This window comes from Zingiber officinale, chromosome 11B (assembly GCF_018446385.1).
Source record: "Zingiber officinale cultivar Zhangliang chromosome 11B, Zo_v1.1, whole genome shotgun sequence".
Classification (NCBI taxonomy): Eukaryota; Viridiplantae; Streptophyta; class Magnoliopsida; order Zingiberales; family Zingiberaceae; genus Zingiber; species Zingiber officinale.
Window position 1 is genome coordinate 79,313,790 of NC_056007.1, and position 72,089 is coordinate 79,385,878.

Consider the following 72,089-nt stretch of genomic DNA (forward strand, 5'->3'; position numbering starts at 1 on the left):
TTCTTAACTATTCCTATACTTTCAATTTGTAAAAACTTATTCAAATTGCTAGTGGATTGCCCAACGAAAGCACTCGACGAGTGCGGGCCTTGGAGTAGGCGTCGACCAAGGCTCCGAACCAAGTAAAAAATTACTTGTGTTAGTATTGTTCCAATTTCAATTTTTCCGTCTCATACTCGAACTTCTTTCGAATTTTTCAATCGATATTCACCCCCTCTATCAACTTTCATGATCCAACAAGTGGTATCAGAGCATGTACCACTCTGATTTGGTGTAACCACCAATCAGACAGGGGGTGAAATTTATTTTTATTTTTTTTTTCAGTTTTCAGTTTTACGCTATAAATCCAAACTGGTATCGTTGCCTTTTTGGAAAAAAAATTTCGTAGTAATTAAGCTGAATTGGTGCAACACCAATTCAGTTTTTGTTTAATTTTATTCCGCACTGCTAATCCAAGACCAAGTCTTGAGATTTCTCGTCTCTTTGTTTATTTGTGTGCAAGATAAAAATGTCTCAAGTCAAAGGCTTCAGCACAGTATGCCCCCCTATTCAACGGGGATGACTTCCCCTACTGGAAGAAGCGAATGGAGGTCTACTTGAAGACCGACTTCGACCAGTGGTTCAGTGTCACCAGAGGATACAAGGTGCCGAACGACAACTCGAGAAACCCACTACACCCAGAATAGTGGACTCCGGACATGAGAAAGAAATCCTCGACGGACTACAAAGCTCTCAACACGCTGCAATGAGGGCTGACAAAGGAAGAGCTGAACTGAGTGGGACCACACCAAAATGCGAAATAGTTATGAGACAAGTTGATCGAACTATACGAAGGAACAAGCGACGCAAAGGTAACTAAGCGCGACCTTTTGTTAAACAAATTATTTAATATTAAAATGCAGGAATGAGAAACAGTGAGTCAACTTCATGCGAGGATCAAAGACATCCTCAATGGACTCCACGCGATAAGCCACCAAATGGAAAATTGAGACTTAATAATGTACGCTTTAAATGCTTTTCCACGAAATTCATTGTGGGCATCTATCGTGGATGCCTATAAAATTTTGAAAAATTTATCTAAATTAAAACTAGATGAATTATTCTGCGAACTTGAATTACACAAGCAGACTAACGCCGGAACCAAGAAAGGTATTGCCTTGTTTGCAGGTTCCTCCAAGGAAAGGACAAAGACCAAGCCTGAACCTGAAGATGAGTCTGATCAAGATTCTGAAGATGAAGAGTACCTGATGAACCTGGTAAGAAAGATATTCACCAGGAGGAAGAAGAGCTTCAGCAAAAATGACCTGCAAAAGATCAAATCCCTGACTGAACCAAGGAACGCGACCTTCTTCGAGTGCAATAAGAAAGGTCACTACAAGAACGAGTGTCCAAGATTGAAGAGCGACAAGTCGAAGACATCCAAGAAGAAGACTCTCAAAGCGACCTGGGACGACTTATCCTCAGAAGAATCAGAGGCCGAAGACCAGAAGCACCAGAGTCACCTCGCGTTGATGGTCCGCGAAGCAGAATCGGAGGACGAATTGGAAGACGGGTCCGTACTCATTTCTGAAGGTCCCAAAGAGGTAAGTTTTAATTTGAACAAGAATTTTTTTAAAATTATTGCTTGCTTAAATAAGAAATTAACTGCAACTGAAAATGATAATAAGTTGCTCCTTGAGGAAAACCAAAACTTTAAGGAACAAATCACAACTTAAAATCCAACTCAAGACCTAACACTTGAGGAGAAAAATTTAATACTAAAAATAGAAAACAATACATTAAAAAGTCTTTTAGAAAAATTTACAACAAGATCTAAAAATTTAGATCTTATTTTAAATAATCAAAAAACAATCTACAATAAAGCTGGACTTGGCTATAAGTCAAGCTCAAATAAAACGTTTAAATTACTAATAACCCAACATAAACAACAAAATAAAGCTTGGGTTCCGAAAGCATGCTTAACCACGCAAGTAGGAATTAACCAATATTACATACCCAAAGATAAAATTTATTATGTAAAATCTAATAAATCAAGTCAAAACCCAAAACACAAACCTGGACCAACAAAATCAAAATCGAAAAATTTTAGAACCCAAAAAAATCAGATTATCATCAAGTTAAATATAATTATAAAAGTAAAAAATATAAATCTAGAACTAAAACTTAAAAATACAGGCCAATAATTCAGGGGGAGGCTCTAGAATAGCTGACACTTCTAAAAATAATTTACCCGACAGGGTAACCAAAACTAACCTACTCGGCAGGGTAATTAGGATTAGTTCAAAAGGGATAATAGCTTAACTTGACCAACGGTACTGGTGAAGTTTTAGATGATAATACGTTAGGAAAACTTTGTCTATGCATGTCTAGGAAGATATGGCTTCGACCTAGTGCATTTGGCTTAGTGGAACTAACCGAAGCTATCTCATATGGATCCTAGCTAGTTAGACCAAGGTTTTGTACTAAGTTCAGTGGATAGGATTATTTGGAAAACCACGAAGGCATGACTACTCTAATGATGTCCAAGTGACTCACCATAATCCAGAAGTTTATCCAAAGAATGCTTATTTGTTGAGCCCAAAGCTAAACCTGAATCTAACACAAAGTTAAACCAAACCCTAAAATTAAACTTAACTTCATCTCACAAAAATTATAGGATTCTCTTATTGAAAATTTAGATCGGGTGAGATGATTAAGAACAGAACTTTTAAATTAAATTAAATTAAATTATTTTATATTAAAAAATTTCTTAAAAGGTATTTTAAAAATCTTTTTAACATAAAATCTATTTTAAAAATCTTTTTAAATTAAAATTTATTTTAAAAAATCTTTTTTAACTTAAAATCTATTTTATTTTATTTTAAATTTATTTTAAAAATCTTTTTAACTTAAAATCAATTTAAAAAAAAAAATTTACTTAAAATTTATTTTAAATTTTTTTTGTAACTTAAAATCTATTTTAAATATTTTTTTACTTAAAATTTGTTTTAAAAATCTTTTTAACTTAAAATCTATTTTAATTTTTTTAACTTAAATTTGTTTTAAAAATCTTTTTAACTTAAAATCAATTTTAAAAATCTTTTTAAATTAAAATTTATTTTAAAAAATCTTTTTAACTTAAAATCTATTTTAAATTTTTTTACTTAAAATTTATTTAAAAATATTTTAAACTTAAAATCTATTTACATTTTTTTTAACTTAAAATTTGTTTTAAAAATCTTTTTTACTTAAAATCTATTTTAACAATCTTTTTAAATTAAAATTTATTTTAAAAAATCTTTTTAACTTAAAATCTATTTTAATTTTTTTAACTTAAAATTTGTTTTAAAAATCTTTTTAACTTAAAATATATTTTAATTTTTTTAACTTAAAATTTGTTTTATAAATCTTTTTAAATTAAAATCTATTTTAAAAATCCTTTTAAATTAAAATTTATTTAAAAAATCTTTTTAACTTAAAATCTGTTTTAGTTTTTTTAACTTAAAATTTGTTTTAAAAAATCTTTTTAACTTAAAATCTATTTTAATTTTTTTAACTTAAAATTTGTTTTAAAATTTTTTTAACTTAAAATCTATTTTAAAAATCTTTTTAAATTAAAATTTATTTTAAAATTATTTTAAACTTAAAATCTAGTTTAATTTTTTTTAAGTTAAAATTTATTTGAAAAATCTTTTTAACTTAAAATTTATTTTAAATCTTTTTAACCTTAAAAAAAATAACTTTTTAACTTAAAAATCTTTTTAGCTTAAAAATTTATATTAAAATCTTCTTAACTTTAAAATTTTTTTAAACTAAGCAACTAAAGAATCATGCTAAGTAAAGTTAGAACTGAACTCAAACTAACCCTTACTCCTACCTATTGTAGGAAACCAAGTGGATCTTGGACAGTGGTTACTCTAAGCATATGACTGGAGATCACACCAAATTCACTCAACTTACCTACAAAAGAATAGGAACAGTTGTCTTTGGAAACAACTGCAAACTCAAGGTAATTGGCATAGATAATATTGAACTTAATTTTTTTTTTATTATTACAAATGTATTACTTGAAAATTTCAAGTATAATCTTCTTAGTATTAGTCAATTATGTGACACTAGATATAAAGTTAGGCTCTTATCTTCAAAATGCTTAATCAAACACTTAGATAATCCTACGATCAGTCTAAAAAGGTTTAGAAAAGATAACATCTATGCAATTAACTTAACCACTTCTTCAAATAAGTGTTATTTAACACAAAAAGAAGAAACCTAATTATGACATAGAAGAATGTCACATACAAATTTTAGAAATATAAGCAAATTAAAAGGATTAGTTAGAGGATTACCAAAATTACCTAACTTAGACTCAACAATATGTAATGCTTGTCAACAAGGAAAATAAATAAAATCTACTCACAAACCAACTAATCAGTCTCAAACCAACTCAATATTAGAACTCCTACATTTAGACTTATTTGACTCCCATGGGGTCACATCAATAAATGGAAGTTTGTATTGTCTAGTAATAATAGATGACTATTCTAGGTTCACCTGGGTAAAATTTTTAAAAAATAAGGATGAAACTTTTGAAGTCTTTACAAACTTTTGCAAGCAAGTTGAAAATGAAAAGACCTTAAAATTAAAAGAATTAGAAGTGACAATGGAGGTGAATTTAAAAATCATAACTTTAATAAATTTTGTCTTGAAAACGGATATCATCACGAATTTTCGTGTCTTAAAACACCTCAACAAAACGGAATTGTAGAAAAAAAAAATAGAACACTACTTGAAGCCTCTATGATAATGCTAAATGAGTATAATCTACCTAAGTACTTTTGGGCAGAAGCTATTAGTACAGTCTGTTATGTGCAAAATAGAACAACACTAAATAAAACACATAACAAAACCTTCTTCGAAATATATTATAATAAACAACCCAATATAAAATACTTTAAAGTATTTGGGTGTCCGACCTTCATACTAAATACAAGAGAACATTTAGAAAAATTCACTTCTAAAATAAAAAATGGAATCTTTGTAGGATATTCACTAAATAGTAGGGGTTATAGAATATATAATAAGGTTATACTAAGAATTGAAGAAACCACAAACGTAAAATTTGAGGAATCCAAACAAAACCTAGAACAAATCCAAATTCAGCCAATAGAATTTATTCAAGGCCACAATAATCAAGAAAGAACCAATGAAGAAGAGAACCTCAAGAGAATCAACCACTTAGAACTATAAGAGTCAACCTAAATCATCCAATTGACTAAATAATTGGTGATCCAGACTTAAGGGTTCAGACTAGATCATCCTTTAGAAACCTAAGTCAAATCTCTCTTATTTCAAAAATTGAACCCAAAATTATAGCTGAATTGTTACTTGATCCAGACTGGGTCATAGCTATGCAAGAGGAAGTAGCTCAATTTGAAAGAAATAAAGTTTGTGTTGGATCGAAAAGCGCTAGAGGGGGAGAGGGGGGTGAATATCGCTCATGAATTTCACTTTTTGTACTCGAAAAACTTAACGAGTAATTGTAGCGGAAATTAAAACAAACACAGAAGGACCTAAGTATTTTTACTTGGTTCGGAGCCTTGAGCGACTCCTACTCCAAGGCCCACGCTCGTTGAACATTTACTTTGGGCAACAACTATAATAGCGCAAAAGATTACAAAAAGTTATTATAAAATAATATTGAGAAAGCTATACCGACAACAAAGAAATGAAATTTGCAGCTTCAGGTCGTCGGGTTCTTGCTATAGACTTTCTGGATCATCTTTAGAGCAGTGCACAACTGAAAGATCACTTGGGAGTTAATTGATTAGGATGTTGGTCGAGACTGCCTTATAAAGGCTGTTGAGGGCGTCTCCAAGCCCCTTGAGGGCACCTCCATCACCACCGGATCCGCAGCGCAGATAAGCTCTGAAGCAGTCTTCGCCTATCCACTTAAGGGCACCTCCAATCCCCTGGAGGGCGCCTTCAATGTCGTCTGAGGCGCCTCAAGCCTCCATGAGGGCGCCTTCAGCCTGACTTCCTGTGCAGCTTCTGCCTTGCACCTGAGGCGCCTCCAAGCTCCATGGAGGGCTCCTCAGGTACTGTTCATCCGAGGCAAACTTTGTTATTTTATCCCTGCAAGATATGTTAGTCCACGAACTGTTGGATCGAGACGTGCTAGAGGGGGGGGTGAATAGTGCTCATGCATTTCACTTATCGTAATCGAAAATGTTCAAGGAATGTAGCGGAATTAAATAAAGCAAACACACAGAAAGACCCAAGTATTTTTACTTGGTTCGGAGCCTTGGGTGACTCCTACTCCAAGGCTCACGCTCCTTGAGTGTTTACTTTGGGCAACAACTATTATAGCGCAAAAAGTACAATTGGAATATTACAATTAGTGCAGAAAAAGCTATACCGACAACTCTAAATAGAAATCTTGCAGCTTCGGGTCGTATGGGACTTGTCGTAGCTTAGCCGGGTCGTTTCTTGAGCAGCACACGAAGGATGAATCACTTAGAATCGATATTGCAAGATGCTAGTCGAATACCCCTTATAAAGCTTGCTGAGGGCACCCTCAATCCCCTTGAGGGCGCCTGCAATCGTCGAGTCAGCCGCGCGGATGAACGCTGAAAAAATCACTGCTGATCCTCTTGAAGGCGCCTCCATACCTATTGAGGGCGCCCTCAAGACTGTTCGAGGTGCCTCAAACCTCCATGAGGGCGCCTCCAGCTCCGTAGCTAATGCATTATGTAACATCTACTGTCGGATAGCCGCTACAAGTTGCAACTACTACAACGTGTATCAACTATCAATCGGGTAACTACTATATTGGTAGGTTTGCTGTAAATTATATAACAATAGAAAGGTAAGAAAAGGTTATTTAGAGTGTTGAAGTAGCTGCTACAATGTTGTAGCAGCTAGCTGTGGAAGTAGCTGCTACAACGTTATAGCATATAGCTATGGAATTAGCTGCTATAACATTGTAGCAACTAACTGTCGTATTAACTGCTACAACGTTGTAGCAATTAGCTACTACAATATTGTAGTAGCTACCCTTCGAATTAGCTGTTATAACGTTATAACAGTTAACATTCTAAGTAGCTACTACAACATTGTGTAGGTCCCTTTGGAGGCCGGCAAGAGGGGAGGGGTGAATTGCCCTACAAAATAAAACCAAAAACCCTTCTCGGATATTCAATTAACTTAAAAGAACTTGTAAAAAAAAGGCAGAGACTAATTAAAACAGAAAATGGACACAGAGGAATTACTTGGTTTGCAATCAGAGGATTGCTAATCCAAGGCAAAGAAGACGCACTAATTGATTCTCCTCTTGGCGGAGTAGTCTCTTACAGCGTTGAAAGCACAGAACGAAATAACACAAATGAAAGCTCTGGATTACAAGTAGTTGTTCTTAATTGATCATTGCTTCTGGACCAAGGCTATATTTATAGTCTTGGTCCGGGCGCCTAAAAGGGTTTCGGGCGCCCCCGGGGGGATAAACTTTATCCCCCAATGGTCAGATTGCGAAAATCGCGATCCTGGTCAAAATCATGCTCTGGGCGCCCGGAAGCATTCCGGGCGCCCCGGAGCAAAAAGTCAACTGCGGTTGACTTTTTATCCGGGATCACTTCTCCGTCAAGTCCCAGTCTCGGTCCGGATCTGTTCGCTCCGGCTCCGCTAGCTTGGGTGATCTCGGCCTTCCGGAATAGGGCTCACCCGAACCCATGTTCCGGCCTTCTCCTCGAGCAGCCTTCCTTCCCGGTTTCTCGTCCCTCGAGCGCCGCGCACGCTCTTCTCGTCCACCGGTGTACTCTTCCGCGGACACCTCGTCCCTCAGACGCATCGAGCCCGTCGGCTCTCTCCCGTGCCGTCCTTCTCGCTAGCCGCGTCTTCCGCTCGACTTCCTGTGTTCCTAAGCTCCTGCACACTTAGACACAAGGGTTAAACAAACGCAGGACCTAACTTAGCTTGTTTGATCACATCAAAACACCTTGGGGTTCCAACAATCTCCCCCTTTTTGATGTGAGCAACCCAAGTTAAGTTAGGGTAACCATATGCAATAAAAAACAATTTATATTAAAATAAGTCCAAATATTTTTCAATTGAAAAATTATATAGTACCTCCCCCTAGACTTAACATACTTCTCCCCCTTTGATCACATAAAAATTGGGGTTAAAAAAGTCTAAGGTAAATTCAAACAAGAACTTTTAAGTGTAACATATTTAGTAAAGACACTCTTCAGAATTTTTCATTTGAAAAAAAATATTTTTCAGATAAGAACAGTCATAAGTGTTAAAAATTTAAGTTTAAAACTTATCTCAGCATTCCCAAAAAAAAATTTCTAATTAAACAATTTAAGTCAATTTTAAGAAAAAATGATAAGGCAAAATTATCATAAAAAATTCTAAGTTAATTTTAAAAAAATTCTAAGTCAATTTTAAGAAAAATTATAAGGCAATAAAAAAAGATTCTAAGATAACTTAAAAAATTTCTAAGTCAATTTTCATAAAAATTTCTAAGATAATTAATATTAATTTCTAAGGCAATGTTTCAAAAGAGAATATCTAGTTTAAAAAAAATTTCTAAGTCAATATACAGAAAAAATTTTAAGTTATTTTTCATAAAAGATTTCTAAGGCAATTTTCAAAGAAAAATGTCTAAGACAATATTCATAGAAAAATTCCTAAGTTAAAAAAAATATCTAAGTCAATAATTTTCAGAAATTTTCTAAGTCAATTAAAAAAAAATTATTTTCCAAAAAAAATTCTTTTTTTTTATTTATAAATTAATTTTAAATATTTTCTAACACAAATTGAATAACTCTTTTAAAGCATTAAGTAATTTAAATTAATGCTTTTTCAGTTAGTCAATTAAACTTTTCATTTCGATAGTTGGCTTCCAGGTCGTGGCGAGGCACTAAGCCTTCTTGGTTATTGGAGCAACAACCACTTCCTTAGACAAAGCCTCATAAAGAAATTAGTTGTTTAATTTCCTTGCTGAAAATGCTAAGTCTGACTTTAATTTTAAGTTAAACAGGTTTTTGGAATCCAGTAAAGATTCCTACCTACAGGATTAACCAAGTATTTCCTAGGTATATAGATTTTTGATATATTTCTAATTTGACTTTGATGAAATCTATAATACCAATTTAAATTTCTAAAAGTAGGAATATTTGAACCATTAGATTTTTTCAATCTTTCTATTTCTTCTTTTAGTTTTTCATTTTCAATTTTCAATTTTCAATTTTCAATTTTTCAAAATCCTTTATAAGACATGATTTTGCCAAAATTCTCTTTGTTTCTAAAATTTCATTTTCTAATTTGGCATTTTTATTTTCTAATTTATACATGGATTTAGTCATAGCTTTGATACCAGAGTAAAGCTGATCAGGGGGTAAGAGGCATACCTCACTTACCATGTCGGCTTTGAAGCCTGAATCTCCCCCTGCTTCACTACTTCCATCTGACGTCGCTCCCCCTTCATCGATGCTGGGTTCTGATGTGCTTTGTCCTTCGTGGCTTGCCATCAGTGCAATCCCCGCATATTCTTGAGCTTCTGATTCAGATGTAGAAGTGTCATCCCAAGTTGCTTTTAGGTTGTGTTTCTTGGGTGTCTTCATTTTGACCTTCTTGAGTTCTGGGCAGTCTTCCCTTAGGTGTCCCTCCTTCTGACACTGGTAGCACCGTACCTTTCTTCTACCTAGATCTAAAAACTTTTTTAAACCTATGCTTCGACGTTTGATCGCCTTCGAGTTCCATGCAGGTCGACCTTCCTTACCGCCCAAGACGGTTACCTTTGTCGGTTCCTGCACACCTGGTTTCATGCAATTCAAGAGTAGAAAACAACTCTTCTAAAGTACTTACCTCCAGGTCTTTTGAGATGTAGTAGGCGTCGGCGATTGATGTCCACTCCGGAGTTCTTGGAAACGCGTTGAGCGCGTAGCGTATAGTGTCCCGGTTTGTTACCGTTTCACCAAGGTTTTCAGGACAAGTAACTAGTTCTTTTACCTTCGCATGTAGACCAGCTACTTTCTCACCTTTCTCCAGACGGATGTTCATCAGTTTGTTGCGGAGGATGTCCCTTCTAGCGAGCTTCGCTTCGGACGTGCCTTCGTGGAGTTCCAAGAAATTCTCCCAAAGTTCTTTAGCAGATAAATAGTTTCCGATGCGGTTGACCTCTTGATGCGGTAACACGCTCAGCAGGTGATGTTCCGCACGGCTATTTGCTACCGACTCATTCTGCTCCTTCTTTGTCCAATCGCTCTCTTTTTTTTCTTTTCCATCTTTATCTATTGGAGCTACAAAACCATATTTCATGATAAACCGAATTTCAAAATCTGTTTTTAGGAATACCTCCATACAACGCTTCCAGTCTGCGAAGTTCCCCTCGAATTTTGGTGGAACAATGCTTGGTCCGGCCATCTTTGTTGCTTCGATCGGCGGTTAGTCCTCCTGAAGCGCCTTGCTCTGATACCACTTGTAGGTCCCTTTGGAGGCCGACAAGAGGGGAGGGGTGAATTGCCCTACAAAATAAAACCAAAAACCCTTCTCGGATATTCAACTAACTTAAAAGAACTTGTAAAAAAAAGGCAGAGACTAATTAAAAAAAAGAGACACAGAAACTTTACTTGGTTTGCAATCAGAGGATTGCTAATCCAACAAATTGAAAAACCCACTAAATTCTCCTTCAAGCGGAGAAACCTCTTACAGCTGTCAAAGCACGCAATTACAAAGCTAAACACAAATGAAAGCATTACAAGTAGTTGTGTTTAATTGATCATTAGCTTCGGACCAAGGCTATATTTATAGTCTTGGTCGGGGCGCCTTGAAGGGTTCTTTATCCCCAACGGTCAGATTGCGAAAATCGCGATCCTGGTCAAAATCATACTCCGGGCGCCCGGAAGCATTCCGGGCGCCCCGGAGCAAAAAGTCAACTGCGGTTGACTTTTGTCCGGGATCACTTCTCCGTCAAGTCCCAGTCTCGGTCCGGGTCTGTTAGCTCCGGCTCCGCTAGCTTGGGTGATCTCGGCCTTCCGGAATAGGGCTCACCCGAACCCATGTTCCGGCCTTCTCCTCGAGCAGCCTTCCTTCCCGGTTTCTCGTCCCTCGAGCGCCGTGCACGCTCTTCTCGTCCACCGGTGTACTCTTCCGCGGACACCTCGTCCCTCAGACGCACCGAGCCCGTCGGCTCTCTCCCGTGCCGTCCTTCTCGCTAGCCGCGTCTTCCGCTCGACTTCCTGTGTTCCTAAGCTCCTGCACACTTAGACACAAGGGTTAAACAAACGCAGGACCTAACTTAGCTTGTTTGATCACATCAAAACACCTTGGGGTTCCAACACATTGTAGCAGCTAACATTCCAAGTAGTTGATACAACATTGTAGTAGCTATATTAATTAACAATTTAACACTTGAAATGTCTAATAAAGACAACATATATTTTTTTTCTATATTAATTAAATAGATGATTTAGAATCACGTATAAACAATATATATTAGGAATAGAAGGAATTATAACTTAAAATGTAACAACTTTAAGTAGCTGTTACATGTTGTACAACGACTTGGACATTTAGTTGTTTAAGGTGTAGCAGCTAACCATCGAAGTAGCTGCTACAACGTGTATCAGCTATCCAAGTGGTTGCAAGCGTTATAGTAGGTGTCGCCTTGTACGTTATAACATAAATCCTTCTAATATATATTAGGATCATGATCAGGAATTACAACATAAAATGAAATGAATTAACATTAGTTATGAAATGTGAGAATTGATATTTGGGAAGTTCCCGGTAAATTATATAAGTAAAAATTGGTAAGAAAGTAGCTAAAGCTTGTGCGTTTAGGATATATCAGAGATAAAAAATATTATACAGAACTGAAAAATAGAAAATGGACTGGAAAGACTTATGATCGAGAATGGAGAGGGGTGCTAAGCAAACCGGCATTGACTATGTGTTCGGTGGCAGTTTGGAGAGCTTCCAACCAACTCAAAAACAAGCATGCGACTGTAAGTTGTGCTTAGCTTGCAGAGCCTTTACTTTTGCTTGCCCGATAGGAGTGAGCTATAATGGAAGACGACGGCGAAGGAAGAAGTGAGAGCGCGCGCGCGCGAGAGAGAGAGCGAGGGAAATTTAGATTTGAGAAAATTCCTTCATCGCCATTTTGAATAGAAGATACAAGGGGAGAGAGAATAAAAGGAATATTTTTTTACAAAGAAATCGAGCTAGCAACGCTACGTATGCATGTCGCTCATGGTCGCACATGAAACGTCGGGTTGCATATCATTTCTGTGTGTGTGTGTATATAGATATTTCGAGAACTCACAATCAAATATTATTAAGCTTGAGTTCGATTTGATAATATTTTCAAGCTTAAAATCAGGCTCGAGCTCGACTCATTAACTTAATTAAATAAACTCGAACACTTTTTACACCCTAGCATGAGTTTGATTCCAATACTAGGGGTGACAATTTTTTACCAAACACGAAAACACAACTTGAAACGAATATAAAAAATCAGGTTAGGGTCAGGTCTTATTAGATTCAGGTCAGGTTCGGGTCGACCTGATTGACTCGATCAATGAACGGATAGGGTTCGGGTCAACCTGAAATGACCCAATTACAACCCGTAAATCCGTTTATAAATATTTTCGGGTCGGGTTATGATCTGATTCTGATTGAGTTCGGATTAAAATAAACATAATTTAATAAAATGAGTCATTTCGAGTTGAGTTTAGATTGAGTTCGGGTTAAGATGAATTTATTTTTATAAATGGATCATTTTGGATCAGGTCGGATTCAGGTTGTGGGTTGTTTCAGGTTGAGTTCGTGTCAAATTCAAATAAACGAGTTGAATTTAGGTCAAACAATTTAACTTGAAATATTAATTATGTTGGGTTTTGATTTTGATATTCCAACCATCAACCCACCAATCCAAATCCACTAATCCGACCCGAATTGTGACCCTTATCCAAGACTGACCCTAGATTTTGAAGAGTTTAGTGAAAAAAATCATTTATATTCATACAAAAAATAATAAAATTAATACTATAAAAATCATTTATCTAACGCGTCGATATAGAAACAGAGAGCGTTGAAGCCGACGACATCTCCTCCTGTAAGAATAGAGCAAATTCTCACCTTCCAATGTGCATATTCTTCGTCTCCTTAAACAAGCAACGGCTCCACAGGATATGATGTACCCGGTGACGACTGCCAAATAGACGTCTCCATGAGTGGGTACACTGAATCTCAGTGGAACATTATGTATATCGACCATTCTTCTTTTGACAAAATGGAGAGTTTGATTTGTTATGTAGCACTTGGACAATGAGAAGTCAAGTCCGTAACATACTCTTTGATTCGTTCGACCCATCACCTAAAATTCTCATATCGACGAACATACAGAGTTCGGGGCAAACTGTATCTGCATTAGTGGTTAATTTTATCTACCTCTCTGATGAAATTAAAAGCGAGGAAAAAACAGAGAAATTTAGAAGCGGAAATCTCGTCGTCTTCTCATCGTTAGAACGAGTTTTAGTCGGAATCGATTTTGATCAGCCCAATGTTCTTGCGGGCCGCGTCGCGAGTGGCGGCTTCTAGAAGCGGCAGCTTCGACATGTAGCTCTTCACTTCGTTGCGGATCATCTCTTGCATCGCCGCCAAGAGCTCCCGGCTAAATTGGAAAGGCGGATCGCCGTCTCCGCCTGCTGGGAGCGGGGCAAACCTCTGTTCGTTACTGCTGAATCCGTCGTGGCTGCTCTTTTTCTGGTGGGATATGTCGGACACTCGATCCGATCCTGGGAGTGCTAGCGTCAGGGACGTCAGGGGATCGTGCTCGTCGACGGAAGGATGAGCGGCGGGAACCGCGGTCTCCGACGTGGAGTCGCGCTGCTGGTCTTGGAAGGGGGGAGAGGAATAGGAAGGCGGCAGCGCGATGCTGCCGGTTCTGGCCGCCGGACGGTAAACCGGAGGCGGCGATGCTGCTTCTGTGTGGGTCCGTTGGCTGGAGTCGGTCGAACCGGACCTGGAAGAGCTGTCAGGGTGGTTCAGGCTGAGTCCCGCGGACGCGAGCACCGGCCCGACGCTACGCGCCCTCTTCGGCGGCAGATCCGGAATCTCGTCCTCTCCGTACGCCGGCGCCGCCGCTGAGGTCATCGAGGAGGATTTCCGCTTGAGGGTGGAGTTCCAGTGGTTCTTTATGGCGTTGTCGGTGCGGCCGGACAAGAGGCGGGCGATGGTGGCCCACTTATTCCCAAAACGGCGATGAGCCTGGACGATGGTCTCGTCCTCCTGCGCCGTGAATGGCCGATGCTCCACCTGCGGCGAGAGCTGGTTACACCACCGGAGGCGGCACGATTTGCCGGACCTCCTGGGAATAGACCGGCTGATCAGACTCCAGTTCCTGGGCCCGTGCTGCTCGACCAGCCGCCTCAAGGTCTCATCCTCCTCCGGGCTCCACGGCCCCTTTATCCGATCCGTCGCCCTAATCCGGCCGACCATCGAAGACGCCGGCGCAGGCGCCATCGGCATCCTCCGACCAACAATCCCAATAAATCAAACCGCAGCGACCGATCGAGGTAACAAAAACTACTCAAATCCCTCAATTCATTCGCATTTTAATCGAAATAAGACAAAATCTCAAGAAGAGAGAGGCGAGGTCGAAGAAGACGGGATTAGTTTGGAATTATATAGAGGAGACGGGGGAGTTGGGCGGCGACCGGTAGCAGTCGGTTCGTGTACCGGTTAAATGGCACTGCTGCACGCACCCGCTCGCCTCTTCCAGACCCCCACCGAGGCGGTTTAATTGGGTACAGCTGGCTGACGCACACGTGTCGCTCCCCTCCCCCCGCTTCCTTTTCCACTCTCGACTCGTTAGGTCAAAGTTGTTCCGTTATCCTTATCAGACCAACTTGGCCGAACTCCTACCCGGGTCGGATTCTGAATTAAAATCCAAAATCCAAGGAAACTCAAAGGCAGGCTAGGCTACGCCTATGATTATCGGATCGGGTGCGCAGATTTTATGACTACCCAACCCGATCTGCTTCTGGTAAAGGACAGAGTTATGGTTACGTGACGGAGAGGATAAGACGGATTAGTGCGTACCGTGTCGTCGTCTCCTACGCTTCGATCTTATCCTCCAACCGCGGTGGTTGACGTCATGTCGCCCCAACCGCCGGAAAGTTAAAAACTAACTGGAGAACGAGCCGTCTGGTTTGGTTACGGAACGGAGCGTAGGCGTAGCGGCACCACCACCACCACCCGTCACGTAATTCTGTTTCCTCCGTAACCAACAGCCTTGCCCCACGTCAAACTCATTCCCTTGTCCTTTTGCCTTTCCTTCTCAACAATGGCTGCGAACTCCTGTTCCGTACTGAGACTGTTCTCGTATATTGGACGAGAAAAAAAAATACTGCCCTCTATCGCCTTTATTTATTTTCTATGCACTTTAGACTTCACCGAGCAGCCGTTGAGACTTCACCTTTTGCCTTTCTATTGGTTTGATTGGAAAAACTTTCAGATCACCTTTAGAAAACTTGTTTTCACACCTTTTGGATTTTGGTGCCGTTCTTCTTATTGCCGTTGAGAGTTGAAGTCACCAGCATTCCCATTTCTCTTTTAGTTCTATACTTTCACCTTCGGTTGAGATCAAAATTGAGTTGCTTTTCCTTAGAGTTTGAGTGCATGCTCTAAGGCCTACAAAGGGGGAATTAATCAATCCACAAGAACTGAATACCTGATAATATATATATATATATATATATATATATATAAAGTACATGCTCTAAGTTGGCTTTGCTTTGGTGGTACAAGAAGGAAAGATGGGGAGAAAAAAATGAAAAGAGAAGGTGCTAAAGTGAGGGTTGGTTGTGATGAAGCATATTCCTTTCTTAGTGAGCTCAATCTATCAGTTAAGGGCAAGTTGGGGTGAAGGGATCCAATGTTACATGTCATCATGCACTATATGTCTCACTCAATCTTGTTGTTTTTATGTTGTAGAACAAGAATGTGTAGGGTGGTAATGAAAGTCTAGTAGATAACAATCTGAAAGGTAATGCTAATGGCAATTAGGATTGATCCTGTCTGGAAGCTGAGAAAACGAACCTGTCGGTGTGACGTGTTTGGAAGGTTGACCGCATCCTCATGACCCAGTTGATGAGCTGTCCGCTACGTTGACCAGATCGTCAGAAGTCCTCCTCCGGTCAACTGTACCTGTATCCAGCGACCGGGTTCCCCCGGTCTCTGGTACCTCGGTGCTCGAGGCGAATCCCACAAATGCATAAATATCCGGATAATAATAGAATATTGAACTAAATGCAAAGAAGGTACGAGAACGTACCCTGGCCCAGGGGGGCGCCCTCGGATGGATGGATGAGCTGATAGTGATGCTGATCAAGTCATAGCGCGGTGACATGTGATCTAATGTAGCAGGGGTCCAAAGAGACGGCTCACAGGCCGGATAATACCTGCAACTCCTAAGCATAATAACCCATCAGCATAATAATGACGTGAATAGTGAAACCCATTGGCTCGATGGCTGGAACCCAATCCCAGCTCAAAGGCCGGCATAGGTAAACAGCATAAGTAGCGCCCGCTGCCGGAGGAGGCGACAGTGATGACAGCAGTCGCTGGAGGCAGCACTGAGTGCTGTAAGGGGCGGCGGCGGTCACTATAGGCGGCTATGCTAATCTTTGAGCCCAGCGCTAATGAGGACTCGACGGCGATGCGGAGCGCGATAGAGGCGTCACAGGCGCTGTGGAGCGCATTAGAGGACTAGCCGACGCTGTGGCTGTGGCCACGGAAGAAGGCGGCGGAGGCTGCTGACGGCGGCTGGCCGCAGGGGAGCAGACAGCGAGGAGAGGAGGATAGATGGCAATAGGCGTCGGAGCTGTAACCGGCGAGAGGAGGTGGTTGCAAAGAAACATGAAGCAAGCCATGCCCCTATGTTCCTCCTAGCAGCGGCGCCTGGCGCCGGTGATGAGCTGAGCACGGGAGAGAGAGAGGTGGTCCTCCCCCTTGTCCCTGGCGGCGAACCAAACCCAAAAAAGCCCCCCTTCAAAAGCCGAACCCTGCTTCCCTTTAAAGTCAAACCTAATTGGACTTAAAAAGACCAAACTGTCCTTCCTTCACCAACTAATTACTCCCATGCCCTTACACAACCGGATCACAAGCCTCCCCTTCAAGTCTAGTCGAAGGAGGCGTGAGTCCGACTGACTGGACAGTCTATTGCAAAGAATTGAACCACTCTCGATGTCAAAGCCAAATCGCTGAACCAATAATATGATGTCGCTCGAACGGTCGCTATAATAGTGGTGTCGAATGAAATAGTAATCAAGCCGAGCGGATCAAGTCGATAATCGGCCCGAGGCCGAGCGAACGACAAAACATCAAATGAGCGGCAAAACAACAAGCGCATGACGAGTGCAAGCATAGCAGACCGAACAACACGCTGGACAACAAGTAGACCGAGCGGACGAGCGATGCCTAGTACGCGACCATGAAGATACCGACCGGATGATCGAAGTGCAGTCGATCGGATGGATAGATGCTAGACGAACGCTGTCGTGCGAGCGATCGAAATGACGGCGATCGGATGGATAGATGCGGGGCGGGCGATGCCGCGCGTGTGACCGGAATGATGTCGATCGGTCGGATAAATGCCGGGCGGACGATACCGCGCGTGCGACCGGAATGATGTCGATCGGTCGGATAAATGCCGGGCGGATGATGTCGCGCGTGCGACCGGAATGTCGATCGGTCGGATAAATGCCGGGCAGATGATGCCGCGCGTGCGACCGGAATGTCGATCGGTCGGATAAATGCCGGGCGGACGATACCGCGCGTGCGACCGGAATGATGTCGATCGGTCGGATAAATGCCGGGCGGATGATGCCGCGCGTGCGACCGGAATGTCGATCGGTCGGATAAATGTCGGGCGGATGATGCCGCGCGTGCGACCGGAATGTCGATTGGTCGGATAAATGCCGGGCGGACGATGCCGCGCGTGCGACCGGAATGATGTCGATCGGTCGGATAAATGCCGGGCGGACGATGCCGCGCGATACCGGTCGGACGGCTATGAAAGTGCTGACTGCGCAGCCTATAGGATATCGAAAGAACGATCGTGAAATGTCGACCTGGCAATCGCGTGGTACTGAATAGGACGATGCCGAGTGGATAGGATATCTGAAGCTGGTCCTCGACCAGTGCCGACCGCTCGACCCCGAACGGGGGAGAGAATATCTGAAGCTGGTCCTCGACCCCGAACGGGGGAGATGAAATAACTGATGCGCTCAACCCCGAACGGGGGAGATAGAATATCTGATAAACTCGTCCATGTAGCGGTCTTCAAGCCGGGGTTTTATAGTCGCCGGTTCGACTCTCGATATTTAACGTCGGAGCTCGACGGTCTTCAAGCCGGGGTTTTTATAGTCGCCGGTTCGACTCTACGGTTTAACGTCTAGGCTAGACGGTCTTCAAGCCGGGGTTTTTATAGTCGCCGGTTCGACTCTACGGTTTAACGTCTGGGCTAGACGGTCTTCAAGCCGGGGTTTTTATAGTCGCCGGTTCGACTCTACGGTTTAACGTCTGGGCTAGACGGTCTTCAAGCCGGGGTTTTTATAGTCGCCGGTTCGACTCTACGGTTTAACTCTGGGCTAGACGGCCCTAAGGGTTAATTCAAACCCGGCCGATCGGCTCGGGGGTCTTCACCATCGAGCCCTTGGCTCGGATATAATCCGCCCGGCCGATCGGCTCGGGGGTCTTCGGCTTCGAACCCCTAGCTCGGATATAAACCTCCCGGCGGATCGGCTCGGGGGCCTTCGACTTCGAGCCCCTGGCTCGGATATAAACCTCCCGGCCGATCGGCTCGGGGGCCTTCGGCTTCGAGCCCCTGGCTCGGATATAAACCTCCCGGCCGATCGGCTCGGGGGCCGAGCCCCTGGCTCGGATATAATCGGCTCGGGGGCCTTCGGCTTCGAGCCCCTGGCTCGGATATAAACCTCCCGGCCGATCGGCTCAGGGGCCTTCGGGTTCGAGCCCCTGGCTCGGATATAAACCTCCCGGCCGATCGGTTCGGGGGCCTTCGGCTTCGGGCCTTCGGGTTCGAGCCCCTGGCTCGGATATAAACCTCTCGGCCGATCGGCTCGGGGGCCTTCGGCTTCGAGCCCCTGGCTCGGATATAAACCTCCCGGCCGATCGGCTCGGGGGCCTTCGGGTTCGAGCCCCTGGCTCGGATATAAACCTCCCGGCCGATCGGTTCGGGGGCCTTCGGGTTCGAGCCCCTGGCTCGGATATAAACCTCCCGGCCGATCGGCTCGGGGGCCTTCAGGTTCGAGCCCCTGGCTCGGATATAAACCTCCCGGCCGATCGGCTCGGGGGCCTTGGCTCGAAGAACTACTACAAATCACATAACTAACCGAGAACAGATAACGGAAAGACTAACCTAGGTCATGAGGATAGCAGAACTCTCCGGCGTCGTCCATCTTCACGTTCCAGATCAGGCGCGTTCCCACAGACGGCGCCAATTTGATCCTGTCTGGAAGCTGAGAAAACGAACCTGCCGGTGTGACGTGTCTGGAAGGTTGACCGCATCCTCATGACCCGGTTGATGAGCTGTCCGCTACGTTGACCAGATCGTCAGAAGTTCTCCTCCGGTCAACTGTACCTGTATCCAGCGACCGGGTTCCCCCGGTCTCTGGTACCTCGGTGCTCGAGCTCGAGGCGAATCCCACAAATGCATAAATATCCGGATAATAATAGAATATTGAACTAAATGCAAAGAAGGTACGAGAACGTACCCTGGCCCAGGGGGGCGCCCTCGGATGGATGGATGAGCTGATAGTGATGCTGATCAAGTCATAGCGCGGTGGCATGTGATCTAATGTAGCAGGGGTCCAAAGAGACGGCTCACAGGCCGGATAATACCTGCAACTCCTAAGCATAATAACCCATCAGCATAATAATGACGTGAATAGTGAAACCCATTGGCTCGATGGCTGGAACCCAATCCCAGCTCAAAGGCCGGCATAGGTAAACAGCATAAGTAGTGCCCGCTGCCGGAGGAGGCGACAGTGATGACAGCAGTTGCTGGAGGCAGCACTGAGTGCTGTAAGGGGCGGCGGCGGTCACTATAGGCGGCTATGCTAATCTTTGAGCCCAGCGCTAATGAGGACTCGACGGCGATGCGGAGCGCGATAGAGGCGTCACAGGCGCTGTGGAGCGCATTAGAGGACTAGCCGACGCTGTGGCTGTGGCCGCGGAAGAAGGCGGCGGAGGCTGCTGACGGCGGCTGGCCGCAGGGGAGCAGACAGCAGCGAGGAGAGGAGGATAGATGGCAATAGGCGTCGGAGCTATAACCGGCGAGAGGAGGTGGTTGCAAAGAAACATGAAGCAAGCCATGCCCCTATGTTCCTCCTAGCAGCGGCGCCTGGCGCCGGTGATGAGCTGAGCACGGGAGAGAGAGAGGTGGTCCTCCCCCTTGTCCCTGGCGGCGAACCAAACCCAAAAAAGCCCCCCTTCAAAAGCCGAACCCTGCTTCCCTTTAAAGTCAAACCTAATTGGACTTAAAAAGACCAAACTGTCCTTCCTTCACCAACTAATTACTCCCATGCCCTTACACAACCGGATCAAGGATAATGAAGCATATGTTCTTGAATACAATTGTTAGATGATAAATTATCTAGACAAAAGCATTTAGTTTAGTTATGCAAGATGATCATAATCATTAACACAATATTACAAATTTCTCTTAAAAATATGACAAAGTACATGTATCTTTCCTGTCATCCCTAATAATACATGCAATAATATGATATGACATATAACGGAGAGGTCCAGTATAATGGGCCGAAAAGTCAATAGTATAACATGTAGTTAAAAGTCAAAGAGAGATAGCAGTCAAGACTAAGAAGTTCCTAGTCTGGTCCAAAATAAGAAACAACAGTCAAGGTCGGAAAGTTCTTCTAGGACTTGACTCTCCAACCTCGTAAGCACGACTTTTGATCTACCCCTAGTTGGCTTCTTAGCTGGCTTGGTCCCAGGGCTCAGCCCTCTCATTTCTCCTAGGCACCACCACAGTCTGCTCTCAGTCGGCTTCTTAGCTGGTCTGGCTCTCAAGGTTCAGTTCTCTCATTTCTCCTGAGCATCGCCCGAGTTTACCTCGATCGACTTTTTAGCTGGTCGGACCCCAAGGCTCAATCCCCTCATTTCTTCTAGGCTCCACCCCAATCTACTCTCGGTCGACTTCTTAGTTGACATGACCCTCAGAGCTCAATTCCCTCATTTCTCCTAGACACCACCCCAGTCTACTCTCGGTTGGCTTCTTAGCTGGCCAGGCCGCTAGGGCTTAGTTCCCTCATTTCTTCTGGACACTGTCCCAGTCTACTCTCGGTCGGTCCCAGCATTGATCGGACTATTGTTAGGAGACAACACTGTCAGGGAATCGCAACAACTTGTTAGAGAATAACGGTTATTCGTAAGGGAATATTCTGATACTCTGCCATATGCATAACATTGAACCTTCCTGTACCCAATGAGAATCTGCCATACTTCAGCCATCACCCAACATGTTATGACACTCAATATTTTCTGATGCTTCATCATTGCGGAGGTTATGATAGATAGTGTAAAAAGAAAGGTTCTCTCCGTTGGCCAGGTAAGCGCACACATACTCATCTACCACAGTACTGTTGTTCATCTTCGTTCTCATTTTTCACTTTGTTCTACTCTTGACTTAAGCGTCGGAGGGTCTGCGTCAGAGACCTCTTCCCTGGTTCTTACTCTAACACTCCCATGTGACCTCTTTGCGTGTGCGCAAGCTCATGGGTATCATCAGAGACCTTTCCTTCACCCCCACCCCCGGTCCATTGTAAGAAAGAAAAGCCTACAACGTTCCTAGAGGCCCTAGATCCAAGTTCTCCTTTCATCAACGTCCTTATCCTCGTCACCGACTCCCTCCATCTAACTCAGCTTCCGGATAAAATCACAATACAAGGCAGATCGAAGACCAAATCATCTTTACAATGCAATTGACTAGCTGACAAAATGAATTCAAGATTAGCTTTTACCCGACTCAAAAAGTATCATTCAAGTTAGCTTCTTAAAAGAATTGTCTAGTTCAAGATTTGACAGTAATTTGTATCTCACGGTGAATAAAAGTTCAACTCAAGGAAGTTTAAGTTAATATTTTAGTGTACTCAATGTGCTATAGGAGTTGCAAATCTGATTAAGAAAATCTGAAAAAGTAAACTTGTAAACCGAACTAAACATTCAAATTGCAAAATAGCATGGGTGCTGGTATTGTTAATTTAATTGCCTGCATACCATTTTTAGAACTTCTTAGATGATATTGGACAAACCTGAATAAATACACACACACACGACAGGGATAAAGCTTCATAAGATAAAATAATGAAAATTTTCACCAGATAAAGTTCTAACACAAAGTGGATATACTCGAGGAAAAGAACAAAAGACTATGAGCCTCAAGACTATGGGCCAACAATACTGACACATGATATGTACACACTCTCTGACTCTGTACACTCTTTTGCTCCAACCAATATTATGTAAAAACATGTAACAAATCCTTTACACCATTTAAACAAATTGTGTTTATGCTCTCAGCATGTTTTGTAATCGCAAAAATCAGAATATGAGACTCTACTTGGATAATAGGTTAGCAACACTATATCCATAACCAACTAATCTGTAAAAAGTGATGGTTACTTATTACCCTTCTTGAGACCATATGTAAAATATGTAGTATATATTGTGTGCTTGTGTTCTCAGATAATCATTTTGTAGTTGCAACTTTCAAAGACCTGAATAATCAAACTTTATTTTGAGAATATACTGGTAAACACACTATCTAATATATGTTCAATAACTTTCTAGTATGCATAGAAAATGAGGATACTTATTTTCTTTTCTTTCTTACGAGTCATTACCATGAGTAAACTGCAATAAGATGCTCATACTGATGAAGTTTATCAATCAAGGTGAAGCATGTGTTTCTCAAATCTAACAGATAAGAAACATCAACACATTGATCAAAATATTGATAATGAAAACTACTCTGTAACTGAAGATATTTAAGAGATCATCACAATATATTCAGATAAGTTTTTCTTACATAGATTTGGATTTGTGAAGAAAGATTACCTTTGTGGGATCATTTTGCTGTTCTTCTTAGTCTCTCTGACAGCCTTCTGTAAGCAAAAGACCAGAAGACTGAAATAAATGGGCTCAGAACTTGCCCTCATTTAGTGTTCTTTTTTGTTGTTTGAAATTTTTTACTACCAAACATAAAATTGAGATGGATCATTCATTTTCTTCCATGAATCAAATTGTAGAATATTTCATTTCATTCTTTGTCTTTTCCATTTCATGAATGAAACTAACATCAAAGTTGGATAAATTTTTGTTAGGGCACTCCGGTGAGTTAAAGGGGTGGGTGATTAGCTCCAATCGCTTCTTCAATGATGAGTTGCCGCGGAAAACACTCGAAGCAATGCTAACACCCAGATTTACTTGGTATCCACCTCAACGAGGTAACTAATCCAAGAATCCACACAGAGTACACTCTCCACTATAAAAATAGTCCTTCTTGGAAACACTCCGGAGATGGAGAAACCTCGTACAAACTCACATACAAAAAATACAATGCAAACAAAAAGAAAATACACAATACAAATGAAAACCTTTCTTGCTTTCTTGTAGCTTGTAAACGCCTCTTGATCGGTTGGAAGGTGCAGCGACACTTGTCTTCCAAAGCTCAAGAATCGACAGTGAAGAGTGGAGAAGAATTGCGTTTGAATCTTCGTTGTTGCCTTTATATCCCGCAAATTAGGGCTCCCAGTCGATTGGCCTTATCCCCAAACGATTGCTACGTTAGATCTGAGTGCATCCAGCTGTCCAAACCTCACAACAACTCTTTTCTTCATCACTTAATCGATTAGCCAATCGATTACAGACCTTCTTAATCGATCACACAATTGATTATGAAGTCCTCTATTCGCTCGCGTGTTTCTCCCAATCGATTACCCAATCGATTACTCAATCAATTAAGCAACTTCAATCGATCACCTAATTGATTCAGAAGCTCTTTGTTCGCTCGCAACCAAGCTTAATCGATTAGTCAATCAATTAAGCCTCTCATGATATCCTCAATCGATTGGAATTCTTCTCAATCGATTCAGCACAGTGCAATGCACTATGCTTCACGAAAAAACAACTTCCAATCAATCACTTGATCAATTAGGTTCAGGGTGAATCACCTGATCGATTCACTATGCACTTCGCGAAGAGATGCGCTCAATCAACCAACTAATCGATTGACACAAGTCTAAATCGATCACCTGATTAATTACCCAACCCTAACTTGCTTAACCCAAGTTTAGCGTTAGCTTGCCAAATCTTTGGTCAACCGTGACCTGTTGAGTCTTCTCCACCAAGTGTCTAGTCAATCTTTTGATCCACTTGGACTTTGCTAACTTCCCATTGGACTTCTGATCATCAAGTACGGTCCTCCTTGACTCACTTGGACTTCCTTTTACCTAACTACAATTAGGGTTTTCCTTTGCCAACGTGCGAACCTCCTTGATCAACTTGGACTTGCTTGCCTAATTGCAGTTACGACTTTCCTTGCTAACGTGTGATCCCCTTGATCCACTTGGACTTCCCTTTGCCTAACCTTAGTTAGGACTTTCCTCTGCCAACGTGCGATCTTCCTTGATCAACTTGGACTTGTTGGCCTAACTGCAGTTGGATTTTCCTTGCCAACGTATAGTCCCCCTTGATCTACTTGGACTTTTCTTTCCAACGTGCGGTCCTCCTACCCACTTAGACTTTCCTTTTCCTAACCGCAATTAGGACTTTCCTTTGCCAACATGCGATCCTCATTAATCCACTTAAACTTTCTTACCTAATCGTAATTAGGACTTTCCTTGCCAACATGCGGTCCTCCTTGATCCAGTTGGACTTTCCTTTGCCTAATCGCAGCTAGGACTTTCCTTTGCTAACGTGCGGTCCTCCTTGACCCACTTAGACTTTTCTTTGTCTAACCGCAGTTAGGACTTTTTTAGTCAAGTACCGGTCCTTCATGACCTACTTGACTTCTCTCACATATGTCCCACAACACATTGTCTAAACATGTTGTCACAACATATTGTCTAAAAATCAAAACTCAAGCTCGACTCCACTCGAGCTTAGTCAAACTGGTCAATTTTTATCTAGGGACAATTGTGTTGGTGTAGGTTGCACTGATGATAAGGTTTTGATGTATGACAAATAGGTTGAGTTAGATGTATTGTTTGTCTAACCTTTTTACTAAGTGTATAGGACTTGATGGGACTAGAGAATCGGAACACTAGGCTGAAGTCCAGCTAGGTTGATAGTTGATACGAAGTCTAGATTGGTTGAGATCTAGCAGAAAGAAGTCTAGCTAGGTTGATAGCTAGCACAAAGTCCAGATTGGTTGAGATTTGACAGGAGGACGTCCAGATTGGTTGAAATATGGCAGGAAATCCTGGTGGGTCAAGAAACCTGACATCAAGGAAGTCTACAAATGGTAAGTGAGATAAGTCACTGGAGGAGAGAGATCCAGTGATGATAAGTCCTGATGGGACTTTAGGTACGATCCAGCTTAGAGCCACTTGAGAAGTCTAAGTTGAGTCATGGTCTTGGAAAGACAAGATCTAAATCATAAATTGATAATATTTTTAATGTGCTAATTTTATTTTGTAGGATGAACATATTATGATTGCTTGGACTAACTCTTTTTTGCAGAAAAAAGAAAGACAAGAAAGAGTTCTCCAGGCGCTCGGACCAGCATCGATGAGGTTGGCGGGTGCATGGTCGGGCACCCAGGCAGTCCGGGCGCTCAGAGCTGCTCTAGGCGTTCGGACCAGCAAAAATAATCCAAAAGCTAAGTTGGAGTGCGTCGACTGACCGGACCCACATCAACGGTCCAGGCGCTCGGAGGTGGATAAACTTCGAGGATGAAGTTTCGACGAGAGTTCGCAACATCATCATAGTCCAGGCGCTCGGGAGGGGATCCAAATGCCCGGACGGGGTTATAAAAGGAGGTTTTGACTAACAGCTCAAAGACAACATTTGCTACAACTTTCTTTCCTGCGCATTGCTTCGAAGAAACTCCTACGACGCTGTAACTCTCCTCCAACAACCAACAATCAAGTTCTATTTATTTCCTCTATTGTTGGTAACCTTTCCTTATAGTTATTGTACTTAAATTTTGTAATATTTCAAACTATTAGTGGATTTTCCAACGAAAGCACTCAACGAGTGCGACCCTTAGAGTAGGAGTCGTCGAAAGCTCCAAACCAAGTAAATATTTTAAAGTACCTGAGAAGGACTAGAGATTATATGCTAGTCTACCAAGCAGACGATTTGCTCCTTGTGGGTTACACGGATTCGGATTTCCAATCAGATAGGGACAATAGTAAGTCTACATCAGTCTATGTGTTTACTCTAGGAGGTGGAGCCATTGCATGGAGGAGTGTTAAGCAGAAATGCGTCTCGGACTCAACCATGGAAGCTGAGTATGTGGCAGCCTATGAGGCAGCCAAAGAAGCTGTATGGCTCAGGAACTTTCTAATTGACTTAGATGTGATTCCTGGTTTGCCCAAGATCATCATAATTTATTGTGATAATAGCGGTGCAGTTGCAAACTCGAAGGAACCACGAGCTTATAAGGCAAGTAAACATATAGAGTGCAAGTACCACCTGATACGAGACATCGTCAAGTGAGGAGAAGTTGTCGTTGCCAAGATTGCATCAGAAGATAACCTAGCAAATCCTTTCACAAAGGCCCTTCCGGTGAAAGCTTTTGATCGGCATGTGGAGGGGATGAGAATCCGATGTAAGGCAACAGATATGGCAGCTTAGTCTTTTAGTATAAGTGGGAGATTGTTAGAGTGTATACTAAAAGCCTAGCTTTTGTAAATATTTATTTGTTGAAATAAAAGAATCACATTGGTCAATATCTGTATTTATTTGTTAAATATAATTGTTCAATTAATTTATATAGTAGATAACATGGAGTGTGGTGTCACACTCAGAAAATCATGTTGTCGGTTCTCTATAAATTATAAACAAGTTGCTCATGACTAAGATGGAAAGGAACAAACCATCAGAATAGTCGTAGTGTAATTAAGTATTAGTTTATCTTGACTAATAAATTATACTGATACACTTTAAGTGTATTGAGTAGGATCATTTAGGTAAGTTCTTTTTGTACTGACTTAGTAAAAGAACTAGACCTTAGTTATTATGGAAGTGTGTGCTCTTAATCCTAATATAATAACAAGCACATATATTTAATATTTATTTCTTTGACTTATCAAAGGGTGAGGTTTACTCGATAAATCAATATGCCCGATAGGTTGGGAAATGATATTACTTATAGTGTGTGTTGTTGATTATAGAAGGAATCTGTGTCCTAGTTATCTAGGTTGAGAATGTCCCCAAGAGGAGCTCATAAGGATTGCCATGTTAAACCCTGCAGGTGGACCTAGTCCGACATGACAATAAAGTTGAGTGGTACTACTCTTGGAGCTAGATATTAATTAAGTGAGTTGTCAGTAAGTTACTTAATTAGTAGGCATTCGTAATCTTAAACACAAGGAGACTAACACACTCATGATAAGAAGGAGCCCATAATGTAATTTGGGATTGGTGCGGTAGTGCGGTAATAACTCTCTAGTGGAATGAGTTATTATCGATGAACTTGAGTTGTGTGTTCGGGGCGAACACGGGATACTCAAGCTCATCGGAAGGCCAAAACCAATTTTTCCTCTAGGTCCCTATCGTAGCCTCATTATAGCCTTAAGTCCATCCAAATGTAAGGCTCTTCTTGGTGTCCAAGAAGTGGGCCGGTCCAATGCTTGGTGACCAAGCAAGGGCCGGCCACATCCTCTTTATAGGGGTCGACCCTTTTGCTTAGTGACCAAGCATGTAGGGGTCGGCCAAGATTAATTCAAATAGGAGGGGTGTTTTGAATTTTTAAAATCTTCTCTTTGTAGAAAACTATAAGTTTTAAAAGAGAGATTTTAATTTTTAAAACTTTCCTTATTTGAATTAGGCCACATATTTTAATAGAGAGTTTTAAAAGCTTTAAAACTTTCCTTTTTTTAACCATCCTCATGGTTTAAGAAAAAAGGAGATAAGTTTTAAAATTAAAATTTTCTATTATCATGTTAAAAAAGGAAATTTTGTAAGAGAAGTTTTAAATTTTAAAACATGGTTTTAATTTTTAGAACTTTCCTTTTTTAACTCCTACTTTAGGAAAGAGAGCTTGTAAAATTTTATAAGAGTTTTTCTTATAAAATTTTATAAAAATAAAATTCCTTTTTCCCCTTGATGAGGTGGCCGGCCACCTTGCTTGGTGCCCAAGCAAGTGGCCGGCCATATTAAATTATTTAAAATCATCACAAAATTAAATTTGGTGATTGATTCAATCAAGAGGAAAGAAAAGGAAAAATAAAAAGGGAAAAGGAAAAACTCTTGGATGATTTTATTTTTTGTAAAAAGTTTTTCCTTATTTGCCTTGGGCAAGTAATATAAAAGAAGGGGTGAGGGGGCTTCATGAGAAAAAACTCTTATTCTTTTGCTTGGAGATCTCTTGGTGGCTGGCCCTCTCCCTTCTCCCTTTCCCTTTGCTCTCTTCTCTTTCGTGGTGGTGGTGGCCGAATCTTTGAGGAAGAGGAAGTGTTAGGACCTTGACGTCCGCTAGAGGGGGGTGAATAGCGGCTCACCCAAATCGTTCGCTTCCTACGTTGTTAACTTGCGCAGCGGAATAATACAAAAATAAACAAGCTAAACAAAATACAAGACAAGAAAGAATGCAAACCAAGCTACACGATCATTTACGTGGTTCGGAGATAAAGCTCCTACTCCACGGCGTGTCCGTAAGGTGGACGATCCCTATCCGTCGGTGGATTACTCCCCGGAAGACCTCCGGCTAGCTCAAACTCCTTGTGGGTGGAGAAACCTCACCACAAACTCACCAAGACCTCTTGGACACAAGGAAAACTCTTGAGCACTTGTAGACTACTAATTAGACCTTAACCAAGTCTAATTTCGTCAACTCAAACCAAGCTCCCAAGCTTTGGTTTTATAGCCCGCGGGTTGAAAACCCCGCCTACCAGTCGACTGCTAAAACATGCAGTCGACTGCCCTCTGTAAAAATTCGACCGTTACACCTCAACGGCTCGATTTCACACATTCTGTTCGCTGCCAGTCGACTGCCCCAGTCGACTGCACCAGTCGACTGCTAAAACATGCAGTCGACTGCTACAGTACTGCTACAGTAACGCTACAGTACTGCTACAGTAAACCCTAATTCTTATATTTTACTCCGAGTACAATCTCTCAGCACTCGTCCCTGCCCGACCAACCTAGACCTAGCCTTCTAGCCTCCTCCATCAGCCTTGCGTCCCTCGGATGCCTCCCCATCCTTCACGTCTTGCCTTCTGGAGCTTCCATCGGCCTTGTCATTGTTGTCGGGTCTTCCTTTGCCAAGAGGTCGCGCCTCCGAGACTTCATCCATTGCCAAGTTACACTTGGACTTACGTTGCCAAGACTACATGCTTGGACTTACACCGCCAAGACTCATCCTTGGACTTTCCTCCTTTGCCAAGATCACACTTGGACTTCCTTGTTGTACCTGTATCCTGCACACTCACACTGCATATCAAATACAACAATAAACCTAACTTAAACCTTTGCCCAAACATCAAAACCTAGGGTCACTAGATTGCTCCAACAGGAAGGACTCTTTTGGGTGGTGTTCATCTTGGAGGATCGTCGCCCACACGACGTCCAAGGCGAGGCGAGGAATACGGCAGAAGATCTCGAGGTCATTAGTTTACAAAGAGAAGGTATAATTATCAATTGTTTTCCGCATCATGCTAGTTATTTCTTTTTGTAAGAATTCTAAATACAAGAGGCAATTAGATCTAGTTTTTTGAATTTATTTTTTAAGTTTGTGTTTTCTTCTTTTTCGAATTTGTGATTCGATTGTTCCTTTTGGTTAACCTTGAGTTATTTAAGGAAATAAATATTAGTTTTCCTTAAAAGGCTTTGCCTAGGCGGTGGTGGTTGCTCCCATATCCAAGAAGGCCATGTGCCTCGCCATGCAGTCCTGGAAGCCAATTTTGGAAATTAATATTTATGGAATTAATAACTTAGGTAGATTTGAATCAATAGTGTTAAGTTCCGCTTGCGATTCAAATCTAAACCATTAAGAACAAATAAGTTAAATTTGGAATCAATGATGTTAAGTTCCGTCTGTGATTCCCAATTTAACTTCTAAAGAACACAATAGATTATTTAAGGAAAGGTTCGACACTTGTACAAAAAAATTTTGTACAGTGGAACCGGTACATTTTCCTAGGACTAACCAACAGAATCTGTGCACTTGCGAAAGCGTAACATGTTTTTGGCGCCGTTGCCGGGGACTACGTCCATAACACTAGCTAAGTTATATAGGATTAGACTAGGCTTTATTTTTTCTCTGCATAAAAAAAAAAGGAAAAAATCTACTATTAATAAAATATTTTCACTCTTCTTCCTTACTGTATTCATTTTTTTTTATTTCTTGCTGTCATATTTTCTATCTTATTCTCTTTTCTTCTGCATGCGTAGAGCTAACCTTTCAGGACAGCTGCTACCATTTGATCCAAAGATTGACAGGACCTTTCTGAGGAGAAGGAATTTACAAAAAGCTTTCCAAACAGCAAAAGAATCCTCAGGAATGGCCGATAAACTGCTGAAAGATTATGCGGCACCATATGCATGAGGGGTCCAATCCAGTATCACCCGACCACCCATCTGTTGGTTAGTCCTAGGGAAAACGTACCGGTTCCACTGTACAAAAATTTTGTACAAATGTCGAACATTTCCTTAAATAACCTATTATGTTCTTTAGAAGTTAAATTAGGAATCGCAGACGGAACTTAACATCATTGATTCCAAATTTAACTTATCTGTTCTTAATGGTTTAGATTTGAATCGCAAGCGGAACTTAACACTATTGATTCAAATCCTCCTATGTTATTAATTCCATTAAATATTAATTTCTAAAATTGACTTCCAGGACTACATGGCGAGGCACATGACCTTCTTGGATATGGGAGCAACCACCACCGCCTAGACAAAGCCTTTTAAGGAAAGTTAATATTTAATTTCCTTAAATAACTCTAGGTTAACCAAAAAGAACAATTGAATCACAAATTCGAAAACAAAGAAAACACAAATTCTAAAAACTAATTCGAAATACTAGATCTAATGCCTCTTGTGTTTGGAATTCTTACAAAAAGAAATAACTAGCATGATGCGGAAAACAATTGCTAATTATACCTTCTCTTTGTAAACTAATGACCTCGAGATCTTCTGTCGTATTCCTCGCCTCACCTTGGACGTCGTGTGGGCTACGATCCTCCAAGATGAACACCACCCAAAGAGCTTTCTTCTTCCTCCTCTAAAACCCGACCACCACCACCAATTTAGGAACCAAAGAGAGCAAGGGAAAGGGAAGGGGAGAGATCCGACCATCATGAGAGAGCACAAGCAAGAGACTAGAATTAGATGCCTCCTTCATCATCTTCTTCTTCTTCTTCTCCTTCTCCCCCTCCTTGTATCCGGCCACTTAAAGAATCCACAAGCAATATGTGGCCGGCCCTAGCATGATAAAGAGCTAGGGGCCGGCCCTAAGGAGGAGACTAGAGAGAAGAGAGAAAAATAATTCATTAACCCATGAAGCCTCTCCCCCTTCTTCTTTTATAATACTTGTCCAAGGCAAATAAGGAAAATCTTTTTACAAAAATTAAAATCTTCCTCATATTTTTCCTTTTCCCTTTTTATTTTTCCTTTTCTTTCCTCTTGATTGAATCAATCACCAATCATAGAATAGATTGGATGATGATTTAATCCTATTGGTCGGCCCCTTGCTTGGGTACCAAGCAAGGGTGGCCGGCCCCTATAAGGAAGGAAATATATTTTTTTTAATAAAATTTTACAAGAAGAAATCCTCTTATAAAATTTTACAAGCTCTTTTTCAATTTTCTAAAGTAGGAGTTAAAATAGGAAAGTTTTAAAAATTAAAACCATGTTTTAAAATTTAAAACTTCTCTTATAAAATTTCCTTTTTTAATATGGTGATAGAAAATTTAAATTTTAAAACTTCTCTTCCTTTTTTTTCTAAACTATGAGGATGGTTAAAAAAGGAAAGTTTTAAAACTTTTAAACTTTCTTTTAAAACATGTGGCCTAATTCAAATAAGGAAAGTTTTTAAATTTAAAATCTCTCTTTTAAAACTTGTAGTTTTCTACAAAGAGAATATTTTAAAAATTCAAAAACACCCCTCCTTATTTGAATTATTGTGGTCGGTCCCCTCTTGCTTGGGCACCAAGCAAGGGGCCGACCCCCTTAAGAGGATATGATGGTCGGCCATTGCTTGGTCACCAAGTCTTCCTCCTTGAAGTCAATCTGACCCACCAAGTCTTCCTGTCGGAATCGCACATCTAGACTTTGCCACTCAGGAATCGAACATCCCAACTAGATTTCCCGTCTCATGTCAGGTTCTCTTGACCCATCAAGTTAGTCCACCCTGCACACTCGATAACAAAGTTAGATTACAATAATACCTAACTTAATTCACTTGTCATTCATTAAAACCTGAGTTGGATCATTAGTACAAATTGCACCAATATTCCCGTATGGGAAGAAGCGGATGAAAGTATACCTAAAGATCAATATTGATCAATGGTTCACCATCAGACGAGGATATAGGGTGTTGGTGGACAAAGCAACTAAAGTACCTATCGACCCAGAAAGATGTAATCCAGAAGATAAAAAGAAGACCCAGATCGACTCGAAGGCATTTGAACATGATCCAGTGTGGCTTGACGAAAGAAGAACTAAACCGCATCGACCTGCACGAGAATGCGAAGGAGCTATGGGACAAGCTGGTCGAGTTACACAAGAGCATGACATATTCAAAGGTAACCAAAAGAGACATACATTTGAACAATTTATTTAACATTAAAATGCAGGATGGTGAGACCGCAAGTCAGCTCCATGCCAGAATAAAGAGCATTCTGAACGAGCTCTACTTAATCGGCCATCAGATGGAAAATAGGGATATAATCAGAAACGCATTAAATTCCTTTCCTCGAAACGAATTATGGGGATCTATAATTGATGCCTACAAGGTTTCGAAGAATTTATCTAAATTAAAATTAGATTAACTCTTTTGTGAACTTGAACTTAATGAGCAAACTAACTTCAAAAGGAACGAGTAAAGGTATTGCACTTCTTGCAGATTCCTCAAAAGAAGTCAAGAACAAACCTAAGCTAGAATCTGAGTCTGACCCAAACTCAGATAAAGAAGAACAACTGGTAAACATGATAAGAAAGATGTTTACCAGAAGAAAAGACTTCAGCGAAAAGGATATTCAGAAGATGATCTAGTTAAATAAATGAAGTGTCACCTGCTACTGTGCAACAAAAAGGGACATGCTGAAAGAAGACAAACCCAAGACTACCAGAAGAAAGAAGGTATTAAAAGCAACTTGGGACGAATCATCCTCCGAAGAATCGTACGATGAAGAACCAAAGCAATAGAACTACCTCGCGCTGATGGCATCCGAACCGAAATTAGAAAGTGAAGCTGATGAAGACGACAAGTCAGAATATGAGTCAAGCCACGAGTTCATTCTCGTTTTCGAAGGTCTCAACAAGGTGAATTCTAACATAACTGCTAGATTTGTCAAAATCATTGCATGCTTGGACAAAAAGTTAGGAAAATTAGAAACTCAAATTAATCAACTTCTTAAAGAAAATGAAAACAAAACAGAACAATTTAAAATAAATCCAATAGCTGAACCAGATTAATTTGAAATTTCAACTCAAGTCATAAAACTTGAGGAAGAAAATTTCAAATTGAAAAATAAAGTAAATGAACTAAAAGAACTTTTAGAAAAATTCACAACATGATCTAAATACCTCGACATGATACGAGTTGTGTACAACAAATTCGGACTCGGATATAAGTCTAGCCCAACAAATAAAATATTTATATCACTTATAAGCTAAAATAAGAAACAACCCAAGCTTGGGTTCCAAAATCTTATCTAACCAAGTAAGTAAGACTCAATCAATTTTATGTACCTAAAAATGAAATTCACTACCTAAAACCGAATCAAAATAAACTAACTAATTCAAATCCAAACATAAAATGTAAAATGAAATCAAACAAATCAAATTCAAATAAAAAAATTAAATTTAAGTCAAATAACTACAAATTCAATCTAAACACAAGTTACAATCAAATTTATTATAACTATAAAGTAAATCGACACAAACCTAAAACCTAAAACCTAAAACTTAAAACCAAGTTCAATAATTTAGGAAGAGGCGCCAAATTAGTTGACACTTCTAAAATAATAATTTACCCAACTGAATAATTATGACTAGTTTAATTAGAAACAAAAGTTTAACTTGACAAACAGTAGTACTAGAAAAGTTTTGGATGATAGCAGGTTAGGGAAGCTCTGTCTATGCATGTCTAGGAAGATATGACTTCGACTTGATACATTTGGCTTAGTGGAACTAACTGAAGCTACCTCTCACTAATTCTACCTGATTAGACAAAAGTTTTATACTAAGTTCAGTGGACAGGACTATTTAGAAAATTTTGAAGGCGTGATTATTTTAATGATATCCAGGTGACTCAACACAACTTAGACGTTTATCCAAAAGATGTTTATTTGTTGAACCCAATGTTAAACTTGAATCTAACACAAGTTAAACCAAACCCTGAAATTTAAACTTAACTTATCTCATAAAATGATAGGATTCTTTGAATAAAAATATAGATTGGGTAAGATGAATAAGAATTAAAATAAATTAAAATTGAATTAAATTAAATTTAAATTAAATTAACTTAAAATTTGAACTCAAATTAAAATTAACTTAAAACTTAAAATTAAAAATTAAAAATTAAAAATTAAAAATTAAAATTAAAATTTAAACTTAACTTAAAATTTAAAATTAAGACTTAACTTAAATTTAAATTTAAATTTAAACCTAAACTTAAACTTAAACTTAAAATTTAACTAAAACTTATATTAAACATTAATTAATTCTAAATAAGATCTAAAATAAGATTAAAACACTAATTAAAACTTTAAACCAACATATTTCAAATTAATCAAATTACCAGTCAATTAACTTAAATCTCAATTAATAGCTAAGAATTATCAATACAAACATACACGTAATTCAAACTTAAAAACTTCAAACTTAATAAAACATTAGGAACCTAAGAAGGAAACTTGGAATGGGTACGATAGACTAGGGCTTTTGTTATCAAATAAATTTTCAAGTGATTTGTAAATTCTAGGAAATTCATTACTTACGTTTTCTAAAAATTCTCATTTCCCTAGTATTTTTAAAATTTATTTTAGCCTTGGTCTAAGACATAGAAAGCATGATCCTATAGATCTAGATAACGAGCATCTTACAAACTCACTAGGTTTACTTTGATTATGTTTTCAAAAACTTAGACTGGCGTGAGATGCGTAGGCCCTTTGCCTGAACTTCAGATGTTTATATCAGTGCATCAACATAAGTCTGGACGGAAAATATAACAGTACATTGATCAAGTTAAGTAGTTATTTTTTAGTAAATTTTTAACTGGATATTAATACTTAACTTGACTAATCAAGTGAATACTGTTATCTTCTAATAGTTAGTTAGTAATTAAAAGTTAGACATTTCAGGATAATTTTTAGATAAATATTATTTTTTAAATAATATCATGTTCAGAGAAAGGATATTTGAAAACTCCTTTCAAAAGAATTCTATTTCAATTTTTTTTTTGCAAAGTATTAGTTTAAAAATTCTTTTGAAACCTTACTTTGTAAATGGTTAAAAATAATATCTGTTTTAAAAAAATGAAATGAAAATATTTTGTAAATTGCATTAAAAACGGTTTAAAAATATTTTGAAAAATATTTTTGAAAACACTTTGAAAAGTTTTATCAAATTCTTGTAAAACTTATCTTTGCAAAATGTTTTATTTTTGAAAATCTCAAACATTGGATAACCATTTGTAAAATTTTAAAAATTCTTTTCAAAATTTGCTTAATTATTTTGAAAATCCCTTTGCAAAATTTGTAAAATGTTTTGAAAACTATTATATAAATTGTTTTAACAAACTTACTTTAAGATCCTTTTTGAAAATTATTTGGAAATACTTTATAAAATTTAGTTTTCCAAATTTTTAAAATTTTAAAAATCTTTTGTAAATTTTGAAAAGTTCCATTTAAATTACTTTGAATTTTTTTTTACTTTAAAAATTTTTCATTCACTCCTTCCTACAATAAACATGTAAATTTTTCTAAAAAAAAAATTATACCTTTATAAAATTTATTTACTTGAAATGGTTGTTTTCAAAAAATTATTTTCAAAATTACTATTTAGAAACTTGAAATCAATTATTTGAAGTCTTGTTTGAAAAACTAAATTTGCAAAATCGATATATTTGACTAAAACTTTATTAAGTTATTTGAAAACTAACTTTGGATTGGTAAATAGAACAACTTCTTGATTAATATGCTCTATTTCTGCTTAATGCATTGTATTATTTTTATGCCAAACAGGAAAGATAATGGGTTAGGTTAGTAAAATCAATTCACTCTACTCAATTTGCATTACATGTTTAATGTTTGCTTAATTATACTTTTTTTTAACTTTAACTCAGGTTATCATTACATAAAAAAAAAAATTGTTTGTGCAGGTTACATTGATAATCAAGTTTTAATGTATGACAAATAGATTGAAGTTAGATGTATTGCTTACCTAACATTTTTATTAAGTGGGTAAGACTTGATGGGTCAGAGGATCGGAACACCAGGCTGAAGTCCAATTAAGTTGATAGCTGGCATGAAGTCCAGATTGGTTGAGATATGGCAGAATGAAGTCTAGCTAGGTTGATAACTGACACGAAGTCAAGATTAGTTGAGATCTAGCAGAATAAAGTCCGGCTAGGTTGATAGCTGGCATGAAGTCCAAATCGGTTGAGATATGGCAGGAGGAAGTCCATATTGGCTGAAATTTGACAAGAAGTCCTGGTGAGTCAAGAGACCTGACATCAAGGAAGTCTGCAAATGGTAAGTGAAGTAAGTCGCTGAAGGAGAGAGATCTAGTGAGGATGAGTCCCGATGGGACTTTAGGCACAGTCCAACTTAGAGTCATTTGGGAAGTCTATGCTAAGACCATGACTAGATCGTGATCTTAGAAAGATAAGATTTAAATCATAAATTGATCATATTTTTAATGTACTAATTTTATTTTGCATGATGAACATATATCATAATTGTCTGGATTAAATCTTTTTTACAAGAAAAAGAAAGGTGAGAAAGAGTTGTTCGGACACCCGGAGGGAATCCGGACGCCTAGACTCCAAGCGCTTGGAGTTGATCCGAGCGCCCGAACTAGCCTCGATGAGGCTAGCAGGTGCCTGGCCAGGCACCTGGGCAATCTCGGCGGTCCAAGCGCCCGAGGTTGCTCCAAGAATTCAGACCAGCAAAAATCATCCAGAAGTTGAGTTGGAGCGCGTCGACTGGTCAAACTCAAGTCAACGATCTAGATGCCTGAAGGGTGTTTGGGAATCCGGAGGTGAATAAACTTCGAGGATGAAGTTTCGACTAGAGTTCGCCACGTCAGCATAGTCCAAACGCCCAGGAGGAGATCAAGACATCCGGACGGGGCTATAAAAGGAGGCTTCGACCAACAGCTCAAAAACAACATTTACTACAACTTTCATTCCTGCGCACTGCTCCGAAGAATCTCCTACGAAGCTGTAATGCTCCTCTGACAACTAGCAATAAAGTTCTATTTATTTTCTCTGTTGTTGGTAACCTTTCCTTATTGTTCTTATATTTAAATTTTGTAACATTTCGAACTATTAGTAAATTGTTCAACGAAAACACTTAATAAGTACGGGCCTTGGAATAGGAGTTATCGAAAACTCTGAATCAAGTAAAAAATTAATTGGGTTAGCGCTTGTCCTTTTTTTTTCTTTGCTTTCTCCTTAGCTTTATTTCCTTTGCGTATTCTTGACTTTCGAAAAAGTAATGAACGTTACCCCTCCCCCTAGTGTCTTTATGATCCAACAGATTATATCAATAATCTCCCAATAATTTTATCCCTAGACAAACATATTCGTATATTTGTTTTGTTAAAAAAATACTCATGAGAATATTAAAATAAATGTGCATAGTTACCCGAATGGAAAATAATAATAATTATTATTAAAAGTAAATCGGCGCAAGTCTAATATTGATAAAATGAGAATAAAAAAATCGATGGAGATGATATAATTATCTCTATATGACCAACATATTTTTATAGTAATACGAGTTCAATTTATAAGGTAGAAGAAGTTTAAAGAAAGCATTCACTAGAAGAATACTATTGTAGTCAACCACAAATTGTTGGGATTATTATGGTTTGCTGATGATGACGACGACCCAAACATGATAGGAAAGGATACTTATCTAGATCATATAACAAGTATGGGCCCTCTTGCTATGGTAGTCACCAACTACTATTTTTTTATATATATAAAAAGTACCCCTATTATTATTCAGTGTTTTCAAGATATTCATACTAATCACATCACTCAGATAAAATATTATATAGATATATGGTTTCCTGAAGTTTCCCTACTCGCAAACTAATCTTGGCATGCTATTTAATGCCTTGATGTTCAATCCAATCAATTGCATAGTCAATAGGCCCTAAAGTAAAGACAATTAACTTTTTTTTTAGTTCTTCAACCATAGTAATTTTATATGCTTCTAAAAATATGAATTTTACTTGTAATTTCAACTAGAACTCTCTGGTTTATGTAGTTGGATTCAAGAGTTTGTGTAAGATCAAGGAATAGACCATCCAACTCCAATTGGTATCAAACCTTTCCTTGTCAAGTCAGGGTCAACAAGATAAGTATAACAAAGCCAATATGATATACGAAGGCATATATAAATTAATTTTCTGGATAAAATACTCTAAACTTCTCACTTTAATTCATAAACATCAAATGTTTCATACCCGTCGCCAATCTCCCTCTCTCCCGACCATGAGGCCACATAATTAAAGGACCCCACACTCCGACTAATGGAGATAATGGTATAAATTAGGGTCCCGAATGCTAGAAAACTTGGAATACGGACGGCGTCCCCCATCTCTCTGCTCCACTGAGCTCATGGCGGACGGCGACGTCGAAACAGGAGCACGTTAGCAAAGATAAGTGAAATAAGAGTGATTTGATCAACTCGGCCAATTGCACACATTAAACAATGGAGAAAAATAACAATTAACCCGAAACTATTTTGATTTTCACAAAAGGCTATCATAGAAACACAAATGCGCACAGATTTACTGCGAATCGTCACAGAGGCGCCGACGACGGCGAATCCCTAGTACGCGACCTCGACGCCAACGCCGGCGGAGCGTCGCGGCGGGGAGACCGGAAGGCGGGAAGAGAAGTTCCGGTATCGGCGCCCATCCCCACCGGCGCGAGTGTCCATGTCCTCGTCCTCGGGCCCTTCATCAAAGTTGAGAGCGTAGCTGAGGGGGTCGTACCTGAAGGCACAGGGACCGCGGCTGCCGTTCTGGTGGCGGCCGATCCGCGCCGCGAGGTTCCGGCAGCGTCCTCCGATCTCCGGCAGCTCCTGCGCCTTCGACCGCAGCCAGATCGTCGAAGACCGTACCAGAGACGCCGGCCGACCGCCCTCCTCGTCGCCGGCCGCGACGCCACCACCTCCGCCGCCGAAGCAGCAGGATCCGCAGATCGAGGAGCGAAACCGGTGCATGAGCGAAGGGGAAGGATCCGGTGAGTGTCGGTCGAATTGCATCGAGAATTAGGGATCGAATGGCAGAGATTGGTTTGGCTGAAGCATCAGTGTGTCATATATATTTATATCCGGGAAGACAGACGGGGGAGTTAACGCCGTTAAGGCGACGCTTTTGGGTAGACTCCGCGTGTGGCGAGCTGGATAATCAAAATCTCATTTTCCACCTCCCGAACTATCCTTGTTTTTTCCAAACGCCCTAATAATTTTTCGATCTTCGTAATTATATTCCAAACCGCTCACTCACAGTCAGTTACATAGCAAAAAATGACAACGGTGTCAATAATCAAAACTAAAATAACAAAAGTTTTCAATCTCTACGGCACGTTGAAAATTTTCTAACCTACTTTGTGAAGATTTAAAAACTTTAAGGCGTAAAATGAATATTTATAACCAGCTGTGTGTCGATTAGCGTGGAGAAAAAAGACGAAACTTATTCCATTTGGATGATGATGAACACAGCGATCGTGCCTGCACACTTATGCTTCAAGAACTATGATCTAACAATAGCAATCAGTACAAAAACAGGGGGAATTGAATAAAATAGTGACATGGTTAAGAAGTGCTTATGAAGTATAAATATTAGTATCATGACTTCCTGGTGACGGAACCATGATTTACAAGAAAAAATTTCATAAATTTTGCACTGATCATCTTGTTGAAAACACAAATAAACATGAAGATGGCCATTGTACAGGCTCTTTGAGTACAATGCGACAATTGGAGAAGGAATTTGCTAATATCCACCCGAGTCGTCGGTTCGGGCGCAGGTAGAAAAAGTTTGTTTAACCTCTCAGAAGCTGGATAACATTCATCTTTAAGAAGGGTATGCGGAAAACATTCAACATCAAGTGCGGCATGCTCGGTAGTTTGCTTAGTGGCATTTGCTAGCACTCTTACCCAAAGTTTTAAGACCTCCATATGAATATCTGCTTCATTCACCCTGCAAGAACAGAAGTCTGTAAACTTCGATGTTTGGTACAACCAGAATAAGCTTTGAAACTAGTTCAATATTCCCTGCCCGAACAACTTCTTGCAATTTGAGATTTCATATCATTGAAGAACCCAAAAAAAAAAAGCAGGCACGAACAACTTCCATGCAATTCTATATGCCATTACCTTTTTTTATGTTACTAGTAGCATCTTCCAGCGGATGATAACAAGAACATTAAAAAGAAGAAGAAAAGTAATTAAAAAAAGGTTTGTTAGTGCTCGTGCTAACTCAGTGTCTTCGATCTCTTGAATTTGATCTAATGAAAAGCTATGGGAAATGGTTGTCCGGCAGTGGTGTAGCCTAAGATCTCCTGAAAAGGCTAGTCAATGTCAGTTTAGCTCCAGCCAGCTGAACAATGTCCCCAATGGAGGATCTAGATATACTGCCATGAGGTTCAGACCTAGATATATCATCCCAGCATGGAGTGGGGTGGGAAAACCCTAACCTGGATGGGTTTTAATATTACTATTACATAAAACTTATATAGGACATACTATTGCATATTAAATAACAGCTAGTATATTAAAACTGAAAACATGACACTTGATCCAATTGGACTCACGAGTTGAAGAAAGTAAAAGGAAAAATGTATGCTGAAATTTTCTTCATGATTACAAACCCTTGCACGTTTTGGACTGGGGGCATCAGGTGGGTCTCGACGACTTCGGGAACTACTAGAGTCATTTGAGTTCTGCATGGTGGCCTGTGTATGGACATTATCAATATAAATAGCAAAAGTATCTTGTGTCCAGCAAGTAGTACATTAAAAGAGTCATCCTTACCACTGCTGTTGAAGAGCTCTGATTAATTATTGTATCTTGATCTGTTGATGTGGCTTGAGATATGAATGGCATAAGATTACGTACTAACCTTGAGAAGAATAATCCATCCTCACTTACACTTACACCCACCTCAGGCGAGGAATTTCCACCTATGCCTGCTTGATGTGCAGAAGAACCTCTAGCAAACTCAGGATGACTAGTGGCATTAACATGAACTTGCTCTCTGGGTAAAAATGACTGTAGCCACTGATCCAATCTGCCAGTTAGTTGAGAAATAGGGCTTTGCCTGTTCTGTTGTTCAAATTGGATTTCGTTGTTGCTAATACTGGATTGCATCTGTTGGTTTCCACTAAGGAAGTCTCTTAAAGAGCCTGACAAACATTCTTAGTTTAATGCAGTGTAGGAAAAATTTTAAACTCTAAAGAAGCTACAAAAATCTAATCCACCCAAAAAGGATAATATTTAACTACTTTATAAAGCCAAATTCATAGAACTCATAAGAAGAATGAACTAGACAAATTATTTCTGACCTTGATGTGAAGCTGGAGCTGATTCATTTATTGAGGCATTTAACCCAGAAGCAAAAGAATCTATATTTGCAGAAATTTGGTTAATCTCATGAATAAAATCTCCGATAGAAGATTCCAAGTTTTGTGATTGTATAGTAGATTCAGTGGTATGCTGTTGCTCACTGTTATGACCATTCTCGTTTTCCCCATTAGACAATACATTGCCCCTAGAATCACCCAAGTTCCCAGAAGTAACATGTTGAACCCTTGCAAGAACTGGGTAGATTAACCCAACTGCACTACCAGATGGGTCGGATGTGGATTGGCGAACTCCAGCTGGTAGAGGAACCATTGTTCTTATCGGCAATACTCTTACTCCAGAATCTCCAGCAAGAGATGGATTATCTGAAGCTCCATAAACTGCTTGAGGAACAACGTTTGAAATAGAAGAATTTTCAGTTGGATTTGATGTTTCTTGAACTTCTTGTCCACCTTGTGTGCCTAGGTTATGATGGGAAACTGGTACAGTACGACCTAAGCAAATGATACATCATCTGTCAGGCTGAAGGAATTTAAGAAAACAGAATAATAGTAAAAGGTGATTAAGAATTTGGACAAGATTCTAAAATACCTGCACGAAGACGAATGGTGATATTTCCGGGAACAAATGTAGTACCCAGCGGTTCACCTTGTGAACCATGACCAGTATATGCCGCTCCCATATGATGTGAACTAAAGTTTGATCCTGGAAAGAAAGGAACAGGCTGCGACAAGAAAGTTTAGCTGATACAGAAAACAATGAGATATAACTCAACAAAAAGGAGTTCTTTAACCTGAACCATAAGAGGATTAGGTCCAGATGCAGAGATAAAAACTGCTGGTCCCGCATTGATCACAGCATCAGACTTGCATGATAAACATTATTCAACTATGAGCATGTTTGAAATACATGGAAGGGAAACTACTTATGAAACATACTGGTCTTTCACCAAAGCGCAATGTCCTTGTTATACGACCCAGCTCTAGCAGTAATGAACCCAAATTCTGCAATAAGATTCCAGACCTAAGCACACTGTTTTGAAGGTTCCCACGCATAAGAGGATCCATCAAATTTACTTGATCCTCTAGGCGCCTTGTGAATTGCTGTATAAAACAACAAAACAGCATTGTCAAAATGATTGATAAAAAAAATCACTGAACAAAGGGAACACAAAAATGGTGCCAATATTGTCAGCCAATATGCCATTTATTGTAAATCTATATTCCAAAAGCAAGCAAAAATAGTATAAACAACTTTCTTATGCTCATTGAGAACTGGGGGATAAGATGAGTGGCAAAAAAATATGACTCATTGGATCTTTCACAATAGCACAAGCTTTGGGGGCAAGTGGTCACCACACTAAACAGTGTGCTAGTCTCTGAAACAAAATTATGGCTCAAGACAAATGACACTGATAGATAATTGTGGTGTCTTGAGGGTTGAGAGAAACTATGCCTGAATGAGGAAACAAGGGGTAGAAAAAAATATGACTGAATGAGGAAACAAGGCGTAAAAAAACTAGGACTTCAAAATAGGAATTAACAAGTGTGTTTTCTTCCTAATAGAACTGAGTGACGCCAAGCCCATTAACAAATACTACAGAAGAATCTGATGGCACCATAGACCATGTCAAAGTGAACAATCACTATAGACTGACAGCAAGCCAACTATCAATTATCACAGATTTAAATGCCAGATTCAATTGGCATAGACCATGTCTGTGTCAATACCTCGTCAAACCACATAAACATGAAAGGAATGACTAACCATCCAGCAAATACACTGTTGAAACTGAAACTGAGGAACAAGTTTCTGCATATACTATTCAGTTTATTTGGTAACCATTCAACTTACATTAACTGCTAAAAAAATCCCTATTTTGGAGGTCTTGTCTTCTGAGATTAAAAGATGATCCCATTATTTAATGACAAATACTTGTTCATAGGACATCATAATATAAAAAATGAAGATTGACATTGAACATCTTCTAACTATTGACATTCGAATATTCGTGTTCGTCAAATCCTTCTAAAACTGTACTAGGACATGTTATCCATCTCTAAGTTTCAGGGATGAAAAAAATAAAAATAAAACTAGAAAACAAGACTTAGCTCGAAAACATCAAGTTCATTTATTCACCACAGATTCAAATAAAATAGTATAATTGTAATGGTTCGATCATAGCTGACTCTACTTGAAATGTATAATACAACTAGTACAAAATGTATAATAGAAAGTTTGGTGCTTAAGAGCAATAACTTGGTAATTTAAATTGTTATGCCTTATTCAGTTCTTTGTGAAAAAGCCAACTTGATAAAACCCAAAGTGGAATGAAAACATACTGATATGTATCCATCAGCTAGCATCATTAGCAATTCTCTTGTAGAAAGTAGAATGTCTGTTAAAGACGCTAGACTTGGTGGGCCACCTGGGGTAAAAGAATGGTGAGACTGAAGACCATTGCCAAGCATATTAGCGGTGTCTGGTTCATTTCTGTATTCCACACCTGACAAACAATGAAATTTCTTCTAGTTATACTATAACCCAACAGCGAGCATTAAAATAAATCTCGTCAGGTTTATAAAGAAAACAATCAGTTGCATCTATACCTTCTCTGAAGAACTCATTCCTCATGAAGCTCAAATACTGATGTATGGTGGTCAAAGAATCAGGAATTACCTGTGTAGCTACAATTTATAAGAAAGTATAACAAAAAAAATGTCTCACCTGCTAACCTAGATGCTAAAAAAGGTTTTACAGTTGAACAGAGAGTGTGGTGTAAATAATTTGCTCAAGCACGCAAATAAACATATAAAGCATATCCAGACACTATCTGTGGTTGACAACATACAGTCGGCTGTTGAGGCCCTAATGGAACTGCAGCTTGGAATTGGTCAGATGACTGCCTAGAACCAAGCTCGCCAAATGGAATGTCAAGAGAGGCTCTTGCACTCAAATCCTGTGAAGCAAGATTATTTGTCTTCTGAAATAAAACTTTTAATTTGACATATTTTCACATTAGAGGAATAAGATTTACCCTGAGATCTGTAGTTGAGGTCTGGGATTCAGTATTTCTTGTTGCAACAGCATTCAAGATACTAGATATAATCTGCTCAACGGAATCAATGATTAACCATGTTTATATTATTAAAGTGGACAAACCAAATTAAAAATCAAGGGCATGTGCACTGGCGGAACTACCTGAGAAAGATGAGTATGATGATCCCCATGACCAATATTAGCAGTCTCAAAGACTAAGGTATGAGCTCCTTGACTAACATGACTATGATAAGTATCCGAAGTAGCATTAGCAGCTACAGTGGAAGGAAAAAATCAGTCAAGATTCCTTCACCCCAATTTCTCATTTAGGAAACAATTGGCAAAGATCTGTTCTAATTTCTTCTAGAAAATATTGTACTACAAAATAAAAGCAGAACATTCTCAACTATACTTATACCACCATTAAGCAGAAAGCAAACAGAAGGATTAATTTATTTGCAGTCAATGCATATCAAGGATTACATCCTAATACACTTGGTCTTTTGAGATAAAGGACCACAAATGTTCCAACACTTAGTACAATTATAAAAAGCTTGTTTCGCCAAGTGCATGACAAACAAAAAGAAAATGTTTAAGTTTTCAAGTGAATTCATATTACACAAGATTGAACATAAACCATACATGACCTAAATGCAAACCTGGTGCACCTTCATTTTCCATATGACTTGATGGGGATGAAGAAAATTGTTGTGGTTGTCTAACAACCATATGCAAAGTATGACCATCTTCAATGTCTTATGTAAAGGAACAAGAAGTCATTTAGTAGAATACTGATAATTAGATGAACAAGTCATAAATAGCACAACCTTGACAGGCATGTTCGGTAATAAAATCCAATATTTCCCTAAAATTAATGAGTAGTCCAGGAAAAATAGAAGGATATAATCCATAAGCGCTATGATGTTACACTAACAGGTAACTTTTATAGAAAGAATATAAGCACTAAAAGCAAAAAATATGAGGCAGCCCAGTAAAGAAGCATCAAATGCAGTATGATCACAAGTCAGCACTCAAATGCAGAATGGTTGCTACGAAGGATAGGCAAGTTGCTGGCGTGTACCATCTCCACTGTCCATAATAGTTAGTGTACTCACAACCAGACACGAACCCAATAACACAGGGCACATACAACCAGTCAATATATGAGAACATATTGACTTAAGAGGAGTACAGAAATAACCATAAATGTAATATATACTTGAAACAGGTTATCATGCCTTTTTGTCGATATAGATGCAATTGTGACCATCTTTACAGCATTATCATATGCTTTGAAATATAAAAAAGATGACCTATACATAGAATTGTATTTGAGGTAAAAAGCAAAAGTCAGTATTCTTTTTGATGAAAAACATGATAGCAAGCTTATATAAGATTGCCAATAAGTTCATCATGCAAATTAGTGTGTCCGTCTAGTTATCTACTACATATAAAAGGGAGAAAACATGCATGATTTTTAAATTATCTAGAATGGATAAAAACAGCCAATATCTGAAAGGGATGATGTTTGTGCTTCTCAACAAGTCTATTTCAATACAAACAGGAAAGAGAACATCTAAAGTAAATTAAGAACAGAAATATGATATGCCTTAGCAACTCAAAGTGTTTAAAACTACATGTTTCCATAAATAAAGATGTTACCACAGACAAAAAAATGATGCATTAATAACACACAAGACAAGTAGAAGTGATATTCCTCATGCAAAACAAACCAGTATTCAATCAGTCTAGTGTAATTAAATTAGTCAACAAATTTGCCACATCAAAAATGGCATAATAGGATACGATATGTAGACAAAATTTCATCATCTTTCAGAACCTTGCCACGGCATATTAGACGTTGTTGTTCTGAGATTACCCCAGTAATGCTGGCTATTTGTTCCTTCAGCTTTGGGATTGGCACCTGAGAAGAAAATAAAATATTATACTGCAATGGACTTCAAGGATCTTTATCTTTAAATATGTTTGGAGACGTCATAACAAAAATATGTACAATTCTCATAACTTCATCAAAGCTTAGCATTAGTAACATTATCTTTTTATGATAAAAGATAGAACAGTGATTATTATGCAGAGATTGTTTCAAATTTTAAGATTAAAATCTCTAATGTAATACTAGTATCAAACCTGAGAACCATTTTGAAAATAAAATTTTCAGATATACAACTTCACATATCAACCATTCGAAATGATAATATGGGTAAACAAATAAAATATATAATTACATGAGGTGTCAATCTTTTTCCCACAGTAAATCAAGTTGGAGGAACCTTTCTGTAAACTTCCTCAAAGTTTATTTAGGATTGTAAAATCTGGTAAATCTACAATCTAAATCCCCAGCAAACACTTCTAGCAAGACACATGAGCAAATAAATTGGAGTTGGGAGAGTCAATGCTACAAGGCTTGTTTAAGATCCTATTCCAATGTTTACGCACCTTGGTACCTTGCTTTACAAGGAGATGAATGATAAATGCAAATTTTGACATCTACATCTATATGTTGCTTTGTGCATAGAGACCTATGTATTTGATGCTAAAAATTGGATATGTAACAAACTATTATGCATGCACTCGCAGGATGCTAAATGAGAATAGGATTGAAATGATGGAAATGGACACTAGTGATATTGAATGATTATTAAATATTAAATAACAAATCTTGCTATAATGAACAGATGATGTAAACACAGGAATTAGTCTTAACTTATGATCATAGCAAAAGGACCACTTTTTGGAAATAAAAAAGACTAATGAAGAGTTGAAGAATCAGTAATATTTGTTTATTTAAGATAGGACATCTTTTATCCATTTCAAGCTAACATGTCCCAGTTGCAAACTAATGTACAGAAGAGTCAATGGGCTAAAAGAACAAAGTGTTTTGGATAAAGTAAGCCACAATTTACTTAATGAACAAAATTTAAATTGTACTTACAGACTTCTCTACTTGCAGAGTGTATGTTTGAGAATCCAATGTTTTAATTTTTATCTCCACGGTGCTCTGTGAATCTTTTCTAGCATCTATACAAGATGTTGTTGCTTCTGAAGGATCATGAACACCCATGTTCTCCTCAAGTGACCTGATGATGATTCTCCTAGAAGCATCATCAAAATGCACTAGGAATTTATCAATGCCATTATTATAATTATTCAGATACTATATGTGCATAATCATTGTCTACTTTGGTGCTTGAAAGAAACAGAAAACGAAAGTAAAATAAGATGCATCACACATTTAAAACATGATTCACTATATACTGTGAAATATGTGAAGCTGCTTCACACTCTATTATACCTTAGTGGAAATAGCAATTGTCTGTATCCAAAATTAACCAATGTGAATACATGAAATAAAACTACAACAAAGATGACCATAACTGTACCTAGCATTTTGAATGAGAAATAAGACAAGTAAAATAAGTGACACCAGTTCTATGTCAAACAAGATATGAAATCACCCTATCATGCAAGTAGCATGTATGTCACCAACAATGTGCTATCATCATTGAAAAAATATAGTATAATTCAATCACTTATTCAATCAGTGGAAAGAATCGAGCTTAGATATGCGCCAAAATGAGTCATAAGAACATCATGCCCAAAATGAGCCAAGACACTGGATATAATTCTGGTCGATGCCCTGTAAATACCAAAATATTTCGCCAATTCAGATATCCTATCTAAGACAAACTGGATCAAAAATCAAGAATTTTTACTTAGTTGTTCATTGCCAACAAGGACACAAACTTCGAACTAATCTCTCTTTTTTTCCCCAATGTATCATAAGCACAAGCACCTGGTTAACACGTAGCACGAGTTGTCGCACCCAAACTGAGCACGAAAAGCTTCTCTTTTCCATCGTACAAACCCCATCGCTCCCCTTCAATGAACTCACTGCTCGACTACGTGTCCTATGCGAAAGCCCCAACACCCCAACAAGCGCATCACCACTCATGCGGCATGCCCTGAGCACTAGAAAAATCGAGCGGGTACAAAAACTCAAGACTCGTCGAGAACGGACAAAGCCGGCGTTCCCAAGGTCCCAAATCCCGAACGAGAAAGTAACTTCACAGTAACATAACCAGCTCCGGAAAAGGAACGAATCCCTAATCGCAGAAGCATGGCAGACTCGAGAACAGAAAAGGGGAAACTCCGTAGGCAATCATGGAGATCGTGATTACCGAGGGAGACGTCGACGATGAGCGAGGGTGAACCCTCGACGGAGCGAGGGAGGGAGGCAGCTCGTGAAGCCTCCACGGTACGTACAGCGCTATTGGAATGACACGGATTTAACTCCGCAGTTGAGACTTGCTGCGTTTGGTTTCTCTCACCTGATAAAATTTTAATTTGGTCCAGATATTCTATGTATATTTTTGAACAGCCCCCACCTCAGCAATTGAGATCGAATTCGAAGCGTTGGATTTAAAACGGACGGTGAATGATGCCATGGGAGCAACGGCCGAGTAAACTGCATATGGCTACGCATTAAACGGGATGAGATTTTACTCGAGCAATTTATAATTTAGATTTAATGGCAGATTAAATCTTATTAAAAAAAGAAAGGATCAATTAATAATGAACCTTTTTTAAGTTTTTAGTATTTCATGTACTCGTATTTTTTTTATAAAAAAAGAATCACATTAGTTCATACTGTAATATTATTTTTATAAAGCACTTTTAATATATAGGAATTAATAAAACATTATGATATATAATTAATAATTATTGAAATATGCTCTTAAATATATATATTTTAAAATTAGCTTTACTAAGATATTATTTTTTAAATCTAAAAGGTAAAACGATTTTGCAAAATGACCCACGCTTCTTAAATGCCTAAAACGTTTAAGTTTTAAAAAAAAAAACAAAAACTAATTAGTAGTAAATATATGGGTTTAAAACGTGATTTGAGTTGTAAACATCAATAAGAGGCTAAATTGATTTTAAACATTTGTGTTCTAAAATTCACATATTTGCATATTAACATAGCTCCGTAAATGAATTAATAAACAAGCATTCATTGAATAAATTAAATGATCATTGAATAAATTTACTGTAATATAAAAAGTAAGGGTTCCATATGACATATATGTGGTTGGTCTAGGGATCCGATCTATTTAGACTCGTGTCAAGTGGCATAATTAGATACCCGGTCAATCTAGACATTTGAGTGAACATGATAGTTACATATTACGAAAGACATTAAGCGGGATTAGATTATCTTGATACCCCGCCAACCCGTCCCAAGGTCAACACGGAGAAGGTAAATCACGGGCGACTACTAACCTTTGGAATAGTGACTAACACATAAGGCAGGTATTATCTCGGCTTTGCCGAGATTCGAACCCCAGACCTCATTGTGGCAACACCTCATGCGCTAGCCACTAGACCCGTCCAAGGGGACTAAATATCTCCTATTGTGAATGCTCTTAGGGAGGACGTCAACAGTGGCGTAGCTAGAATTTACATTCAGGGGGGTGAATTCAAGCTGACCACGGCACAGTGCTGAGATCACGCCCAACCTCGCCACTTCACTGCAAGGCCGCAACTAAGGAAAGACCTCACTATGAGGCTATGGCTAAAGCGAGACATTGCTGTGAGGCCACCGCCAAGCAGTCTCTAAGAGAGGAGAGGGAACGGGAGAAGATCGTGCATACCGACGAGATGCATGCCAGTGGCGGAGATCAAAGAGGAGAGGAGAGGAGTGTGCCAGAGATCGGAGAGATGGTCTATCAGAGAGGAAGATTTTAGGGCGTTGGGAAGAAAAATCGAGAATAAAAAATTTAATTAGAAAGTTAATTAGTGACGAGAACTTAATTGAGTCGCTAAAATAGCGACGAAAACTTATTTTGTTGCTGAAATAGTGAGGGAATTAAGTTTTCGTAGATAATTAAAAAGGTTAAATGAGTATAGAGATGGAATTGACACAAAATTTAATTTTTGTCGCTAAATTACTAATCATAATTTATTTCGATCGCTAATTAGTGACAAAAAAATAAATTCCGTCGTTAATTACATGTTTTCTTGTAGTGAATTATATGATGAGAAACAATAAATGATATGATTTAATTGATCAAATTTTGAATGATCGTCAATGAAATTGATCACCTCCATATGACAAATCAAACATTAAATGCATGGTAGATCTCAATATCTATAAATATTTGGCATACTTAACTAGCAAATAAAATTATAAATATATAAAAAATTAACACTATATTTTTCCAACACTTAAATTCGTAATCGAAAGAGATAAAGTAAGAAAACTTTACCTCAATCAAAACGCGTTTGCTGTAGAGCGTCGACAAAGCGACGATAGCAGCGCTAGCAGCAAATTAAAGCGGTGCTGGTGATAGCGGCGATAACAACGTGGATGGCAACGACATCAATGTGCGGCGAAGGATTTTGAGGGTAAAATTAAGGTTAGGGAAAGAATAATAAGGGGGTTATGAGAGGAAGAAGACCATGGGAGAGAAAAAAAAAAGGAGAGGGGATTAGGAGGAGGAAGAAAACACAGGAGCAAGCAATTTCTGAACCACGTTACATCGATTGTGTTAGCGTTTGTGTTCTTATTGCTTTCATTGTCTTAGTATTTATTTTTCTGTTTGCGCAACTAACGACTTGTAGTGAAGTAATTGACTTGGGGTTGACCTAGCTATCCAATCCCCTTTCTATCCGCCATAAGATCCCAACACAATCTTCCTCAAAGGGTGGGTATACATATTCCATTACCCGACATTCTGACAGCATATTCTCTCAACTACCTCATTGATGGCAGAAGTTATAAGAAACAATTCATATACCGGTAACGGAAGATTCCTTGGAGGATGGATGCACATCTTCTAGGTTGTACATCTTCTATCACCAAACATATTCTAACATCAAATATTCTTTGTCACCTCATTATTGGGGACGTTATGAGAGACGGTATAAAAGAGATTCTCTCCTTTGGCCAGGTACGCAAAAACATCCTCATGCTTTACATTACGTGTACACATCTAATGTTCATCTTCTTCTCCACTTTTCACTCGGCTACCATACTGACTTGAGTATTGGAGGGTCCGGGCGAGGAACCCTCTCTCTGGTTCTCACTCTAACATTTCCTTTACTCTCTTTACGGTGTGCGCAAGAAGGAGTAACCCGAAGGAGTGTTAAGCGTCGTTTTCTTCTCCATCCCAAAGTCTTCTCTCAGTCAATAATAAAATCACCTGCCAAGCGTGTATATATATATATATAGACACACACACACAAGAGAGGTACGTTGAACAATATATTCTTGTTGGGTTCTTCGGGCCGCGAAAACCGTTTTTTCGCGTCGCGGAAACCCCTAGTCACCCAAAGCCATGGATCTCGTGCAAAGATTCGTAAACAAAATTATCGAAAAACCTTTTCTTGTACGAGTTTGTAAAAACTTTAGATCTACACTAAAGTTAAGATCATTACCCTTGTAGCGAAGCCCTTCGCGTTCCCGCTTGTCCAAGATGTCGCCGGATCTCTAGTTGTCAAAGTAGACAACCTCTATATGTATCCACACGGACACAAGTAGAAGGAGATGACCAAAACACAAGGTGTGCTAGCACAAATGGAGTGTTCCCCCAAGGAATGAGAGAAGGAGAAGAGAGAGCACCCAAGGGGGAAGAAGAGTGAATGAATCAATTGAGAGGGGAAAAAAAAAAAACCCCTTAGCCATCAAGTGGACGGCCACTCTAGGAGGTGTAAAACCCCCACATTAATTCCAATTAATGTGGAGACCATTAAGAGTTGTAACCCCCATGAGGTGGCACTCTAGGATGATGTGGATCAATACTATTGGTCCACATCTTGCCACCTCACTAAATGACATGGCAACAAGTGTAACCTCCTCATTTAATGTGGGTCGGCCACATTAAATGCTATGGAGGCTTGTAACCTCCATGAGGTGGCACACATTGATGATGTGGAGCAATCCTATTGGTCCACATCTTGCCAACTCACTAGTGATGTGGCAAAAAGTCAAGTCAAATATGACTTTTTCTCTTCCTCTCAAATCAAGTCAAACTTGATCAAATCTCTCTCATGGTTGATCTAATCCAACCATATGATTCAAGCCAACTTAATATAATGAATCTAATTCATTAAATTAAGTTGATTTAATGAGTCATAATCTAAATTAGACTCATTGAATACATGAATCAACTGTAGTCCAACTCAATTAGCCCAATTTGGATTACTCTTAATCCAATATGATTCATCAAATGAATCTAATCCTCTTGGTTCATCATATGAACCAAATCTCCATCTAATTGTCCTTAGTGTGTGACCCTATAGGTTCTTGTAACGTTGGCAATGCCCTAAACCCATTTAGGAGCATAAGTAATGAGCGGTATCTAGCAACACATCATTACTACCCAAGTTACAAGAATGTTGAGATCCGACATCACCTTGTGACTACCAATTGTGACTCCTCACAAAATATGTCAAATGTCCTTCTATCCTTGACATCTAGATTGATCAATGTGAGGCATAGACCGTGTCATCCTCTAATCAATCTAAATCTTGAACTCCAAGTAGACTCACTCGATCAAATGAGCTCAACATCTCATGTTGACTCATTCGGACATGGCCATGCACTTCGTAGTCTAACTCTATCAAGAATATTGATGTCGCTCCCGTCATATGGGAGGGATAGATCCCATCTACATCACTCACATCCCTCTGCATAATTTATTACATACCAATAATCGCCTTTATAGTCCACCCTGTTACGGGTGACGTTTGACGAAACCAAAGTACATAACTCCTTATGTAGGGATCCATGGTGACTTCAGGTCAAAGGACTAATAGTCATACTAATAGCCGCATGAGAAAGTATAGGACACTCATATAATGATCCATGATACTTTCTCATGGCGGGTTATTCAGTATACATTCTCTAATGCATACCCATGTGTCAGCTTGATATCTCTATATCCATGACTTGTGAGATCAAGTCATCGAGCTGACCTACATGCTAGTCTTATTGTATTAACATTGTCCCTGAATGTTAATACTCGACTATGAATGATTTAGAGTAGTGTTCCCTATATCATCTCACTATCGATTCAACCAATCGATTGATATAGGTAAGAACCTTTCTACTCTAGGACGTTACTATACTTATTTTATCTGGCACTAATACAAATAAACATAATAACCAAAAACCAAATGCCTTAATATATATACATGAATATGATATACATGAGTCCATACAATCATCAAATGATTGACTCTAGGGCTCTAACTAACAATCTCCCACTAGCACTAGTGTCAATCAGTATAGGCTCTAAGGCCTAATGACCTAGTGTGACCATTATGCTTCCTCTGTGCCAAAGCCTTGGTCAAGGGATCTGCGATGTTAGCCTCTGTAGGTACTCTGCAAATCTTCACATCTCCTCTATCGATAATCTCTCGAATGAGATGGAAACGTTGTAGAATTGCTGTGAACTCTGCCAGCTCATAGCACTACCATTCAAGCAAAACACGAACCTCGACTGTGATCTTTAATCATCCTGATCGGTCTGGAAGCTAGCATCACTGTAACCCTTTACAGCTAGCTTATCATTGCCTCCATATATCAAGAAATATTCTTTAGTCCTTCTTAAGTACTTAAGAATATTCTTGACCGCTATCCAGTGACTTTCACCTAGATCTGACTAGTATCTGCTCGTCATGCTCAAAGCATACGAGACATCAGGTCGAGTACATAGCATGGCGTACATGATCGATCCTATGGCTGAGGCATAAAGGATCTGATCCATGCGGTCTCTCTCCTCTCTAGAAGAGGGACCTTGAGTCTTCGAAAGACTCACGCCATGTGACATCGGCAGAAATCCCTTCTTGGAGTTCTGCATGGCAAACCGTAGGAGTACCTCATCAATGTATGTACTCTGACTTAGGCCAAGCAATTTCTTAGATCTATCTCTATAGATCTGTATCCCAAGAATGCGGAATGCCTCACCTAAGTCCTTCATTGAGAAGCAACTCCCTAGCCAGGTCTTGACAGCCTGAAGCATAGGGATGTCCTTCCCAATGAGTAGTATGTCATCCACATACAATATGAGGAAGACAACTATGTTTTCTACAACCTTCTTGTAGACACAAGGCTATTCTTCGTTCTTGATGAAACCAAACTGTTTGATCGCATCATCGAATCGAAGATTCCAGCTCCGATAATGGCCTCTAGTCATTTCTCGGAATCTGGTCTCATCACAGCTTCCTGATAGGTGGTAGGCTCATCCTCTATGAGCACAATGTCATCATGGTCAGACAAGAGAAAAGAGTATCTCTCAGGCTGACGACGTACCCTATCAGACCTACGAAGAGGTATGTCTACTTGAACTGGTTGTTGTTCCTCAACTCCTTGAGGAACATCATCCACAACACTTTGTGGTTCCAGTTCAATTTCCATCGAGGCATCAGTGCTATTGTTCGCATCTTGAACTTCTTCAAGATCGAACGTGCTCCCACTAGTCTTTCTAGAAACAAAGTCCCTTTCTAGAAAGACTCCAGTCTTTGCCACAACAACCTTGTGCTGACTGGGAGTGTAGAAGTAATATCCCTTAGTTTTTTCTTGGGATATCTGATGAAATAGCACTTGTCGGATTTTGGTCCTAATTTGTCTGAGACTTGACGTCGTACGTAAACTTCACAGCCCCAAATCCTCATGAAAAACACCTGGGCATCTCTCCCAGTCCATATCCTATATGGTGTCTTTATCACGGCCTTGGATGGAACTCGGTTGAGAATGAAAGCTGCCGTGTCTAGAGCATAGCCCCAAAGGTATGTCGGAAGATCTGTGTGACTCATCATAGATCGTACCATATCTAATAAGGTACGATTCCTCCTTTCGGATACACCATTCCACTGTGGTGTTCCAGGAGGAGTGAGTTGGGATAGAATCTCATACTCAACTAAATAGTCACGAAACTCATGGCTTAAGTATTCACCACCTCGATCTGATCGAAGTATCTTAATACTCTTGCCAAGCTGGTTCTGTACTTCATTCTTGAATTCTTTGAACTTTTCAAAGGATTCCAACTTATGTGTCATCAAGTACACATAACCGTATCTACTGAAGTCATCAGTAAACGTGATGAAGTACCTATAACCGCCTCTAGCAGCGACATTGAAAGGGCCACATACATCACTATGTATGAGTCCTAACAGATCAGTCGCTCTCTCGCTGTGCCCACTAAAGGGAGTCTTGGTCATTTTGCCTCGTAGGAATGACTCGCATATCTCATATGATTCTAAATCAAATGAGTCCAGCAAACCATCCTTATGGAGCTGGGATAAGCGCTTGTCATTTATATGACCTAAGCGACAGTGCCAGAGATAGGTGTGGTTCAAGTCAGTCGACTTGAACATCTTGGTACTAATGTTATAGATAGGGCTCTCAAGGTCTAGAATATAGAGTCCGTTTATTAGTGGCGCACTACAATAGAACATATCTTTTAAATAAACAGAACAACATTTGTCTTTTATTATAAAAGAGTATCCTTTCTTGTCTAAACAAGAAACTGAAACTATGTTCTTAGTAAGAGCAGACACATAACAACAATCATCTAAATCTAGTACAAGCCCAGAGGAGAGAGATAGCTGATAAGTTCCTACAGCAACAGCAGCAACCCATGCTCCATTGCCTACTCGTAGGTCCACCTCGCCCTTTGCCAATGCTCTGCTATTTCTCAGCACATCAAGACAAATGTGAGAAGCACATCCAGTATCTAATACCCATGATGTAGAAATAGATAGATTGACTTCTATAACATATATACCTGAAGTGAAAGTCTCACTTCGCTTCTTCTTAAGATCCTCCAAGTATACCTTGCAGTTCCTCTTCCAGTGCCCGGTCTGACCGCAGTGGAAGCAGGTAGCATCCTTGGCGACCCCTCATTTAGGCTTCAGTGCCTTGCCTTTGCCCTTGGTTTGGGACTTTCCCTTACCTTTGGGCTTGCCCTTGCCCTTGTGCTTCTGGACCATCAGAATGGGTTTAACCTTCTTAAGGTTAATCTCAGCAGTTCGTAACATACTAAGTAGCTCGGGTAGTGGCTTGTCAATCTCGTTCATGTTATAGTTGAGAACGAATTGACTATAGCTATCCGGCAAGATCAAGTCAGTGGCCAGCTCTTGGCTAAGTGGGAACCCCAGTCTTTGTAGGTTCTCTATGTACCCAATCATCTTGAGTACATAAGGACCTACAGGAGCCCCGTCTGACATCTTGCACTGAAACAGTGCCTTAGAGATCTCAAATCTCTCATGCCTCGCTTGTCTCTGATATAGTTGGCGAAGATGCTCAACCATATTGTAAGCGTCCATTAACTCGTGTTGCTTCTGAAGCTCAGAGTTCATGGTCGCGAGCATTAGACAGGACACATCTAATGCGTCATCTTGATGCTTCTTGTAAGCATCCCGGTCAGCTCGCGTGGCAGTGGCAGGAGGAGCCTCCGGAATGGGCTGCTCCAGAACGTACAGCTTATGCTCCTGGGTGAGAACTATTCTCAAGTTCCTGTACCAGTCCAGGAAATTCGCTCCGTTGAACTTGTCCTTCTCAAGGACAGATCGCAGGGAGAAGGAATTCGTGTTCGACGTCATGATTATCTACAATAGAAAATTTGCAGAAATAAATATTATATTCTTTAAAAATCATTTAATTAGGCTTTTAATTAAATGATGCTCCCATTGAATTCTATAATTCTTGTGGGACAAGATCCACATCATACTAACCCTTGAGTTAGCTTTGGCTAATACGCCCAAGGCTTAGTATGATCGGTAGGTAACGATTACCAATTACATCTCTATGCAACTCTTGTTTATAGAATCAATATCCGCATTTATATTAAAACTCGAGTTAGCTTTGGCTAATACGCCCGAGAGTTAATATAAACGTGATTTTGTCCTACCTTTCCAACTATTAGAAGAATGCCTATAGTTGACTCGATCCAACCGAGTAACTAGGAATACTCAATCTAATTGAGTTTGTATTCACCCATGCATTGATAGGCGGGACCAAGATTGTCCCTCCGTACCCTACCAAGATAATATGTATTGCTCTGCTTTGGCAGATTCAACAATACATGTGATCGAGGTAGTGATAGGTATCACGGCACGGTTAGGTATTTAGAGTTGGTTCGATCTAGATCTAATCTAATCGAGAAGGATGCATCTTGTGCACGACTTAGATCTAATCTAATCGCAAGGGTGCATCATGTGCACGACTTAGATCTAATCTAATCGTTAAGGCACTAATTAATTAATTATTAAACATGCATCAGATACATAACAATTAATTAATTAATCTATTTGTGATTTAGTCATGGCCCTACTACGATCTTCTCAAGCCAATGAGAAGATCGAATGGTCAACCTAGGGTCAACAGCTTCTCCAAGCTCCTCCCTTTGACCACCTTGTGTTGCTCGTGCCCGCCTCGGAACTCCGTCTCGTGTGGACCCTCCACCGCTCCAATTTGTACATTACAATTTGAAACTCGAGTTACATTCGAGTCTAAATCTAATTTACAACAAGAATATAAGAGAAAGGCACGACGCGCAGGTCGCGGAAAAATAAAAACATACAACACACGCAAACACATAACGGCACGCAGGCCGTATTATGAATTACAACACAATCCAATCATATTGGGTTTTTGGGCCATGACTATCACAAAATTAATATATAATTCAAAATTATATATTTTCATAATTTTCTATAATTTTAAAAATAATTTTTACAATTTTTACGAGTAAAATTTCCTGGCGGTCCCGTTTAGCGATTTCGGGCGCAATCGCGGAACGGATCCCCTTGCGGAGCCAGGGGCAGCACCCCTACCCGTGATCTAACCATCGCGAGGGTTCCTTTGCGATCCAACAGCGCCCAAACTCGCTGTCCCAAAACGATTTGGGTCGAGACATTGCCGTTTCGGAAAAATCTTCCCGGCAGGTTCATTTTTTAGCGATTTCGGGTGCAATCGCGGAGCAAATCCCCTTGCGGGGTTAGGGGCAGTACCCCTACCCATGATCTAACCATCGTGAGTTACTCCTTTGCGATCTAATGGCACCCAAGCCCGCTGTCCCAAACGGATTTGGGGCAAAACGAAGCCGTTTTGGAAAAATCTTTCAGGTAGCCGAAGCCTACAAGTGCCGAGACACTTGTGCTTCGCTTCTACGGAAAAATTACCCATAAAAACTATAAAAATCATAATTTTACAGAAAATTACAGAAACTTTAGTTTTCATAAAACCAAAAATCAAACTCGTACAAGCCTTGCATCGGGCCGCGAAAACCGCTTTTTCGCGTCGCGGAAACCCCGAGTCACCCAAAGCCATGGATCTCGTGCAAAGATTCGTAAACAAAATTATCGAAAAACCTTTTCTTGTACAAGTTTGTAAAAACTTTAGATCTACACTAAAGTTAAGATCATTACCCTTGTAGCGAAGCCCTTCGCGTTCCCGCTTGTCCAAGATGTCGCCGGATCTCTAGTTGTCAAAGTAGACAACCTCTATATGTATCCACACGGACACAAGTAGAAGGAGATGACCAAAACACAAGGTGTGCTAGCACCAATGGAGTGTTCGGCCAAGGAATTGGAGAAGGAGAAGAGAGAGCACCCAAGGGAGAAGAAGAGTGAATGAATCAATTGAGTGGAAAATAAAAAAAAAAACCCCCTTAGCCATCAAGTGGCCGGCCACTCTAGGAGGTGTAAAACCCCCACATTAATTCCAATTAATGTGGAGACCATTAAGAGTTGTAACCCCCATGAGGTGGCACTCTAGGATGATGTGGATCAACACTATTGGTCCACATCTTGCTACCTCACTAAATGACATGGCAACAAGTGTAACCTCCTCATTTAATGTGGGTCGGCCACATTAAATGCTATGGAGGCTTGTAACCTCCATGAGGTGGCACACATTGATGATGTGGAGCAATCCTATTGGTCCACATCTTGCCAACTCACTAGTGATGTGGCAAAAAGTCAAGTCAAATATGACTTTTTCTCTTCCTCTCAAATCAAGTCAAACTTGATCAAATCTCTCTCATGGTTGATCTAATCCAACCATATGATTCAAGCCAACTTAATATAATGAATCTAATTCATTAAATTAAGTTGATTTAATGAGTCATAATCTAAATTAGACTCATTGAATACATGAATCAACTGTAGTCCAACTCAATTAGCCCAATTTGGATTACTCTTAATCCAATATGATTCATCAAATGAATCTAATCCTCTTGGTTCATCATATGAACCAAATTTCCATCTAATTGTCCTTAGTGTGTGACCCTATAGGTTCTTGTAACGTTGGCAATGCACTAAACCCATTTAGGAGCATAAGTAATGAGCGGTATCTAGCAACACATCATTACTACCCAAGTTAAAAGAATGTCGAGATCCGACATCACCTTGTGACTACCAATTGTGACTCCTCACAAAATATGCCAAATGTCCTTCTATCCTTGACATCTAGATTGATCAATGTGAGGCATAGACCGTGTCATCCTCTAATCAATCTAAATCTTGAACTCCAAGTAGACTCACTCGATCAAATGAGCTCAACATCTCATGTTGACTCATTCGGACATGGCCATGCACTTCGTGGTCTAACTCTATCAAGAATATTGATGTCGCTCCCGTCATATGGGAGGGATAGATCCCATCTACATCACTCACATCCCTCTGCATAATTTATTACATACCAGTAATCGCCTTTATAGTCCACCCTGTTACGGGTGACGTTTGACGAAACCAAAGTACATAACTCCTTATGTAGGGATCCATGGTGACTTCAGGTCAAATGACTAATAGTCATACTAATAGCCACATGAGAAAGTATATGACACTCATATAACGATCCATGATACTTTCTCATGGCGGGTCATTCAGTATACATTCTCTAATGCATACCCATGTGTCAGCTTGATATCTCTATATCCATGACTTGTGAGATCAAGTCATCGAGCTGACATACATGCTAGTCTTATTGTATTAACATTGTCCCTGAATGTTAATACTCGACTAGGAATGATTTAGAGTAGTGTTCCCTATATCATCTCACTATCGATTCAACCAATCGATTGATATAGGTAAGAACCTTTCTACTCTAGGACGTTACTATACTTATTTTATCTGGCACTAATACAAATAAACATAATAACCAAAAACCAAATGCCTTAATATATATACATGAATATGATATACATGAGTCCATACAATCATCAAATGATTGACTCTAGGGCTCTAACTAACAATTCTACCATTTCTTTTATATTTTTTTTCTACTTCTCTATTACTCGAGCATTAGAAAGGTCACAACACCAAGATATGTCTTGGTCCCCTTCTAAGCTCTTATTAATCCTTCTTAACGAAGTTGACCTTACTAGTATTGGGACCTTTATGCCCTGCTAGAGGGGTGTGAATAGTCGATCACCCATTTCAATTGCTTCCTATACTTATTAGTGCTCAACAGAATACAAAAATAAATTAATAAGATGAAAAATAACCTATAAACAATAAAGACAAAGAGACAACAAACCAAATGATGTGTTCGTTTATGTGGTTCAGAGATAACTTGCTCCTATTCCACGGCGTGTTCATAAGATGGACAAAACCTCAATCAATCAGTAAATCAATCCCTGGCAAACTCCGACTAGCACAACCTCCTTATCGGTGGAGAAATTTCATCACAACTCTCGACCACAAGCACTTGTATCACAAGGAGAGCTTAGACTATATATAATAGGGGTTAACCACCTCTATTATCGTCACCTCAGCTAGCCACCCCAAGCTTTATTAAATAAAGATCGAGAGGAAAACACCAAATTATTTTATTCGCCACCAGTCGACTAGTGTATACACCAATCGACTGATCTTTAAATGAAATCGACCGTTGCATCCCAACGTTTAGCTACTAGTTGACTGGTTCTAAGACTAGTTAACTGGTCCACTTTGGTTGAGAAAATAGAAGTATTTTGTTCTCTTCCAATCCAACCATCAGTCGACTAGTATATACACCAATTGACTAGTAAACCCTAAACATAGGGTTTTACCTTAAGTATAATCTCTCAGCACTCGTCCTCGTCCGCACAACCTTGATCTTGCCTTCTAGCCTCTTCTATCAGTCTTGCATCCCTCGGATGTCTCTCCATCCTTTATGCCTTACCTTTTGAAGCTTCCATCAACCATGTCCTTATTGTCGGGTCTTCGATTGCCAAGAGACTCCTCACCTCCGAAACTTTAATCTTACCAAGTGACACTTGGACTTACATTGTCAAGACTACATACTTGGACTTATAGCGTCAAGAATCCACTTGAACTTTCACTATTGCCAAGATCCCACTTGGACTTACCTATGCCTGCATACTCAAAGACACATCAAATACAATAATAAACCTAACTTAAATTTTTGTCCAAACATCAAAATCTATGACACCTAGATTGCTCCAACAACTAGAAGGTTCTCTCTTTAGAAGCCGACTTGGTGAGAAGCTGACATCGCAAGAAGCCGACTCTGCCATAATTCGACTTGCTAGAAGTCGATCCATAAGAAATCGTCCCACCTGAAGTCAGCCCACGAAAGTTGATTTAGTAGAAAGTCAAACAAAGTCCTCTTTAGCAACTTATCCTGGTTAATCGTTCTCTTGATATTGGATCGGATTAAATTGTAAAAAATATGTACTTGATATAAAAGCGATATTAAAATTAAAAAAAACATTTATCTTCCATTTAAAATATTATTTATATCTCAAAAATACTATTTAGTAGTGTGCGAGATAAATTTAAAGACCACCTTCTTGAATATTCATATAGGTAAAAAGTTACCTCTATGGGTGATTATAGTTGGTAATATTGTTATAATAGGTCGAGGACGATTCTCAACGTGTGTGTAATGTCTTATTGATCACCTGAGTGAAAGCTTCCATGATTTACCTTACATCTAAATCGCGTAAGATAGTATTGGAGGAGCCCCAAAGTTAAGACTATCACCTTTAATTACTACATATAATTAAAAGTAGTTGCTAATCATCTATATTCAAAATAAGGATGCGCATTATTATTTTTTACTTAGCTAACATTTTGTATCCAATCCTTGAGACGGTTTAACTTCAAGAATAACTAGTTTGATTTTACATAAATTTTTCATCGAAAGTTAAATTCATAAATATTCAAAATGGACAGTCCAACAATCATACACTTCAAATTTATCATCCTATAAAATATACCCTACGGTATAACCATGAATATTCAGAAGACCGTATGGATTAGCACTTTGATGTTGCCAGCCTGGGAAGAAAAAAAAGGGTTAATAACTTTAAACCCCCTTGTATTTTATTGCATGCTACATTTTGCCCCCCTCTATTTGAAAAACTACACTTAACCCCATTTTGACATAAGTAAAAAAGAGGAAAAAAAAATAAATGACCAAAATAACCCTAACTTAAATCAGACTTTAGAAGAAAATGAAAAATAAAAATAAAAATAATTCCGTAAGATCGTTGAAAGCTTAACCTTAACCCAATCTGATTTATATATAGACCCAAAATCTCACTTGTTCCTAGAAAAAATATCATCACAAAATTCGCACATGCACCAGCATAAATAAGGATAATCAACCAAAAACTCATTCCACCAAATAAAAAAAAACCAGAATTCTAAATTGATGAATCGAAATTAAATAAAGATAGAATAAAGTTTATCATTAAAAATCAAAATAAAGACCCTTTGATAATTTATAAAAAAATCACCCTTTTAATTTTTGTCCAAAAGTAAATTCTTATTTCAAAGCAGCTAAAAATATTTTTCATTTCAAAAAGGTACTACTTTGAAATGAAAATTTACTTTTGGACAAATTAAAAGGGTAATTTTTTTTATAAATCATCAAAGGGTCTTTATTTTGATTTTTAATGATAAACTTTATTCTATCTTTATTTAATTTTGATTCATCAATTTAAAATTCTAATTCTTTTTTATTTGGTGGAATGAATTTTTGACTTATTATCCCTTTGAGAATTATTATTTTTCTTTTATTTATGTCAAGGGGGTTTAAAGTTATTAATTAAAAAAAAAAAAAAAGTACAATGGTGTATTTCGGTATAGATATTATTTTAATAATCTTATTTTCCTTTTGGATTTTTGCATAGAATCTCGTAGCTGGTTTTACTATATAATGGGCCGTGCCAAGGCCCATAAGTGCATGCATGGTAACAGACCTGTGGAAACCTCCTTTTGTTATCTCGGAAAAAAAAAGCTTTCTACAATGTTTGCAATTGAAACTCTCCCGAATTTACGGGGAGTTAGATGTTCTCATAAATGTGAGGCAGCAGCAAAATATTTAAGGGAATAAATAAGAAAATCATAATTTCAATTTCAATTGGGTTAAATATTTTAGAAGTCGATCTCTAACTATACATAAATTATACTTTAAATTTATCCTATTGATAAATTAAAGAAAAATCCTCTATTTGATGATTAATCAAGCTAAACCTAATTGTCTCCAGTACCTACAAGTATAAGAAAATAAGAACCTTGTATTTCTCCCCACGTTCCTTAGCCAAAAGTCTAAAATATTTAACCTAATTAATAATAAGATAATATTATATATTTAACCTTTCAAAATAATTTAAAAATAAATTATTTTATAAAATATTTAATTATAATGTTTTATTTCATAAATCGTTAATTATAATGATATTTCTTTTTCTTTTAAAAATAAATATATTGAGAATGAGTTTAAAAAATATATAAATGACTATAATTAAATTAAAATTTATAAATTAATTAAATATTAAATGAAAATTATAAATTAAATTAAAAATTAAAAATGTATTAATTTATTAATTATAAATTATAAATAAATTAAATTAAAGATCATAATTAATTAAAATATTAAATAAAAATTATATAGAGATATTAAATGGAAAAATAATAAATAAAGATATGTTATTGACTATAGTATTAACGTGCCATATTAAAAATTATAAAAAAAATTCTCAGAAATTTAAGAATAATTGAAACTCAGTCCCCAAGCTAAGCATATGCAAGTACTTCCTTTACGTCATCTCGTATTCGAGTGGCATATTATGCACTCACATCATTCGTTTTACTCTAATCGCCTGATCCAGTCCTCGTCTGATAATTATCAAATTAGATTCAATAACAGATTTAACAAAGCTTGATAATCTCTACCATAATTAGGTAATTGAGAAATAACTAACTTTTGATTAGTCTTTTTCCGTGCTTCCTCGTTGGAAGTAATTGATTTATTAATGCCGCGCGGTTCTGTTAATTCTATAAATAGAAAACACGCAGTGCGCGAGGAATCGTGCGTGTAAAATAAAATAATAATACCTTAATTAATTAATAGTATATTTTATATAATATACATATGCATATCTCCATGGTTGGTTCAGCAGAATCGTGTATATTGCTGAAGCCACGAATCTAAAGTTTTTTTTTTTCCGAGGAATAAATAATAATTGATTAATAATTAATAAATAAACGTACATGATATTAATATGTATTTGAGAATTTAAGGTTTGAAATTTACCGCGACTTATTACAACATATTTTCTCACTAAATATTTTCTCTTTAGTGAGAAACGTATTTTTTGATTGTAATAAATCTTCGTGAGTATTTTTTAATTTACATTAATGCCCATCTAGAATTAATAGGATGAAAAGCTGAATACTTTGTGTCAATTAAAAAAAATACATTAATATAATAAAAAATATATCTATTTATAAAATGTTTTTAAAGTTTTATCCACGAGATAATCAAGTTGGTATTTAGACGGAATTTATCATGATTTAATTTTTGAAGGTACAAATATTATTTTTTGATTATCTAAGGAAAATATCTTCTGGTTTCTTTTAAATGAAAGTAAAGGTGAATCTAACATCCCAGTAATTTCGCAAGGTATGAGAAGATAAATAGAAAAGTTATAGACTTTGTTTATGATTTTATCCGAAAGCTGAAGAGATAGATGCTAAGGACATGGTGTTTTTGTTGACCTCCGATGAACTCAGCTCCGCTTATAGCACGAGCAGCGTCAGTGTCAGGCCAAGGAAGGGATCTCCGACGATGACCCTCCGACGTTCAAGTCAGTCTCCCGCGAAGCAAAAAGAAACAAAAAGAACTGTAGCGCAATAGTAGAAATCACGAGAAAAGCATATCTCCGCCGATGTCTAGACTCGCCTTTATATATATAGGGCTTTTGTAGTATGTGTGCACGCTTTTTAAAGGGGCACACTATCCCAAGCTTTCCCTGAAGAGACATGTCAGTAAAGTGTCCCTGACACAGTACCTTAACGAACCGAGCATATTTCTAAAGTGACAATGGAAGCTTCCGTCGCACGATCTTCTGTCTGACCATGACGCCTATCAGCGACATTAGTTCTCAAAAGGATGGCGAAGGATACCTTCCTATGTTTGTTGCTTGGCCGAATAGAATGACCGCTCGGCCAGGATTCTGACATCCTTGCGTCTACTGTCATACCGAGCGGGATAGGCGCTCGGCTGATAGTCCGTTGTCCAAGCGTCGCCCATTACCGGGCCGAGCGGGATGTCCGCTCGGCCGGAGGCACACTGTCGCACCGAGCAGGAGAATCGCTCGGCTGAAAGTCCTCGGTTCGTGCCACCCGTGGCTGGGACAAGCGTGATGACCGTCCGACTCGGCTTCTACGCGTCTCTTGATCGTCGGTTTGATTACTCCGTGTCGGAGATGGTGAGTCAGTGCTCAACCTCTGGTCGGAACGTGTCCCGTCCGATCGGTCAAGACCATCCGTCCGTTGACCTTTTTGACTTTGACTTCTATTGACCTCCACCGTGATAGCGGAACGGATCCTTTATCATCACAACATCAGTCTGGATTCTAAACCCTATAATAGCTAACTGCGGAGCAAGGTAGTCCGGGCAGCCTTCAACGTTGAGAAAAGGATTTATTTCGTAGATTTGCTATGGGAGAAATAAAAATAACGGGAGAAAAAAAGGAAAATAGAGGGACAGCGTAGTCATTGATGTTTGTAGCTCACCGTCCAGATCAACCCGGGTACAGCAGCCGGGCTGGCTCCGCCGTAGAACCCTGTCTGAGACATTGTTTTTTTTTTAAATTTTAGAAGGTACTTGTGACGGCTTCAGCTTCACATCACCAATGGTTTTAGCTACTGCATTAAACCTCTGTGAAAGAGCTCTGAAAAAGACAGTCTGATGCCAATAATTCCACGTAAAAACCATTGCTTTCAAAGTTCTCGATCTCATTCGATCCAGAAAATTCTTAGCAAGAAGAGCGCGCGTGAGCCCAAAATTTACCGTTTCTCGGTGATTGGAGATGAGAGAGAGATAGAGAGAGAGAGAGAGAGTGTGAGTGAATGATAAGAGTTGAAGAAATTTGAAAGGATTTTTTAAGCTTATTTTAAAAGAAAGGATAAGAACTGAAGTTTTCCGAAATTCTTTAACTCTTTTTCGATTTGGTTAACGTGGGAAGGCATCAAGCAAGGCAGCGAGATTAAAGAAAGGGAAAGAATACTTCGATTCTTCTTTAGATTTTCCTCCTCCGCCACCAACAGCGATAAGAAGAGGCGTTGGACCCGAGCGACTGCAACGATGCTTGCTGTGACATGAATAGGTGGAGTCCGACAGATTGAGAGAGAGAGAGGAGGACGAGGACGATCGGTAGCCACCAAAAGCATATCATTTGCCTCCAAAACAAGGCAGAAAAAAGTAAGAACAGATCTTGGGTGTCATTTCACCGATTACTAGGAGTCTTTTCTTGGATTGATTTTTTTTTTTGGTTTCGTTTTCAAATCGAATATACAGGCACTGAGTTCTGTAAAGCTGTCGTTGCTTACTTCGATCTCGCTTTCTCTTTCTGCTTTCTTGATCTTCACATCGGAGGGAGTAGATGAGAAGAGGTTGAGATTTCAGATCATAAAAAAGCATAGATTTTGGCATAAATTGGAGCAGAGGAGGAAAAAGATTGGATTTTGAGGCCGGGAAGGTTGGAAAGGTGCATTTTTTTTCAGTTTATTTTGCCATGGAGGAGGATTGGGATCTCAATGATGCAGTGTCGGAGGAGGTGGACTCCCCGACGGCCTCCGCGGCGAAGGTCGAGAACGACGACAGCGGTTCCTCTGACGACGTCGCCGTCGTCGAAGCGCAGGGCGAGGGTACAGCCGGCGGGAGGATCTTCGGGTTTCCCATCTCCGGCGACAGCAGCACCTCCGCGGAGAGCGACCCGGCCATCGTGACGCACCAGTTCTTTCCTTTCGCCGACGAGGAGGAGGCGGCGCCTCAGGCAGCTCCACCGCCTCGCCCTAACACGGCCGGGGTCAGGTTCTGGCAGTCGAAGGAGCCACCGGCCAACGGAACGCCGACGAACAAGAAGAGCAGGCGCGGACCGAGGTCGAGGAGCTCGCAGTACCGGGGAGTGACCTTCTACCGGAGGACCGGGCGATGGGAATCCCATATCTGGTAACCTTTCCTCTTCTCCAAACATCATAATCAACAAAAAAAAAAGAAAAAGAAAAAGAAAAAAAAAACAGAGTCTTTTTCTTCTCGTTCTATTCGATTCCTCCCTCCATCAACATTTCCTCTTATTTTCAGGGACTGTGGAAAGCAAGTTTATCTGGGTACGCATGGATCAAATTAACTGCAATCAAAAACATTTTCTCCCCAATTTTCCTCTTCTTCTCCAACTGATTTAGCTGCAAATTGTTGAATTGTTTCGTGTGCAAATGTTTCTACAGGTGGATTCGACACAGCTTACACAGCAGCAAGGTCAGTCATGCATTTCTGCTTCTTCTTCATTTCAAAAAAGATTCAAGTTTGAAGTTAATTCTCAATCATTTTGCGCGCAGAGCATACGATCGAGCTGCGATCAAGTTCCGCGGAATGGATGCGGATATCAACTTCACTTTGGATGAGTATCAAGAGGAAATAAAACAGGTATGTATATATATACATATCTAAAGAAGATTAATCTGCTCATTCCTAGATCATAATTGATTCATCTCAGTTTGTGATTGATTGTGGTAGATGGGCAATCTGACCAAGGATGAGTTCGTCCAAGTTCTCAGACGCCAGAGCACCGGTTACCCGCGAGGAAGCTCCAAGTATCGGGGAGTCACCTTGCACAAATGTGGAAGGTGGGAGGCCAGAATGGGCCAGTTCTTAGGCAAAAAATATGTGTATCTGGGACTCTTCGATACTGAAATCGAAGCTGCTAGGTTCATTCCCTCCTCAAAATTCATAAGCTCAGTTACACTTTCAAAAGATCTGTTATCATGCATCAAGTTTATTTATCGGTGTTCCAGAGCTTATGACAAGGCTGCAATCAAGTGCAATGGCAAAGATGCAGTCACCAACTTCGACCACAAGACCTATGATGATGAGCTTCGGACTGAAAGTGAGAAATCCACTCTATCAGTTAGTTGGATTATATTCTTCATTTAATCATGAACTTTGTCTCAGTTGACCATGTTGAGTACAATCTTGATCTGAGCTTGGGGAGTTCAGGCTCCAAGAGAACTCGAGCCGAAGCAATGGATGACAAGCTTAAGGTGACTGAAGGAAGAGAATATCAGAGAAGCTACATAACTCCCAACTATCAGCTGCCAGTCCAAGCAACTATGTTTTATCATCAAGTTAATTATTTTTGTTACCTTTTAGCTACCTTCTGATACATTTGTCTTCTTCATTCAGTTCGATAACAATTCAGGCCTCTAACGAGTATCCGATTTCATGCATGATTCAGCATCGTGACGGCGAAGAAAGGGAAAGGGGCCTGAAGTGGCTTTCCTTATCGAGCGGCGGAGAGCAGCAACAGATCTACCTTCCCACTTCCACACCCCTCGCTGACTTTGCAGCATCATCAGGATTCCCACCTTTGGCAGCAAGAATTGCCCCTCCGAGCGCAGCAGCAGCAGCGGCGGCAGCACAAAGATGGCCTCCCAACTATTTCTCCATTAATGATTAATTCAATGGTGACCTCCGAGGACCCACGCTCTTTGTACCCTTTCCATCCTTGTTCGCCAAAGCATCTAGTTCATGGACAAACAATGCTGACAACGTTCATGCTTCAGATGATTACTCGGAGTTGCTGTCATTAGTGTAAAACTTGTAGTAAAGACTGTGCAATCGTGCGTGCGATTAGTCGAAAGAAAACGTGGATGGAACACTAGATGTTGTCCTTTTTGTATGAATTAGGCAAGTGCATTAATGGTGAGAGGGACGACACAACTGAATGGGCCAGATTGCAGCAGCTGGCAAGCCTTGTAATTAAGGCGGATGCTTTCAATGTGGATGGAAAGTTTATGAACTTCATCTGAGTTTGGCCACCTGGTGCTTTCATTCCATTTTTATATGATTAAATCCTTTTTTACTAAAGGACTCAATTCAAGTTTTTATAGTTTTTACTAAAATTACACCCTTTGATAATAAAATGGATATTAACTTTCGGATATACGTAAATATCAAAAGGGCGTTTTATTTTTTTTACGAATCATCCCTTGGATGATTCGATGCATCCGAAGAGAGAATTTATAAAAGAATATATCAATATAATAAAAAAGACATGCGATGTATTGGAAGGACGAGAAATCGGAAGGAAATTTGTTCGAGGAGAAGGTCGGAATTATATTTCGGTGAACTCAACTCTGAACAATTGGAGCATCATCCAAATTAGTGGAACAAAGAATAGTCAACTTTTGATATTGACCATTCGAGGTGCTTCGGATGACCTAGGGCACCTCCATTTTAACTGTCTCAAATGGAGTTGAGGCGCCTCACATGCAGAGCTACCACGGATAACTTCTATGAATTGAGACGCCTCCCATCCTATCTGAAGTTCCTTCGACGAACTCGAGAGACATTGCATCAAGGATAATACACAGGCTCCTTGAATGTAAACCAAGTAAATTCTTAATCTCTTACTTTACCTTTATGTGTTTTATTTTTAATTTAATGTATGTATCCTTATAAGCTAGAAGCAAGAGAAGTAGAAATTTTAGGGTGTGTTTGGTACGCACGTTTTTCATTTTTATTTTATGAAAAACGCACGTTGTCTAAAAAATGGTGTTTGATTTGCGTTTTTCGTGCTTGTTTTCTTAAAAAATAACTAGCGTTTTTTAGAAAAACAGAAAATGATAAAAAATCGTTTTTTATTTTCTAGAAAACGCGCGTTTTCCAGAAAATGAAAATGAAAAACGCGCGTACCAAACGCACCCTTAATTACATGTTATTTATTCACCCTCCTCTAGCTGAGCCATCCGATCCAACACGCCCTACTTGTATTTTATTTTTTATTTTTATCAAAATGATGCTTCTTTCCACTGTTCAGTCATGCATGTACATCTATCCTCTTATCCTCTTGTATTTTTCTCATCATTATCTTTCGTTTAAAATTTTAATTAATTAGGCATCTTGTGATAGCTACTATTTCATAGTTGTGACAATGTATACTTAATCTGTTAAAAAATATTTATGTTGAATTGTAGACTTAATCTTGTTGTAATAATTATAATTTTATAACTGCTATAATTATAGATTCAATTTAATTATAGCAACTATGATTTTATAATTGAAGATAATAATGAAAAAGTATTGAAGGGGAGGATAAATGTACATAGCTGATAATAGAAAAAAATGAAAATGAGACGCCTTTCATGATTCAGAAAAAAATAGGAGCCCAAGCCTTTCCACGTATGGTGAGGGACAAACCTTTGGTGCCGTTCCGATTGGTTACTTTCTTCTTCATATCATTGCAGGTCCATGAATTC

The 72,089-nt window shown here is 39.1% G+C and overlaps 4 protein-coding genes across 7 annotated transcripts; 1 reads left to right on the forward strand and 3 right to left on the reverse strand.

The window, feature by feature from the left end:
* Positions 1-13,306: 13,306 nt before the first annotated feature.
* LOC122034973 (transcription factor MYB44-like) lies at positions 13,307-14,647 on the reverse strand. The gene has a single exon (XM_042594326.1). The coding sequence runs from the start codon at positions 14,506-14,508 to the stop codon at positions 13,513-13,515; it is 996 nt and encodes a 331-aa protein (XP_042450260.1). The 5' UTR covers positions 14,509-14,647; the 3' UTR covers positions 13,307-13,512.
* Positions 14,648-39,366: 24,719 nt separating this feature from the next.
* Positions 39,367-39,968, reverse strand: LOC122034437. Its single transcript, XM_042593690.1, has one exon. It carries the CDS (start codon positions 39,921-39,923, stop codon positions 39,486-39,488), a length of 438 nt encoding a protein of 145 aa, XP_042449624.1. The 5' UTR covers positions 39,924-39,968; the 3' UTR covers positions 39,367-39,485.
* A 486-nt stretch (positions 39,969-40,454) lies between these two features.
* On the reverse strand, positions 40,455-49,633 carry LOC122033655 (ubiquitin-like domain-containing protein CIP73). 4 transcript variants are annotated; one of them, XM_042592738.1, is made up of 16 exons: positions 49,484-49,633; positions 48,238-48,419; positions 47,091-47,208; positions 45,944-46,039; positions 45,447-45,559; positions 45,283-45,354; positions 45,097-45,204; positions 44,855-44,924; positions 44,588-44,751; positions 43,184-43,348; positions 43,039-43,110; positions 42,837-42,969; positions 42,227-42,739; positions 41,697-42,067; positions 41,534-41,617; positions 40,455-40,863 (listed from the first exon to the last, which is right to left on the reverse strand). In XM_042592738.1, the coding sequence occupies exons 2-16, from the start codon at positions 48,364-48,366 to the stop codon at positions 40,855-40,857; spliced, it is 2,217 nt and encodes a 738-aa protein (XP_042448672.1). In that variant the 5' UTR covers positions 48,367-48,419; positions 49,484-49,633; the 3' UTR covers positions 40,455-40,854. The 4 variants fall into 4 exon arrangements, with proteins under 4 accessions (XP_042448672.1, XP_042448671.1, XP_042448670.1 ...); XM_042592737.1 differs by having other exon boundaries at positions 48,238-48,397; positions 49,484-49,631; XM_042592736.1 differs by lacking the exon at positions 49,484-49,633 and adding an exon at positions 49,099-49,466 and having other exon boundaries at positions 45,953-46,039; positions 48,238-48,397.
* A 17,869-nt stretch (positions 49,634-67,502) lies between these two features.
* On the forward strand, positions 67,503-70,630 carry LOC122034370 (AP2-like ethylene-responsive transcription factor TOE3). Its single transcript, XM_042593602.1, has 9 exons — positions 67,503-68,034; positions 68,131-68,784; positions 68,917-68,942; positions 69,060-69,090; positions 69,171-69,258; positions 69,349-69,539; positions 69,627-69,718; positions 69,784-69,956; positions 70,067-70,630. Exons 2-9 carry the CDS (start codon positions 68,348-68,350, stop codon positions 70,286-70,288), a joined length of 1,260 nt encoding a protein of 419 aa, XP_042449536.1. The 5' UTR covers positions 67,503-68,034; positions 68,131-68,347; the 3' UTR covers positions 70,289-70,630.
* The last annotated feature ends 1,459 nt before the right edge of the window (positions 70,631-72,089 follow it).

Excerpts from the sequence above, each read along its gene's own strand:
- LOC122034973 (XM_042594326.1), bottom strand. The coding sequence starts at position 14,508 with ATGCCGATGGCGCCTGCGCCGGCGTCTTCGATGGTCGGCCGGATTAGG.
- LOC122034437 (XM_042593690.1), bottom strand. The coding sequence starts at position 39,923 with ATGCAATTCGACCGACACTCACCGGATCCTTCCCCTTCGCTCATGCAC.
- LOC122033655 (XM_042592735.1), bottom strand. The coding sequence starts at position 49,175 with ATGGGGTTTGTACGATGGAAAAGAGAAGCTTTTCGTGCTCAGTTTGGG. Across the intron at positions 44,752-44,854 it reads GAATGAGTTCTTCAGAGAAG|GTGTGGAATACAGAAATGAA; the intron begins GTATAGATGCAA and ends ATTGTTTGTCAG. Across the intron at positions 42,068-42,226 it reads AGCTCCAGCTTCACATCAAG|GCTCTTTAAGAGACTTCCTT; the intron begins GTCAGAAATAAT and ends AATGTTTGTCAG.
- LOC122034370 (XM_042593602.1), top strand. The coding sequence starts at position 68,348 with ATGGAGGAGGATTGGGATCTCAATGATGCAGTGTCGGAGGAGGTGGAC. Across the intron at positions 69,540-69,626 it reads ACTGAAATCGAAGCTGCTAG|AGCTTATGACAAGGCTGCAA; the intron begins GTTCATTCCCTC and ends TCGGTGTTCCAG. Across the intron at positions 69,719-69,783 it reads TGATGAGCTTCGGACTGAAA|TTGACCATGTTGAGTACAAT; the intron begins GTGAGAAATCCA and ends ACTTTGTCTCAG.